At 39.4% G+C, this 70,924-nt stretch overlaps 6 protein-coding genes and 1 non-coding gene across 8 annotated transcripts; 4 read left to right on the forward strand and 3 right to left on the reverse strand.

Annotated features, from left to right (window-relative positions):
• The first annotated feature begins 3,174 nt into the window (after window positions 1-3,174).
• LOC144699999 (uncharacterized) lies at window positions 3,175-5,563 on the forward strand. The gene is made up of 2 exons (XM_078571361.1): window positions 3,175-4,693; window positions 5,332-5,563. The coding sequence occupies exon 1, from the start codon at window positions 3,283-3,285 to the stop codon at window positions 4,663-4,665; it is 1,383 nt and encodes a 460-aa protein (XP_078427487.1). The 5' UTR covers window positions 3,175-3,282; the 3' UTR covers window positions 4,666-4,693; window positions 5,332-5,563.
• Window positions 5,564-39,500: 33,937 nt separating this feature from the next.
• On the reverse strand, window positions 39,501-40,186 carry LOC144700003 (heavy metal-associated isoprenylated plant protein 39-like). The gene is made up of 3 exons (XM_078571366.1): window positions 40,074-40,186; window positions 39,886-39,973; window positions 39,501-39,752 (listed from the first exon to the last, which is right to left on the reverse strand). The coding sequence occupies exons 1-3, from the start codon at window positions 40,080-40,082 to the stop codon at window positions 39,604-39,606; spliced, it is 246 nt and encodes an 81-aa protein (XP_078427492.1). The 5' UTR covers window positions 40,083-40,186; the 3' UTR covers window positions 39,501-39,603.
• Window positions 40,187-40,572: 386 nt separating this feature from the next.
• LOC144700001 (uncharacterized) lies at window positions 40,573-46,641 on the forward strand. Its single transcript, XM_078571363.1, has 8 exons — window positions 40,573-40,626; window positions 40,736-40,812; window positions 40,922-41,096; window positions 41,259-41,770; window positions 42,883-43,075; window positions 43,152-43,216; window positions 43,291-43,501; window positions 46,148-46,641. Exons 3-8 carry the CDS (start codon window positions 40,926-40,928, stop codon window positions 46,490-46,492), a joined length of 1,497 nt encoding a protein of 498 aa, XP_078427489.1. The 5' UTR covers window positions 40,573-40,626; window positions 40,736-40,812; window positions 40,922-40,925; the 3' UTR covers window positions 46,493-46,641.
• A 429-nt stretch (window positions 46,642-47,070) lies between these two features.
• LOC144700000 (putative LRR receptor-like serine/threonine-protein kinase At1g63430) lies at window positions 47,071-50,923 on the forward strand. Its single transcript, XM_078571362.1, has 13 exons — window positions 47,071-47,958; window positions 48,049-48,187; window positions 48,321-48,392; window positions 48,474-48,617; window positions 48,697-48,813; window positions 48,884-48,988; window positions 49,073-49,137; window positions 49,220-49,471; window positions 49,558-49,763; window positions 49,843-49,975; window positions 50,052-50,209; window positions 50,281-50,478; window positions 50,569-50,923. The coding sequence occupies exons 1-13, from the start codon at window positions 47,883-47,885 to the stop codon at window positions 50,812-50,814; spliced, it is 1,911 nt and encodes a 636-aa protein (XP_078427488.1). The 5' UTR covers window positions 47,071-47,882; the 3' UTR covers window positions 50,815-50,923.
• A 4-nt stretch (window positions 50,924-50,927) lies between these two features.
• Window positions 50,928-50,999, forward strand: TRNAH-GUG (transfer RNA histidin (anticodon GUG)). The gene has a single exon. It is a non-coding gene; the product is annotated as a tRNA-His (tRNA).
• Window positions 51,000-51,739: 740 nt separating this feature from the next.
• On the reverse strand, window positions 51,740-54,393 carry LOC144700002 (RNA-binding NOB1-like protein). The gene is made up of 5 exons (XM_078571365.1): window positions 53,998-54,393; window positions 52,881-53,631; window positions 52,621-52,789; window positions 52,233-52,361; window positions 51,740-51,946 (listed from the first exon to the last, which is right to left on the reverse strand). The coding sequence occupies exons 1-5, from the start codon at window positions 54,284-54,286 to the stop codon at window positions 51,806-51,808; spliced, it is 1,479 nt and encodes a 492-aa protein (XP_078427491.1). The 5' UTR covers window positions 54,287-54,393; the 3' UTR covers window positions 51,740-51,805.
• A 9,454-nt stretch (window positions 54,394-63,847) lies between these two features.
• Window positions 63,848-69,828, reverse strand: GSTT1 (glutathione S-transferase THETA 1). Of its 2 annotated transcripts, XM_078571367.1 has the most exons (7): window positions 69,673-69,828; window positions 69,456-69,529; window positions 69,064-69,124; window positions 68,743-68,796; window positions 65,268-65,347; window positions 64,628-64,836; window positions 63,848-64,235 (listed from the first exon to the last, which is right to left on the reverse strand). In XM_078571367.1, the coding sequence occupies exons 1-7, from the start codon at window positions 69,738-69,740 to the stop codon at window positions 64,062-64,064; spliced, it is 720 nt and encodes a 239-aa protein (XP_078427493.1). In that variant the 5' UTR covers window positions 69,741-69,828; the 3' UTR covers window positions 63,848-64,061. The 2 variants fall into 2 exon arrangements, with proteins under 2 accessions (XP_078427493.1, XP_078427494.1); XM_078571368.1 differs by lacking the exon at window positions 69,673-69,828 and having other exon boundaries at window positions 69,064-69,201; window positions 69,456-69,520.
• Window positions 69,829-70,924: the final 1,096 nt, after the last annotated feature.

Raw genomic sequence — 70,924 nt, forward strand, 5'->3', positions numbered from 1 at the left:
CCTTCCAAATTAATTAACTATATCAACATATAGATTAATTAATGTTAGATTGATTTAACCCAATCGATATGTTGAGTCTGCAACACGTGGGGTGCCAAGCTAGATCTTGTGTTCTAAAAGACACAAAGGAGTGTGTATCGTCTCACTCATGGAACATGTTCGTCATCGGTTACCGTGCATGTATAATCCTTCATCCACTTGACGCTCGTTGGATGACTTAGGGTGTGGTCAACTATCAATGACCTAATCGGTCATCTGAGTTAGTACTGATGCATTTGGAAATCATCAGAGAACTCTTGTCTGATATTTCATTGCCTTAGCTAAGGACTTCATCGCATCATCTTCCTTGCATTGTCACCTCTAATACCGAGGGTGGACGATCCCATCTTGGCCACTCAATTGTCTTCATGAACTTCTTGATGTACCCGAACTAACACCGTTTAGAATCTCATGATTAGAGACTCGTTGGCCACGATCAAAGTACAACCATCCGCCCACAAGATGTCTTTCTCGCTTACCCTTCAAATAATAATGTTTAGAACACATGATTAAAGACTAGTGACCTCCGTATTATAATCTCATCATAATTTACTAAGTCGGATCATGTATTCATGGACTTCATTATAAGCATCACACGTGCACTATAATGAATATGTTCTATTAATGAACATGGAACGAGATGTGGAATGTCTGATTGGCTTGCTGGCCACATATATTTCCATCAATGATAGTATCAAAATTAGGGTTTTAACTCATCTTTGGTAATTTATGAGATTATTCAATTAAAATATAAACATGTACTCATTTTGTAACCTTAGCTAGTGACAAGGCCTCATGCTACTCTAGAAGATTGTTGTTTTTTATTTATTTTCAGGTGATGTTGAGCCAAAATCATTCAACGAGTAAATAAATTTCCCTGAGAAGAAGAAGTGGCTAAAGACAATGTCCAAGGAGCAAACATTTGTGGATAAGATCCACACATGGGATCTCGTGAGCTTCCCAGGGGGATGCAAGTGGATATTCAAGATGAATCCACCAGATTTAAAAGTGGGACAAATATAGTAAAAATCATGGCTTTTTGCAAAAAAGGGCATTTCTCAAAAGTAAGGATTTGATTTCAATCAAATCTTCTCACCAGCGGTGAAGCATACATAGATTTGGTTGGTTTTGGCCATTAATGCAAAGGATGGTATGTAGATAGAGCAGTTGGACATGGAGCAACATTTCTCTATGAAAATTTGGAGAAGACCATATACATGAAACGGGAGGTGAACATCTTATTTGTATATTGAGAAATTCACTTTACGGATTAAAGCAATTTTTGAGACAATGGCACAAGAAGTTTGACTCCCATATGATGCAGAATGGCTTCACTAGGTGTGAGTATAATTGTTGTGTCGTGCATAGTTCTGATTCTCAAGGTGAGGATGATATGTTCATTGTGTTGAAGAACTTACATCAGATTTCAAGATTGAAATCAATCTTGGGAAATAAATTTGACATGAAGGATCTTGGAGCAATGGGGAAGATCCTTTGTATGGAGATCCATAGGGAGTAGGAAAGGGGTTTATTGTGGTTGACTGACAGGAGCTATCTTGATAAGATTATTATTTTATTCATCATGTCTAGTGCTAAAATGGCAGGTACTCCTCTTGTATATAAATTCAGACTATCTAAAACTTAGTGCCATGGCTGGAATGAAGCAGATTCATTATGGTAGTGTCTTTGGCTCTCACATGTATGCTATGGCATGCATGAGGCTAGATATTGCTCATATGGTTGGAGGTGTGAGCACGTCAATGAGAAACCTAGGGAGCACTAGAATGAGGTGAAGTAGATTATCCGATATATAAATGGCTCGATGAGCATGAGAATTCTCTTTTAGAAGTAATGTTCTTTGCATGCATATCTGTTTTGTCGATTATGACTTTGAAGGTGATTTATATCATCAGACATATATGATGGGATATGCTTTTTATGGTGGATGGTGGACATGTAAGCTAGAAGTCGGCATTGTAATAGTGTTTATCTATGTACAACTGAGGTAGAACACGTAGCATTTGATGAAGCCATGGAGGCCTTGTGATTGAAGGGATTGATAAAAGAGCTAGGGATCTTGAAATGGAAGGTTCCTTTAACTGTGTGATATTAAGAATTTTATATACCTGGCAAAAAATCAAGTGTACCATCTGAGTTCAAACATTTTGTTGTGCAGTGTGACATTATCCTTGAGTTGCTGAATTTGGGAGATATCGTTGTTCAAAAGGTGAAATATGTCAAAGAATGTGGCCATGATGGACAGAATCCATAGGTGCGTAGACATACTTTACATTGGAGGTGTGTCGATGAAAATGGAGCATCTTCAATATGATGTCGTGACATTTTCTTGAACTGGGGCATCTGTTAAGGTGGAGATTGTTGGAATGTGTCAAACCCCCAGCCCGATAGTATCGGATTGAGGGGTTGACCCAGCACTTGCGGCAGTAATGCTATAAATCCTACAAAATAGGAGTGTGTCTACTTTTTGGGATTGGAGCTTTTTTTGGATTTTTGGGGGACACCAAGGCGTTGGATTTTTGCCTATTTAAATGCCATGTTTCCCCCTTTTTTCATCCTAGTTATTGGATATTTCTTTGAAAGCTCCTTGAACAAGGAGTTTATATCCTCTCTCCCTCTCCCTCTCTGTCAGTCCCCCCACGTGTACAAAAAGTGGTTCTTGACAGCGACAGCACAAAGACAAGGTGTGGCTGACGACTACGTCTCGAATACTCTCCTTATATTCATTCATTCATAATCTTCAGTCTTCTAGATTCGTTCACATCCAAATACACTTCCACAATTGTTTATTCTCAACTACGACGATAATGATATCATCCTAACTCAAACTGAGAAAAACAAGGGCGACTAGCTTAGGATGACGAAGTTATTCCTCAGAACAGATGATGGGTTGGAATGCATGCAGTGTCACCATCCATTGGCCAACCTGACAAAACAAGTGAACACTAACCATGAATCCCAGTATAATCCACCAAGATAGATTATTCACCAAAAACTGGTTTTATTATAATTTGAAATTATCTAATTTGTATATAATATCAAATTTTGTATACAAAAGTGTATGAACTCTAGATATAGCTTTTATTAGTTTCTAAATAACTAAGCCTTCCACTGTACTTCATTTCCACTATAGCTCCAATTCCCAGAAACCAGAGCAGCGATTCCCCCCTTCTCCGCCGAATCACCAACCATGAAGCGAGCAGCTTCTCCGAGCAACTTCCCCCCATGAGAGCCGCCCTCCGCTTCGCCCAAGGGGCCCGCCTCTCTCGCCACCGAGAAGAAGATGTCCCCATCTCCCTCATCAGCCCAACCTCGCACTCCCAGTCGAACAAAGACGACGAAGAAGACGACGACGACCCAGAAGAAGAAGAAGAACCCCGCTGGGCTCGCGCCGACTCGACCCGTTCCGACTCCGAGTCGATCTTCCGAGTCCTCCTCCAAGAGGGTCCGGGCTTCAGCGCCCGGCTCGAGCTCGACAAGCTCGGCGTGCCCGTCTCGCCGGACCTGGTCCGGGCCGTCCTCCTCCTCCTCATCCGCCATGTCACCGACTCGAACAAGCCGCGCTGCGCCAAGCTCGGGCTCAAGTTCTTCATGTGGGCCGGCGACCGACCCACCTACCGCCACACCTCCGCTGCCTTCAATCTCACTCTCAAGCTCTTCTCCAAGTGCGACGAGACCAAGGCCATGTGGCGACTTCTAGACGAGATGCTCGAGACCGGCCTGCCCACCACGGCTCTCACCTTCCGCACCCTCGTCGCCGCCTCCGGCGCCCCCGGCTCGGCCCGCCGGCTCGTGGAGAAGTTCATCCAGTCCAAGTCCTTCAATTTCCGCCCGTTCAAGTCCTCCTTCAACGCCATTCTCCACTCCTTGGTCGCCCTTAACCAGTACCACCTCATCGAGTGGGTTCACCAGAGAATGCTCCAAGACGGGCACTCCCCGGATGTTCTCACCTTCAACGTTCTGCTCTGCGCAAAGTACAGGCTGGGGAAGCTTGATCAGTTCCACGGGCTTTTAGACGAGATGGGTAAGAGCGGGCTGTCCCCTGATCTCCACACTTACAATATAATTCTCCATGTTCTTGGCAAGGGGGATAAGCCATTGGCGGCTTTGAAGCTCTTGAACTACATGAAGGACGTGGGCTGTGTGCCTAGCGTGCTGCACTTCACCTCGCTGATTGATGGGCTGGGACGAGCTGGGAACCTCCCTGCTTGCCAGTACTTCTTTGATGAGATGGTGAGAAGTGGGTGTGAGCCAGATGTGGTGTGTTATACTGTTATGTTGTCTGGGTATGCTGTGGCTGGGGAGGTGGACACGGCCCAGAAGCTGTTTGATGAAATGGTTGGCCGAGGGAGGTCTCCTAATGTGTTCACTTATGGGGCCATGGTCAGGGGTCTTTGTCTTGGGGGAGAGTATGAGAGGGCCTGTTCTATGCTGAGGCAGGTGGAAGAGAAGGGGTGTGTGCCGGCTTCTTCTGTTTACAGAGTGATGGTTGCCGGGCTTCGAAGCGCCGGCAAGGACTCGGAGGCGGAGGAGATCATCTTGCGCATGGAGCAGAAGGGGCTCTATCCCCGGCTCTCTGCCCGGTTCCGCGCTTATCGGAGATCCTGAGTTCATCTCTCCTAATGCAGGGAAAGAGGTGGGATGATATGGTCGGTAATGTGATAGATAGAGTTAATAATTTTGAAGAAGATAGTTTGAACTTTCCAGCAGCAAATTTTCTGAAAGGGTGTTCTGACATTTTGTCTAGTGCTGCAGGGTCCGAGAACACATGCATTCACGTGTGTATTTTCATCATTCAATGCATGTGAGTGATTCAAATGATTCATGTTAACATTTATGTATGCATATTTGTGATATTTATGCCTGATTTTGCCAAGAAAATTTAAAGACAAGTACTCATGATTGATATTGTTGGAAAAAAGGTAAGACAATAAAACCTGGGTAACTGCATTGGAATGTCAAAATGGTTATGCCCCTCCATATATTGCACTTTCTGGATGGTAAAAAATGGATCATAATTTGTTCATGAAATATTAAATGAATCAATCCTAAAAAATAACTCTTTTCTTCACCATTCATCATCAACGTGCTCATTTTTGGTAATGTCATCATCCAGAGTGAACTTCTGGTCATATTTTATGTTTTTCCAGCCCTTCATGCTCAGTAGCATCTTGATGCTCTCTTCGTAAAGCTTTGGCCTCTGATAGGTTACAGTCCTACATCTTATAGAAACTAGAAACTAGATTGTGAGTATCTCCTACGTGTTATCTTCAGGATTTGCGAAGAGTAGTGCAGTGTCCATCATCTCATGGAGCCAAGGGTTCATAATGAAATGCAGTGTCCTTCTACTTATCAAGTTCTTGCGATTGACATGTCATTGTTCTATGATGGAAGACAAGCCTTTTGTCTTTTTTACGGTTTGTACTGAATGATGGATCTATTCCTCCTTATTATGGTACATCTCTTCTCTCCTTCAAGCTGGAAAGATGCAGTTGTGTTCCTCATCTTTAGCAACATCTTGGAGTCTAAGGATATATGATGACAGGTTCTCTGGAATTTGCGCTTGATATTATCTGCCTTAGTCTTTTGGTCTAGTGCAGATGCAGCAATAAAAGCTTGTTTAGCCCATAGCATGTCTGCGTTTTGTGATGTGTTACTCTACATTGATTGCCTCACAAATTTTCTTGATTGATTGTCATTCTTATACTAGTAATAAACTGCCCACTGTCAATGTGTCCACTGTCAATGTGTCCACTTATGTTATGATATTTGAGAGTGTAATCTTCTTTGAAGGACTAAAAAAACGGTGTGCATTGTATCAGAAGGAAGCTGGATTTCTCCAAAGAAGTCCCACGTTTATTATCCAGTCCTCTAGGGGTCAGTCGTAGTTTTTGAAAATGATGAGACCAGGCAATCGATGACATCATTTAGGGCGTCCATCAAGAAGATGATGATTTGAGCTATGTCATAAGTCAAGTTCCATCAAGTGGAGTAATCAGACATCTTTTTCATATCAGGCTTCTCACTTTGCTTTCGCTGATCCATATGTTGCACCATGGTCTTGTTATTTGATTAGTTTTTTGTTGTGCTCTGCCATAATCAATGGTCGAAGAGGATATTCATCCAGCAAAAGAAATAAAAATTGAACCAAATCTTTAAATTATTCTACTCAAACCAAATCCAAATTCAGTGGAAGAAATCCATATGTGGAATCGAATCCACCACAGTTTGGTTCCTCAAATGATTCTGTTACAAACCAGACGAGTTTGCTCTTGCTTCTCTTGTTGATGCTCCTCCCTCTGTTAGCCATTGAGAATACCTGGCGTATAGGGTTTGAATAAACAAAACAAGCCAGTTACAAAGTTAGTGGGCCCACATACTTAAGTCATGTACGCCACAAAACACAGGTATGGGCCACTTATAAGACGTGGCCCATTTACATTACTTATAAGGGGAAATAAAGAAAAAAAAATTAGAAATGCGACTAAGATAGATGGCTCTAATCAACATCCCCCCACAAGTTGGGTGTGGATGTTAATCATGCTCAACTTGACAACCAATTGCAGGAATCACGGTCACGATAGTCCTTTGGTGAAGATGTATGCTGTTTGTGCAGCAGATCCCACAAACACTGGATTGATAACTCCAGCATCACTTTTTTTCCTTTACAAAGTCTCTATTCATGCGAATGTGCTTTGTTCGATTATGTTGCATCGGATTTTGGGCAATGGCTATAGTTGATTTATTGACACAATAAAAAGTGATACTCCTTTTTGAATGAAGACCAAGTTCTTCGAGAATCTCTTGAATCCACACAGTTTTACATACTCCATGTGCGATGGCTCTATATTCAGCATCCACAGTAGAGAGCGACACAATATCATGTTTCTTACTTCTCCAGATTACCAAGTTCCCTCCAATAAATGCACAATACCCTGTAGTTGATCTGATGTCAACAACAGAGCTTGTAAAATATGCATCTGAGTACACGCCAAATGTCAACCCTCCAGCTCTTGACAATAGTATACCCTGGTCTATTGTGCCTTTTAGATAAGACAATACATGACGCGCTGCTTGCATATGAATTTATGAGGATCATTCATGAACTGACTCAACTGTTTCACTACATATGCAATATCTAGACGGGTGTGATTCACATAAATCAATTTGACAACTAGCCTCTGAAATGACTCCTTGTTGACTGGTGCATTTCTCTTTCCAAGATCCAGCTTTACATGGATTTCATCCGGTGTCCCCGCTGGTTTTGAGGAAATCATCTTTGTTTCCTCCAACAAGTCCAATATATACTTGTGTTGTGACAAGAATATCCCTGTGAATATGTCACTTTGATTCCCAGAAAGTATCTTAAGTTTCCCAAGTTCTTGATGTCAAATTGTTTGGCCAAATTCTGACTCAAGGTAATTTCATCTTGATCATCTCCAATAATAATAATGTCGTCCACATAGACAATCAAGATTGTCCGTCAACCATTAGAACTGAATTGAAAAAATATAGTATGATCTCCATTGCTCTATCTGTAACCAAGTGCCTTCATCGCCCAATCAAGTTTCCCAAACCAGGTTCTAGGAGACTGTTCAAGGCCATACAATGCCTTCCTTAGCTTGCATACAACGTTCATTTGGTTATTTAACTTATAGCCGAGTGGAATGGACATATATACATCATCTTCTAATTCGCCATGCAAGAAGGCATTTCTGACATCATATTGACATAGACTCCAGCCTAGCTTAGATGCCGAAGCAATTAATATTCACACAGTATTCAACTTTACAACCGGATGAAATATCTGAAAGTAGTCACTTCCTTGGGACTAAGCGTAACCTTTGGCCACCAGTCTAACCTTATATCTATCAAGTGTTCCATCTGCCTTGTACTTTCTAGTGTACACCCATCGACACCCCAGTGGTCTCTTACTTGGTGGTAGTCCCACTGATTCCCAAGTTTGGTTATATCTAAGAGCTTCCACTTCTTCATCTATCGCCATTTTTCACTTAACACTATATAAGGCTTCTTCTACAATCTTTGGCACTTTATGTACCCCACTAATGAATTCACAAAAAACTCTGTATTCTGGGCTCAATTTTTCATAAAATGTAATTTGTCAGTGCGTACCTGCCATCAGTCCTACAACTTATTCGCTTGCGTAAAGCAATTGGCCATCCCAAATCATCTTCACCTCTCTATACTGCTTCCTCCCTTTCCATTGTTATCAACTCATCCTCCACAACTGTCATCATCTCTTCCTGATGTATAGAGACACTTTGTTCTCATGTGCTCTCTCGTGAAGTCTACTCTTCCTCACCAGACGGTTCCTCTTCACTCTTGAAGATCTCCTTGTAGTGGTTATATGTCCAGATGTTTGTCTCTAGGTATCACAAGGAATTGAAGACTAGATTCAAACCTTCTGGAATGTTCAGACTCCATTTGTTCTTCTTTTGAATAGAACACATCTCCTTCACTACATTTGACATCGTCATAAACATAAAACCTCCGAGTTACTAGATGATAGCAGATATACCCTTTTTGAGTATTGGAATACCCCACAAACACACACTTCCATGATCTAGGGTCAAGCTTGCCTATTGGCATATCATGGACATGTACGTAGGTTGTACACCCAAAGCGCCTCTGTGGAAGACATGCGTCCAGTCTAGCACTTGGGAAGAAAGCGTCAAAAACACTCTCAGACTATGAAGACCAGATGTCTTGGTTGGAATTTGATTTATAAGATAGACTGCAGTCTGAACTGCTTCTCCCCAATAATATTTTGGCATATTTACTTGAAACAGCAATGACCTAGCAGAGGAGAGAATGTGCCCAGTTTTCCTCTCTGCCAGTCCATTTTGTTGCGGTGTATAAACACAAGATGACTCATGGACAATTATGTGGCTTGAAAGATAGGAACTTAGGGTTGAATTAAAGAATTCCTTGTCATTTTCCGTCCTGAGTAATTTGACACTAGCTTCAAACTGAGTCTTAATCATTTCACAGAAGTGCATAATAATCTGGGGAATATCTGCCTTTTGACTTGAGCATATAAAGCCATGCATATCTACAGCAAGCATCAACAAATAGTGTAAACCACCTACAGCCCGATAGGCTAGATATCGGGCATGGCCCCCACACATCACTATGAATAATTCCAAAAGATTTCAAACATCTCACATTCAATAATTCAAAAAAAGACCATCTATGCTTAGCCAACTGGTAGGCTTTGCATGAAATAGTACTACAATTAATTCCAGTAAACATAGTAGGAAAGCAATCTTTGAGGATATCAAAAGATGGGTGCCCCATTCTCCTATGGAGCATATAAATCTTCTTCCGCAAGTCGGTCGAACTCTCCACTAAGGATTAACACTTTGAAGCATAATCTTCCAACTCCAATAGTCCACTCTCCCGTCTAATGGATCCAATCCTCGTCCTTGATACCTTGTCATTCAGAAAACATGAATCATGATCAAGGACAAATCTTCATCCAGTATCAATGACAAGTTTCTGAATTGAAAGTAAATGAGCTTTAAGTTCTGGCACATGCAAAACTTCCTTTAAAATCCCAAGCTTGCTAAATGCAATATCACCATTCCAACAACCAGGAGATACCGTCCACCAGCTATAAGAACTCTTTTAGAAATTCCAACACTTCTATAGTTTACAAGATCAGCACGATTAGGTGTTTAGATACCAACACTTCTTTGATCACGTGTTTAAAATCCACGGGGTGCCGTCTGCGACAGATAAGGAAGTAGTGCCACAAAAAATATAAGAATCACTTTAGCAAGTCATGGAGGTTGATGGTTGATCTTTGGGCTGCACTTGTTCTCCACCTTCCAACGAAGTAGCAACATATACATTCTTCGATGATTGATGGTTCTTGAAAGCAAGCTTCCAGCATGTCTCTTTGGTATGTCGTTTCCTCTTACAGTAGTTGTAGAACAAGTCGTCCCTTAAATCAGCTCCTTGCACTTGACTTGGTGCCGTCTTCAGGTTAGCACTAATTTGTATAGATTGAGTTGCGGTATTATTCTTGATTTCTGGCCGAATATCCATCCTTTTACCATCCAATACAGTTTGGGTTGATTTTTGAGTATCCGAACCAACTCGTAGGCAAGTTTCTTCCTCAGGGACCATGCCAATGGCATGATCTAAGTCTGGTATCCTCTCAAGATTGAGTCTCTGGCCCCTCACGTTCTCATACTCTTAATTGAGACCCATGAGAAAAGAAAATAATGTTTGCTTCAAGGTATATCCTCTCTCTGTTGAGTGAGGATTCTCATCTGGTCAAAAATGATCTATCTCCCTCCAAATTGCCTTTGGTTGACAAGCATACATCATGACTGAATCTTTACCTTGCTTCACATGTGATATTGTTGCATTTAAGTGATATAGCCTCATCTCTGGAAAAATTATTCGTCATCTCTGGAACCATAGTGCCAAGGATCCATTTCCTAATAAGTGCCTCCTCTGCTCGCCATATTTTGTACCCTAGCTGCCCTTTCATGACTGGTTTTTCCCTGAGATGATTCCCTAAAAAGCTTCCCTCACTAGCCAGTTCTATAACCTTACTCCATTCATAAATATTGAACCCATCAAACTTAAGTTCAATATCAGGAAACAATAAAACCCTTGACTGCGGTTCTGCTGAATTAACTTCTTCCTTCTCCTTAGCCATAATTGTGAATGCTCCTTCTAGAGTGTCCACAACAAGCAAGCTGAAGCAACAGGAACAAGGGGGCCACAAAAAAACCTCAGAGAGTGCAGGCGTTGCAGATTAGAGCCTCTATCCTACACAAGAAACTGCTATGATACCATGGTATAAACCAGACGAGATCCCACTTCCTTCGCCTGTTGATGCTCCTCCCTCTTTTAGCCACAGAGAATACCTGGCGGCTAGTGTTTGAATAAAGAAAAAGGAACTTGCATTCCTTTCTTCCACGCTGGATTTAATACCAGCCAATTGCAGAGTTTGTAGGGCCCACATACTTAAGTCATGTGGGCCACTAAACAGGTATGTGCCACTTATAAGATGTGGCCCATTTACATTAATTATAAAGGAAAAATAAAGAAAAGAAATAACAAATGCAACTAAGATAGATGGCTCTAATCATTAGATTCAAATCGAACCACATGTGTTCGACCTTTTGATGTATCCACACACTCAACTCATTGGATCTTTTTACCTTATCATCAATTAACACTATAAAATATTTGAGACGATCTTTTCATCCTTCTAGTCACGACAAGCGGAGAGGACACCCAAGGAGAAGGGATAAGGGGAAACTCACATAAATAATTCTAACTCAAGACTTCATCTCATTTTATACTTGATAGTCTTTTAATAAAACCCATGCACTTAAAGTATATCCTCCAACATTCAATAAACCTTGTGTATGACCCTATAGGTTTATTCCATAATCCAATAACTCTTTAGCTAATCCTACTAAATAATTATGTTCAACATATATATTAGTTAATATTAAACCGATTTAACCTTATTTATCGGGTGACTCATCAGCAAGTGACGTGCCAAGTTACATCATGTGTACAATGGAGTTTATCAAGGATGGATAATATGTGGCTGTCACGCTAATCATACCACAGTGGAATTCAAACATGTTTTAGCCAGAACATAGTAAAAAAATCACGAAGGTGATTGAGTGGTTAAGATGGGATCGTCCGCGCTAGGTTTAAGAGGAGATTGATATTTTCAGGGAAGTATTCAAAATATTAGGGTAATATTGATACTGAAGAGTGTATTCTCTAATGATCCACGTTACACATCAGTACTAATAGAATGAAAGATTAGGACCTAATGATTAACTATACTTTAAGTCATTAGGGAGTCTCACGTGGAAGAAGGATTACACATGATAGTAAAGGTTTCATAAGAGAGCTCAAACACTGCTCTGTATATTCTAAGAGCATGGGGTGTAGCTTAGCACCCCATGGGCCAGAAATTTAACATAGCAATATTTAGTTAATTAATATGTATCTTGATATAGTTAACTAATAGTTTCATAAAATAATTATTATTGGGGCATTAAAGTTATTTATTCGAATAATAATGGGCCTAAAGGTCACACACATAAGATTAAAAGGGCATTGGTGGATATACTTTTACTTAACAAGGATTTTTTGTGACAATTTTGAGTGAAGTAAACTAAGGGACGTGCACCCATATTTTGCTCCCAGGCTAGCCAGATCTGTGCATCCCCCATTATTTCTTCTCATTTTCTCCTTCAACCAAGAAGAGTGTCTTCGTGGTAAGAAGATCTAGAAGAGCTTCAAGAAAAGTTGGAGAAGAGGAAATGGAGATCGATGAGCACCTTGGTCCCATGTATGCTTCTAGAGGTCAGGCACCTGTACGATTTCAGAAAACTTTCCAAGGGAGCAAGTCAAATGTGGAAAAAGTTTTCCCCAAGGTCAACGACATTAGATTTATTTTAGAGAAATACTTGGAATAGATATTAGATTGTGTTTCATAGAAAATAGTTTTATAACCTTTAATCAAGGCACCATAACCCAACAGCCAAGTTAGCAAGTGACCTTATTATATTAACATATAAATGAATTTGTGTTCAATAATATCCACCTTCCCTCCTTTGATTGACCATGTTTTCATTTTTTGTTACTATGGTACCTATGAGTTTCACTGTCCAAATATGTATCAAATTTGATCTCTAATCTTTGGTTTCACCTTCTCCCTATGGATAGGCCCCTCTCTTACCCCTATGTGTATTTTTCATCTATACAATGATTTAGGGCTTCTATTTTTTATTGTTTGATTTTAAACCTCAACAACCCCCCCCCCCATTTTAATCTTATCAGATGTTTGAAAAGGGAACCAAACTTTAAAGATATAGTAGCACTATAATTTACTGATCATGTGATGAAGATGATGGCGCTTGTTTTTTAACCATTAAGTTGTAATTTGATCAGAAGTGATGCATCATGGGGATCATTGGAGAATACCTTTACATATATGTGTGTGTATGTGTGTTCTAATTTGGCAAGAGGTTTGACACAACTTCTTCCTTGATTCAATATCCTCTTATACCTAGGATGATCTCGTATTGACCATTTAATCAGCTTCATGTATCTATTACTATGTTCGAGCTAAGACATGTTTGAATCCCATGGTTAGGGACTCATAAGTTGTAGCCAAAACATAGTTGTTTGTCCATGAGATGTCCTTGATGCCTCAGGTCAATGTTTCACTTACACAATTGCGGCATGAATCAACCTGATTGACATTTACATATAATACCATTCAAGTATGGATCACTTTAGTGAACTCTTTCCTCAAAAAGCACCCAACATCTGTTCTAAGTGCCTCCACACTAACAACCACAAGATCAACCATACTTATAGGATGAGTAGGATCAGATAATGTTATTCTGTCCAGATAATGTGATGTTAAACTCAACTTTCCATATATTTGGAATATCTCAAACACATTTCTAAAGTCTAATGATCGTTTGATTTTGATCTCATTAAAAATCTAGTGAAATCATCAATCGATGATGATTTCACTAAGTCATGGTATAATAATGAATAAATATATATTTTAATGAACTTAAATAAAACATTGTAGTACAATTGACATGATGACCACATAATATTCATTGCTGGTTAACTATTCCATGGATCCTATATAATTAAGTTCATGGCTTTATACATTGAAATCCAATTGGTAAAATCTATAGTTCAGGCAGAATTCTCTCACCCCTTTCTTGGTCAACCATTGTGACTCTTATGCCAGAGGGAGGGCAAGGATATATTCTCTCAAGAAACTCGATAAGATGTTATGGATCAGATAAATTATTTCTCTTAGTTGAGAAACCTCAAGTCTTAACAACTTTATACAAATATTAGATACACACTTGATATATTAGAGGATCGCTAAAGAGGAAAAAGATGATCCACCCCATAAAATTTTAGCCCAAAATTCCATGGGGATTGTTAATATCAACCCCAGAAGTTGAATCAATCTTAATTATTGGATTTTCTCTGTCCTCATCCCCATCGATGATTGGTCACATTCTATACATATTATTTAATATGCCCACCTGTTGTATCCAGTCCCAGATTTCTTAGAGCCTTTATTGACTTGAAAAGGGAAATGAAAAATGATAAACAACAACCTTGAATCAACAATGCTTTTATGATAAAAGATACATTATATTTTCTGAATGACATATGTAGGCTCCTCATTTCTTATTGCCCAATGTGCATTCTGATGCAAGCAAATTAAATTTTTATTTTTAATGTTCTTCTAAATCTAATTCGTATAAATAAAATAAAATATGTGAAAATGGAAAATCACTCAAATATATATAATTGGAGTGATGTAGTCTCCACAGGGACTAATCTTTAGAGGTTGATTTAATGGTACAGTTAGGGTTGATGAAAATAAGATGGTAAGGTGGGTAGTAACAGAAATGAGTTATATGATAGAATAATAAGAATGACAAATTGATAGTAGGAAGGTAGTGAAAAGGTGGAATATTAGCAAGTAGAAAGTAGTTACAGTAAGGGAGAGATTTGGATCATTTATAATAACGAGTAATAGTTATTTTAAGATAAAAATAAAGGAAAGGGATAATTTACAAATTTATAAGAAAATCTATATTTGTATTATTATTAGGATTAATATTTCTATAGATATTAGGCAAAATATCTATTGAAATATCATTATCCAACTTACTATAGAAATATTCTATAGTAAGTGGGATAATGAAATTTATTTATAGTGTTATAATGAAGGAAGATAGTAAGATAGATAGTAGAAGAATTATTTTTAGATTTTAATTATAAGGTAAGACTAATGAACTAGATATATTATAAAGGATACTATGCTTAGTAGGACTTATACTTTGTATGATTATTTATTTCAGTAATATTTAGGTTATATGTAGGATAAGATAGATCTATGCAATAATGAAAGAAGGATTAATATGTAGTTAGTTAGTTAATAGGAATATATATTTTAGTAATATATAAGAGGAAGTATAATTCACAGAAACTGGGATAAGAATTATAATGATAATAAGACAGGATTTATTTACTCATTTTAAGGTTAATTAAGTAGATAAAGTTTTTCTATATGATGAATATTTAATATTACAAGATAAGAGATAACACATTTTTATTTTTAGAATAATTTAATTAATTACGTTGAGAGGGAGAGCCAGAAGATAATGGATGGGAAATAAGATTAATTAACATTTAATTATATATATGAATATATGACGAGGGAATATAACATAATTTGATATATATATATATTTATTAGGTAATTTTTATTATTTTCATATAATACAAAATCAAAAGAAAATAGGATAAAATTGTTATTGTATCCTATTTTCTTTTGATTGGTACATGTCTGTCAAAATGCCTGAGAGAGTTACAAATATCGGTCCAACCTGTAATTAATCCCATATGGAGAAAAGTAAAAGTTGTTGTAGCTATGTAATAATGTCATCTCCCACCCGCACGTGCATGCTAGGCTGCATCTGATGCCGAGGCTCTATGTGGGGCTTACTATTGGGCATTGTTTTGAGTCTGCGCATGTATGGAGATCAGCTTCCTTGCACCACTAATGCTTGTACGATGGTGCTTGCCGGACGCAGGCTTGCTTGAGCACTTTGTGCTTGTTGGTCTGCAAGTGGCTTAAGTGTTATCTTGCTTAGCTCATTGGCCAAAACCCCATTTTTATCTTATCTTATTTTTCATTTATTTGATTTTAAATTCAGCTCCACAAAATATAAAACAATACACGAGAGAAGAATTAAGCCCAAAAAAACATTTTCAACCCTATTCAGACCCAAAATGTTAAAGCACATTTTACACGAAAAATAATTGGGGCCATAAATTATGTACAAATGATAATTATATCTTCCAATTAATGCATGAATTATACATTCACATTAAAATTATGATAATATCAATAAAATGACACAAAACAAGCTTAAATTATGTAGGATTTCATGCATTAATTTGGATTCATCACACTCCTTGCCGAGAAATCAACCAGTTTCTTACAATCAAATAATACCATCTCTCTAGGTTAATTTTTGGGGGTATAATGTTGAAGTCTTCATTTTCCGTGCATGCATAAATAAAAAATATAATTCTTAAATGCACTTAATTATTAATTCTACATTAACTGATGACCATTGGTTGGTACACTTCTTAAAAACGTGCACTTCCTCTATTTCAACGCCTGAGATCACAACACATATTGCAAAATTGTGAATATCAATAGAGAGCAAAATAATCCATTAAAATAGAATATAAACCATTTAAATATTTTTATACATAATTAATTCTATATTATATCATAAAATCTAGAAATTTTCCTTAAAAAATATTAAAAGTTTGTATTAGCTTAAAAAAATCCAGAATATTTAATATTTTTTAAATTATATAAAAAAGTAACACTATGTTTCTACATGAATGATGTGAATATGAATAAACTAAATGGTAAGTGATCTATTTCAATCACTCATGCATGAGAATATGAATAAAAAATGAGATACATAATATGAATGTATGTTACAAATATCTTATGAATATGAATGCTCATAATATACACCTAAATATAAATGATCACCATCATAGGATCCCATCATGATTCAGTCATCATTGTACATATCCATGGAATTCATTACAAACATTGAATAAAAATTAATATGGTGTGTGTTAATGGATCTAAACAAGATGTAGATGTGTGATTTTGAGTTGCAGGCAATATAATCCCATTAATGCTTGCGTCATGGAGATCTGGACAAGCCTAACGATCGTGGACCCCCAAGGATCCAGCCCCACATGTCAAATGATTGTGTTAGCATGGCCCAAAATTTGACAATGTCTCACCCTAAATGCATAGTACTCTTTTAAATTTGTGAAATGATTCACCTTATAAGTCATGTGCACCTTGAGATAGTGTATGTGACATGAAAGCAAGTTCTTGTGGATGTTGGAAATTTGAAACATGAATTCATTCAGTGCAAGAAAGCATGAATTTATAAACAGATGAGGATAAATCATAACTGATGGAAATATATGTGGCTGGCAAGCCAATCACACATTCCATATCTCATTCCATGTTCATTAATATAGTGTATGCATTATAGTGCATGTGTGATGCTGATAATGGAGTCCATGAATACATGAATGTACTGATTGGGTTATGGTGAGATCATAATACAAATATCACTAGTTTTAAAACATATGTTCTAAATATCCCACTTCAAACGATCCTTAAGAAGGACATCATAGTATATATATATAATAACACTATCTAGTTGATAACACCCTAAATTCATTGTTTAATTCAAGTAATTAGCACATTTTTATCCATTTAAAGTGTTTAAAGTAGGGTTGTTATCATATATTTACATGCTAATTACTATTCCAAGTAAATTCTGATTTTACCCTAATTTTATGTTAATTTATGAATTTTATGGAATTTATTTGAGCTTGGAATGACTCTATTCAAATGGAAATGTCAGGTTTAAAAATTATCTTTAATTTTAATTGATTTCTGGATGAATTTATGAATTTTTTATATTTGTCTAAATTTTTATTGAATTTTTAGGGAATTTATTTGAGAAAGAAATAAATTTTTAAAAAGAAAAGGGTATAATTATAAGGAAAATAGGAGTTTTAAGTAATTTCTAAAGTCAGAGGGACTTTTTTATAACTTGGTTGCAAATATACACTTAAAATAGCTCTCACTAAGTGATGCAGACATAAATATCCAATAAATAATAATTTTAAAATCTTATTGAATTAATATGGATTTTTCTATGGAGGAGATATAGGATCATAGGGACATCTTGACAATTATTTTTGGGGCATCGTTGGTGTGCGCGCGTGACTAAAAGCAAGGACTTTTGCATAATTTTTCAAGAAAGTGAGATTGTTGTGCCACGTGGCAATAACTAGTCTGTTGGAAGAGAATGCGACGGATTTAATGCGGTTGGCAGTTACTTGGCTTGAGGGTGGTAAGTGCATCACCCGTGCTGTGCAAACAAATATGCAAGTACGGGAAGTGATGTGGCAATGCCTGAGTGGGCATAGTTGCTAAAAAAACACAGGTAATTGCAAATTTAAATGATTTTTTCTCTTATTTCCAGGCAGGGGGTACGTGGTACGCCAAGAGAGAAGCCTCCAAACTACTATAGAAATTGTGACGGCCAATAAGAAATTGACACGACCTTGGAGTGAATAAAATTTTAATTAAATATATGAAATATTGATCTAAGGGCTAGGATTGGTCAATATTCGTTCATAAATTACTCTTGATCATGAAGTCAGATTGAGCTCAAATTTTATGGGCTAGCATATCTTGACCTCCTCTTTCTATATGGTTGGATCAATCAGATCAAGCCTACACTGATGGAAAAAAATAATTAAGTATTAGGGGTAAATTGGTAATTTTTACCATTTAACCTAAGTATAAGAGCTGAAATTCGAGCTTAGGAGGTCATTTTCGAGGGAACTCTTTTGCGACAAAAAGAAAGAGTGGAGAACCAGCCTGGTCAACTCTATTTTGTATTTTTACTTCATTGTATTTGAATTCTAGCGTATTTGGGATTAGGGGTAAAATGGTAATTTTTAGTGAAATTCTTGATTGTTCTTCCCGGTCTTAGTTTGAAATTCCAAATCACTTGGTGAGAGGCATGTACAAGCCCTCATTATGATTAATGGGAACGATAATTGAATTGAGCTTACAATTCCAATTGCACATTAAGAACAAAAAACTGAAGAGTTTAATTTCTAGGAAGAAATAGATTATGTTTATGAGATAGTAGCGAGCTAGTTTGGATACCCAGTTCCCCCAAAAAACAAATCAAGACTAAATTTTCTTCTTAACTCCTCTACTTGACTCATTTGACCCTTTTTATCGGATCAAAGAAGTCAATTTAGAGAATCCTTAATTCTTCTATTCTTCCCATCTCATCTACCCTCCTTTCCAAATTCTACATATAATTAGGGTAACTTGAACACAACGAGAATAATATATGATAGAGTTGTGATGGGGGAGAATGAGACTTTGTGAAAGAATTAGGGTGAGCATGAACAATGAGAGATTTATGGTCCAACGGGTGCTGTGCTACCTTGGATAACCTACTCCCAAGATTTTTAGAGGAAGTGAGGGAGATAGAAGAGATGAGACCAATGTGATGATATAGAGAATAAAGACCATCTTGCCCTAAATTGAAAGTCAAAACCAGAAATGGTGCAAGTCAAACCCCTCCTTTCTCTTTGTCTTCTTCTCATTCCTCTTGTCTTTTTTTTCTTTTTTCTTTTTTTTCGAACTCTTTTTTTTTCGCTTCTTTTTTTTTTTGTATATCAAACAAAGAGGATAACAACAAATGAAACACTTTCCATGACTTGAATGGTTTTTTAAATATTTTATCACAACTAGCATGAGTGTCATAACAATCACATTGGTTTATGGAGAAGCGATAGAAGAACGAGATTTAGATGATGCAGAGCGAATTATTGACAGAAAAGATACAAAGAGGCAGTATCGTAGTGATACCGTGGAAAGGGAGATAGACGTACTTGGGAGATAAGCATATCCTCGGTAGCGGAAGCAAGGTGGTGAAGTCAAGTTGTGATGGATATGGCGTGAAGCGTGTGGAACAATAAGGTGAATGAAGTGGTGGATTCCGTGCATAGGACTCGGAGAATGGCTGCTCACTATTTTGGAATGAAAGTAGGCTAATGGGGAGACGAAATGCATAAGTGGGATCGGCTATTAGAGTTGATGGAATGGGGGCTCTCAGTTCACTCGTCACTCCCCTTTGAAGCATAGAGCTTCTACCCTTGACTTTCCATCATCTAATCACCTACTAGACACTCTCCCCAATTTGAAATTGAACCCACATTGCTCAAAATCACGTGTTCCACCTCTAACATGCTCATGATCCGCTCTAGGAGCTTAACTTCTCTACACATGTTCCCAAACCATTGGATGAAAATTTCTGATTCATCTAGAGGCATGTTAATTATTTTTATAGGCAGGTTCAATTCATATAATATTCCTCAAAACTAAATGTATAAGTCATAGTTGACCAGTTTAAATGAACTAGCTCCCCCCCCTTCTAAAACATGCATGGTCCTCAATGCATAACTAAGAAAATAATGAAAATAAAAATTGAGGGAGAGAATGGCAAACAGTGGGGATGGACGTGTGGCTCGCCGTTGAGATGATAGATATAAAATCCTGAAATAAGTTGTGTTGCGTCGTACATCATGATTGCTCCAACTTGGTCAACATCCTGATAAAAAATACAACAACACAACTGATAGAGGTTGCACATGAAAAAAAATATTTGAAGTCTTTAAACATAGAAATTGAAGAGAGAATTCAAGTTGAGGACTTGGGTCCTAAAAGATCAGGTTGTGGACAAATCTTCAAAACCGCTCCCCCTTATGGTAAGGTTGCATCCCTTGATTCCTCCTTCATGTGGGTTCCACCTACTTGGTACAGCTAAAGAAATAGGAAAAAAAAACATAAAGGAGAACTGGAAAAGGATCCCAGTTCCCATTAGAAAAAGCAGAATTAATCGAACTAAAGATCGTCTCAATCATAAAGCTAAACTCAAAGGACTTTGTATGAGAAACTCAATTCCCATGTGTACATACCTATATTTAAGAATAGGTTTCCTTGTAATTTTGGTCCACAAATGTAAAACATTTAAGAGATCAAATGCAAAGAAAACGTTACTAGAAGATTGCCATTTCAATTCAAATAAATGATCACGCCAATCTGTAAAAAGAATTTTGCATAAGAAAGGTTCAACCTCAACTTCATCACAAATTTTTTTCATCCTTGTCCTAGGTTGAAATTTAAATAATTCATTTGGCGTATTGCAAAGTTCTTTTTCCATTTCTATATCCATCAATACCATCCTCATGGAAGCCTTCAAATTGCTATTTTCCTTCACATGATTTCTGTCATCAAGAAACAACATGTAGATGTTAGAGATTATTTCATCCACTTCTTCCATTGAGATCCTTGATTCCCCAAAATTATCCTTGCACAATTTTCCAAAAGAATCATGTCTTGAAAATTCTTTCATTTCTTCTCCATTCCTATTATATATGGGTTTACATACAATTCCAGTACATAGTGCTTCTGGAAATGGAATAGGAGGTTGATACTCTTCCAAATGAGGATGGGTGTTTGCAAACTGAACTTCCTCATCTCTTTCCATCGTTTCTCGCATGTCATCCTGAAAATTTAACTTAGAAGCATCTGATTGTGATTCCTCATACCCATATATTTCCTCTTCATAAAAATGTAAATTCAAGATTTCAGAAATCTCCATCTTAATAATTTTCATTTTTCTGAGAAAATAATCTTCCTCGAGTTGACCACTGTCTGCTAATAAATCCTTCAAAAATTTACAAATATCTTTCTCCATATGTAAGATCCTTAAGAAGTATTCTCCCCTTTCATGAAAATCATTTGTTTTAGTAGGAAACCCTCTAATCATATCATGAAGTAGAATCATTTTGGAAAGACATTCATGTTTGAAAACATCCTCATATTCAAGAAAATAATTCATCATAAACTGGTCACTCTCTTCGGAGTCATCAAGTTGAGAAATTTTCTGTTGAATCCTTTCAAACTCATTAACAAACACATGATGCTCGTTGGAAAATGAAGATGATGCATTTTGCAATGAAATTGTAGAGGAAAGTACTAAAGATGGTGATTGCCCCCACTCATAGTGTGGATATTCCAAAGGGGATATGGCATGAGTGTGGAAGCCATGATTGTGGTTATTATGACGAGAAAATTTAGGGGTCGTCACCTCACTAGATTTAGGATAATATGAATGCTTATAAAGATTGGGGAAGGCCTCATTTGAATGGTCACAATCATACGTATAAGGATTGATGCCACAATAATTTTTTTCATCATGATGCCAGGAATCTCCAAGATCAAGAAAATATTCACATTGTGAATTTTCATAAAGACAATGATCATGGTGATAATTTTGATCCAACTCATAATAATAAGAACTTTTTCCATCATAGTGAGACATGGTTGCTTCATATGCTTAAAAAAAAAATTATCTATTGTAAGCAATACAATGTAGTGCAATAATAAAAATTAGATGAATACTAAGCACTTTAGAGAAAATTAAACCAAAATCGATTTTGAAAATTTTAAAGCACTCAATTGATAGAAATGATTACCAATTGAATTTCCTTAGCGTTGCTTCCCCGGCAGCGGCGCCAATTGATTAGCCAAAAATAGGGGTGAAAATTACGCAAAATTTTTAGCCCTTGTCGTTGTGAATTTTTGGCTTATGCAATAAAATTTATAAAACTCTACTTAATATGTATAGTGATAAGTATGAGTGTCGTCCAAGGGAGGCAAGTAGGAATTTCAATTTGATTTTATTTTTGGTGTTTTAGATCCTAATTAGAGTGAATTTGATCTTCAATGAGGATCAAGTCACCCTAATTAGGTGAGAATTTAGAGAGGGGGGTAGAAGAGATGAGATGAAAAGAAGAAATGTGGGCTCTAGATTGAATTAATTGATCCAATTGGATGGATCAAAGAATTCAATTAGAGAGGTTGGAAGAAATTTTTGATTTAAGTTTTGGTTGGTTTTGAGAATTTGCTAAATCAGAAATAAAAAGGGAAATCTTAATCTCCTAAGAATTAAAACTAAATTTTTTAGAGTTTTCTTTTGGAATGCAATTGAATGCCAAGGTAAATCCCTCAATTTCTCCTCTAAATCCTAATCAGGGCTTGTACATGCCGCTCAAGCCAAGCGATTTAGAAGTTCAGATCAGAATAGAGATGAAGAAACAAACAACTTAACCTAATTCATTCAAAATGCATAAAAGTTCAAATACAATAAAGGAAAAAAAGTACCAGATAACTTGATCCAAGCTAGAGCTCCTCCCTGTCTTGCAGCTGTGATAGAGCACCATCTAGAATGAGCTCCCCCTCTCGAAATTTAGCTTTTATACTTAGGTTATAGGGTAAAAATCACCATTTTACCCCCGTTTAGTACTTAATATTTATCTATCAATGTAGGCTAGATCTGAATGATCTAACCATACAGATAGAAAGAGGGGATCAAGACGAACAAATCCATAAAAAAATCATCTCAATCGGACTTCAGGATCAAAAGTTATTAATAAATCAATTTTAAACCAATTTAATCCATTGGATTTAAAATTGATTTATTTATTAGTTTCGTTTTTAAACACGCAATGACGTGTCGCTCTCTCATTGGCTGGCGCATTTTGAATCCTCCTTTTTGCAGAAAAGTCCTTAAAAAGCCTGGAATTGCTTTTGGGCGTCGCCCAAAAGTAATTGCGTATATGCCCCTGGCGCACTCTCTCTCCTCCGATTTCTCCTAAAACATTAAAAATATATATTAAAAATTGCAATAAAACCCTGAATGATTTTAAATAGGATCTTTACGCCTGCCGTGGCGACCGAGAGCTGTTTTCAGGGTCTTTTGCAACGAAACGTTGCAAAAAGGCCCCAAAAAGTCTAGAAATTGCATAAATATATTTTTTCTCTTATAAATATGCCCTTTTTCATAGAATAAATGCATTTCTTCTTGAAATAAATCCCAGAAAATTTCTAAAAATTCGTAAAAAATTCTAGAAAATTCTAGAAAATTCCCTGATTAATTCCCATGTTGATAAATGTCGAAATCAACTTTTGAATGTGCCATTTTCATCCAAAAATAATTATTTCGAGCTTCAATAAATCCTTAAAAATTCATATAATTAACAGAAAATTAGGGAAAAATCAGAAATTACTAGGAAGCATTATTTTTGTGTAAATATATGATAACAACCCAAATTTAAGCCTTTTAAATGCATAAATCATGCTAATAACATGAAATAAAGACCGAAATTAGGGTGTTATCAATCATCAAACTACCTTGACCATTAGGAGAATAAAAAAATATAAATGTGATGTCCAAACTTAGGAGTGGGAGAGAATTACCCGATCCGCATGTGGCTAGAGCACAACATAAAGCGGTTAAGGAAAATCAAGATGAACAAGAAAACCATGATGAGCTTGTAGGAGAGAAGGACCATGAAACGGAAACTAACCCACACGCATATCGTCCACCCATACTTTTCCCTAGTGCCTTGAACTCTAAGAAAGAAAGATTAAAAGAGAGTCCACTTCTTGTATATTTGAAGGATGCCAATACTGAAATCATTGTGTTAGATGCAATCCAGTACATCCCTGATTATTACAAATATGTGAAAAATCTTTGTACACCTCTTAGGAAGCAAAATATGATTCAACTTTCAGAGAACATTAGTTCAATTTTTTTGAATGAATTACCTCAAAAACGCAAAGATCCAGGGGCCCAGTGATCAAATGTGAAATTAGAAGTGAAATATTTAGAAAAGCTTTGCATGATTCAGGGGAAAGTGTTAATATCATGCCTAAAGCCCTATTTGAGACTTTTATATTTGGAGGACTGAAATCGGTAAATTTAGAATTGCAATTGGCGGATGGATCAATTCAAAAACCATGTGGGCAATTAGTGGACATAGTTATGAAAGTAAAGAAATTCTCATTTCCAGTGGATTTCATAGTGGTACATGTAAATATATTAGGGATTTCCTATTATTTTGGGAATCCCATTTTAGCTACGGCAAGAGTGCACACTGATTGGAATGAAGGAAAAATTAAGTTGAGAATAGGAAAAGAAGAGGTTGAACTATGAATCTCACAATTGATGAAATTCAATGAAATTAGCCCATAGGATATTTATGCATGCTCTTTAGAAGATGAAGATAATGAAGGAGAATCCATAGAAAACATGATTTATGATGTGTTGGTCGTGTAGGATATTACCCTTGAGGAGGAAGAGGACAAAGGAGAAGAAAAGGAGCAGGATATCATTCGTAATCACGTGTCTATGCCCATAGATGAATTAGAGTTGAAACACCTTCCTTCCAACCTGAAATATGCCTTTTTAGGTCCAAGGTAAATGTACCCAGTTATTATCTCATCGACACTTACAATTGAGCATAATAAGATGAAACAACTCAAGGAAGATGATGTGTTGAAGTCATTGGCCAAGGTAGTGGAATATCACAGAAAAGTTATATGGTGATTTCCAAATGCATCAATACTAACTCGCACTTTAAGTACACAACAACCAATAACATAGATGTTCCATGAATTAGTTAGTATACTCCTTTGTGTCTTTTAGAGCACTAGGTGTAGCTTGGCACCCCACATGCTGGAGACTCAATCTCTCAATTGGGTTAAATTGATTTGATATTAATTAATCCGGATGACAATATATTTAATTAATTTGGAATGAAAATAAAGTTTATTGGGCCACTGAGATTATTAAATATACTGATACATGGATAAAAAGGGTCATACACAAATATTCTTTTATACGTCGGAAGATATACTTAAAGTTAGGGGGTTTTATGAAAAATACCCACTTAGAATAAATAGGGAAGGCTCTGAACAAAATTCACTCAGGCGAAACTTTTTCATGTCTCTTCCCCTTATTCTCCCTTCTCCTTGAAGCTCCACTGCATTCCTGTTGTGATTGGGATGGTGGAGCATGAACAAGGCTCATCAAGTACGGTTAAATATATTTTATTGAATAATCTCAATCACCAACGACGAATTTTAACCCTAAAATTGAGATTATCAATTGGCGCCGTTGCCGGAGAACGGTGGCCATTAGGGATTTATTTTCTTTCTAGTAATTTTTTTACACTAATATCTTCTAAGGGTTATTAAGTATGAAAAGGACGAGGAAATCATCATTCTCAGGTATGAATTTTTTTTCCAAATGCTGAAGATAACTCCTAGATGTCTTTTGGAATTTTGTGTTTGATATATTATTATGATTCAAATCTTCCTAATCGATATTATAAATTTCAGAAGAGGATATATGAAAGAAATTTGGATCTACATTTACGTGAACCATTTCATGTTGATTTTCATTCCTCTCGAAAAAATTTTACTAATGTCCCTAGAGATTTTGAAAATCATGAAACTTCTTATTGTCATCATCTTCAATCTTGTCATAATAGCCAAATGCATGAATTTTCTAAAAGTGTGTATAATGAGTATGCATCGATTCAAAATAGAATTTCACAACTTAATGATTCGTATGAAAGTGATCAATATTTGATAGAATATTTTAAGAAGTACAACGAGGGATTTAAATATAAATGTATTTTCAGAATGAGAGTATTTCATAATATGGTTAGAAATATATTTCCTGAAATTGACATTTACAAGAAAGGAGAATACTATCAAAAAATTATGAACTTTTTAGAAGATGTCAATTCTTTATTGTCGAGATTTTTCGAAAAATGCAGTGACATTGAGTTATTTTATTTTACAAGAATAATGAACAAGATAAAAATGGAGATTTGTTTTGCTAGACCATATTCATATAATTATGAAGAATCAGATGGGGACTACTTTGAAGAAGATTTGGTTGAATTTAATACAAGCAACTGTGTTGAGATTTCTAATCATGTGGTTGATAATGAAATTTCTATTCCAAGTGATATGATCTCAAATGAAGAAAAAGAAGTTTTTGAACATAAAGATGAAACTAGTTCATCTCCTTTTGTTGAAACTTTGAACATTCAATTTCTACTTTCAGATGTTCCTTCTATGGATAAAATTTATGAAAATGATATATGTTCAACAAAAGAATATTTTGATGAGAATATTCTGTGCCCCTTTGGTGATACTTATAATTTTCAGATGTTATTTTTTGATGATCAAAATGTTATTTCTAAGGATGAATATCATGGGAAAGATACATGAACAAGAAAATATGAAAATATGGATCCACATAGTTCATGTAATTCTGATGATAATTTTGATATTCAGCTATTATTTATGGATAATCAAGATGATACTTCAATTGATCAGTCTTGTGATAAACCTCTGAATATAAGTAAAAGTTTTGAAGTTTTTGATGAATTTATTGATGAGACACATGATCATGAAATTAAAGTCTTCATTGAGCGAGGAGAAGTAACCTTAAAAAAGGGGTTGGAATCAATACTAGAAGGAATAACTTTGAAGAAAATCTTTTTCACCGATTGGCATGATCATATATTTGATATCCATTTGAAAAACATTTTCTTTGAATATTTATGGAGTACGAATGAACTTATGGTTGAGTTGAATGGGGATTTTGAAAATATTGGCACATGGCATTACAACTTCCTGGATTTTGAAAATATTTTTATGAGGTTGTATTTGTGCTTGAATTATGTGTTTCATACATATATTACATTGTTATCCAAATCAGTATCAAAGAAAACCTTGCAATATAAATCTATGCACATGGGTGTTGAAAATCTCATAGGCAAGATTAATGGTATCATAGTCATGATGACTTTTGTTTTTATGGGGCTTCTATCTTCTTTATTCTCAATCTAACAATCACTTATAGTAATTTGCTTTAAATAATGCTTTTTGTCTTGTTGCTTTAAATAATTGGCTATCACATAGCCAACATGATCTCATTGCCTCTCTTTCTAGATAATGTTGGTTTTAGGAGAATAAATTACGCGGAGGCAGCTGTACTAAACACAAGGATCCACGTCAAGACAATGACATCGGAAGCAAAAGAATCACGGTTAGATTATCATCTTCCTTCTGGTTTTATTTTCTTGCATTAGGGACAATGCATATTTTAAGTGGGGAGATCCAAAAAAAAAAAAAAACTTTGGTTCCGAAAATATTATTATTCCTTACATCTTTTCAAGTTGGGGGGTAGATAATTGTATGAATTTAATCATCCCCATCTTGGAGAAGCAGTCACCCCGTGTCCTAGCAACATGAGTATAGAAGTTAGGCTCATGTAGCGGATCAAATACATCTCTTAATGGTATGAACCATGGTCTAGATGCATGTGTTTTTCTTCGAAATGGTTAGGATACCTGGCAGGGTGAGGAACAGACATGAAAATCAATGGGTTGAAGTACTATCGTCTTAGGAAAATGGCGAGTGAGCCACCATCATCCACCCACCAATGAGTGAATCGAGTCTAAAGTTTCAAATCTCCACTAAGTGAATCTCTCTTGAGATAAAAATGGTCATATTTCAAATTCTTAAGCATAGAATCACCTTTCCTTGGGCCACCTTGAAATACCTTTTGAAACCTATATGTGTATCCTCTTCACCCATTTTCCCTAGCTTACCCTTACCATTAACCCAATTTCACTCATTCTTATAGGTGCCCGTCTATTCCCCGCTAGTCCTAGATGCTTATGATATGCTTACTCCCAAGTTTCTTCTCCTCTTCCCCTTGTGATTCACCCTCTTATATATTTTCCTTTGTATACCTCTCTTTGTTTATGTCTATGTCTTCTCTTCTGAGCTCATCTTCATGATACTAGCCTGGAATGCGTCAAATGTTGTGTAGTTAATCAACCATTATCCACTCCCATATTGAGCTTCCATTTATGTTCACCCCTATTGAAAGAAAAAAGAAAAAAAAAAGAAAAAAAGAGAAAAAAGAAGAATTAAAAAAGGAGAAAAAATATTTTGTGGGGTTTCTTGTTATCTTGGAAGCATCTATATTTACTCGTTATGAATGTTGATTAAATTATCATCCAGGCTTAGTCAATAACGTCCATCTTCACTCATTCTCTCATATCATTCTATTCTTGTTGTCTATCTTGGGAGTAAGCTATCATAAGTATTCTAAGCTCGTCAATCATCCGTAACATACCTTTGACCCATTCTTTTGAGCCATTCCTCATTGTCTTCTCTCTTTACACAGTTAGATAGGAGCCTCATCACACGTGATTCCGTGATACGCAATTGATATTCTGTGTTTACATGAGAAGTGAATAATGACTATTTTTTACTCTTAGGCTGGAGCAAACTTAGTGGGGAACCATCATGTGTGAGTGAGTGATGTGAGAAAGTGAGGGAAAGCATTACCTAGATTATAGTATCATACCCGGCGAGAAGTAGGCTTCACTCCTCATGACCACCAGCTATTTCCAAAACCACAAGGGAGTCTCTCATACGCATTCTAGCATTACATGGCTATAATCGTACTTAGAGGTGTAATTGATATCATTATTACTTCAAGCTCATGTTTCTAAGACTATAAGGTGAATGTATCAACCAAGAGATTTTAAATGCCATTGCTAAGGGACTAGCAATGATTTAACTTGGGGGGTCTAATAACATGCATTTCTAGTGCCTTATATTATTATATTTATGTGTCTTTATGCATTAAATTACTCATATTTGCATGTTATCAAGCTTAAAATGAATAAATATATTTTTAGAACAAATTTCTGAAATTTCTGTATTTTGTAGGATTTTTCTAACAATATATTCTAAAAGAATATAACTTTTGAAACAGAATATAATTTTTCTAGAATTGTTTGATATTAATTGTGGAAATATATGATTTTTCTGATTCAAAATATATATTTATACGTATTTTTTGGGATTTATTTTATTTAATATAAAATTTCAAGTATTTTGGTTTTTTTATGGCATAAGGTGACGTGGTGCGCCGATGTGCCACCACGTCAGCATCAAGAAAGAGATTTTTTCTTTGTATTTGTCCTTTTGTCATGTACATGTGGCACGGAATGCAAAAAGTCATGGAATACAAAAAGCCACGGAATACGAAAAGCCACGGAATACGAAAAACCACAGAATACAAAAAGCCATGGAATATGAAAAGCCACGAAATACGAAAAGCCACATAATACCAAGTGTTTTGACTTCTTAACTGGCACGAAACCGATGACATTGATGAGGAGAGAGAAGAAATTAAAGGCTGGGATTGCTTCAACTTCCAACAGCCATAACTTTTGGTCTTCCCCTCCTCTTTCTATCCATACCCTCTGATCTATAAATAGAGGCCTGGATCAGTGTAAAAATCATCTTGAACTTGCTTCCTACTTTTGTGGTCTGATTGAAAGAGAGTGAGTTTTAAGATCCATCAAGATTGTTCTTGGTGTCTTGGGTGTGTGGGAAGAGACAAAAGAGAAGAGGGGGAGCTTACCGGCACTCGCAAATCGCCATGATCCTGGCGGAACGTAAGGATCTAATGTAAGTGTCTTCGCCTTATGTTGTTTCTCTCCCAACATCATCGTTATCATAGTTATAGTTTTTTATCAACGTTTCATTTATCACTTCACTTACTTACGTCCCCACTCTCTCATCTCTCCATCCTTGCCATCCTACCATTCCATATCCAACCACTATCCTCGTTCATACCGTCGTTCATCATCATATCCATCACAATCACTTACTATTTTCTTTAAGTTAAATTAGCTTATAATTACGTATTTTTTATCTATATCACTAGCGCACGTCCTCAAATCTTGCTTTCGTCGATCCTCTCGTCCATCATCACTAGTATAAGAAAGTAACTCGTTAATCATCGTTCCTTGTGGAGACGATCCGTACTCATCACTAACTAAGTATTTTTAAGTACGGTTAAATATATTTTATTGAATAATCTCAATCACCAACGACGAATTTTAATCCTAAAATTGAGATTATCATACGCCTCTTAGCAAGTTAGGGTTACAGCTTCTTCTCCTACGTTTGCTCGTCCTCCACCCTCCTCTCAAACCACCATTCTCCCATTTTCTGTGCTTTAGTAACTCACGAGCTCTCACCGCCAGTCCCCGTTCCGCTACCTGCGGCTCTGTGGGTTGACCGCTGCTCTGGCGGCATCTTCTTGGGTGGCAGTCACCGGTGAACTACTTTCTTCACGAGGATGACCAGGGCTCCTGTCTCATATTTCGTCTCTGAATCTTCCCAGCAGCTTATGGTGTGAACGCTGCATTATGGCATTCTCTCTGTCTCTGTAGAACCCCACCCGCCAGCATTATCCAGAACTGCTCTCTCGCTTTTGGGGATAGTTGACTATGATCCACAGCCAAGGACTCAGGACGTCACAATGACGTTCTTCTCTGCCTTTGATAAGGGCTCCGGGACTTCTCCCGCGGCAAAGCGGCTGACGTAGCTGACCACAGCCCTCCGGAATCTCCCAGCGACGGCTCCCCCAACCGTGCCCGACTACCCGTATGCTTATTGGGGTGGTTGACTTCGGCCCATTGCCAAGGATCGCAGGCTCCACGGCGATTGTGTTCCCTAGCTTCTCAGCGGGTCCGCCACTGTGTGAGGCCCTAGCCGTCGTCACTCCCCATAGTGGTCAGCGTGGTCGATAAGAGTTCTCCGGTACCTCTCTCGTGTCGGTGTTGCCACTAGGCGGTGGTTGAATTCGCCCGTTGCCAAGGAGCGGGGGACTCCACGTCGACAGTATTATGTGCTTCTAGGTGGCTGAGCAACACCGCCCGAGGACCTAGCTGCGACCACCCCACACGGGTTACTTCTGTCATTCGCCCCCCCCCCCCTTTCTCTTTTGCGGTATCATTACTCTCTTCAGTGCTGATTTATTTTGTCTGCTCCTCTACCTCGAGTGAACCTTAGACTACTACATAGGGATAGCCACCATCTCGTAATAAAATACTTCTTGCTGGTAACAGATTAGCCAGTTATCGACGATGGTACGGACGTCACCATATGGTAATTCGTCTCTCACTTCGTCAGCATCCAAACCAAACATACGGATCATTGGGAGCCCGATCAGGCCATGACATCTCCCGTGTCCCCATCCTATCTCGTGCCTCAGATCAGTCGTTGGCTACGTACTTTCTCATTTAGTTTATCTCCTTCGCATACATGATCTCCTGTTTATTCAACATACCTTGCCCACACATTCATGTGATATAGCACGAATCAGACGCTCCGGCGTCGTGTTACATCAGACCTTAATCAGATTTAAGTTAATTTATCATTTCACATCCTCAATACCATTATTGGAGGCATATATTAGACACAAGGCAATAAGGTTGGCACTAATAAATGATGATTTCCTATTATACCGTCATCTGACATTGTTATTCGATACCAGATAATGGTACAGTAGGATATTATTTTAAGTCAGTAGTATTTGTCTAAAGAATAAAATTTTTACTTTGATACAATGCCATTCCTTATATTAAAATGTAGCAACAAGGATTCGAGAGGATAGTGAAAATAGCGTCAAGATAATAAACCCGCTCCTTCTTAAACAAAAACTACCAGTTCGTTAACCGGGGAGGGGAAAAGAAGAGAATAGTATAAGATGAAGGAAATAACATAAAAGGACATGGACTATGGACGTGGGTGGATCAGTTGGCCGCCTTCATGTAGATCAACTGGATCGATCTTCCCTTTGGTCTTCGAGGATCTCCTCGACTGTCGACTAAGACTGAAACTCTCAACAGATGATCCGTTCCTGAGGATGCTTCCTCTTATTTAATATCATCGATCATATCTAATTTTATTAGCATTACTAAGTGAGCCTTTCCACATGGCGTTTACACATATTTCCTGATTTGGCTCATATCACACTTGATCTGCCATTGAGACCTTTTCACAATGGGTTGTCAATTTTTCACTTTTAATGGTGATTTCTTAGGTAGAGATCGGTTACAGCAATGGGCTCCTCTTCAGGTGGTAGACTGTATCAATGGTCCATTAGGGGTAATGACAGACTTGAGTTTTTTTTTAAATAGTTATCGGCCTAATCACATGAAGAATTTTACCAACTATATGAAGCCTAATTTAATTTAGGGTAATTTTCTCAAAACTTCTCTATCATAATGAATTAATAAGCTAATTTTTAAATAAAATAATTTGGGCTTCACAGTATCGGAAAGTTATATTCGAATTTCATATTATTTACTTCGCTTAATAATTTGACTAATTTTTAAAGTAAGCTTGAAGTTTGGGGGATGCACCAAATCAGATTTAAGTACATGTCAGTGGATGTATGGACAGAGTTTTAAAGATGACTCAGAACACACCCCAAGTTCCAACATTATCTAATGGATCCATTAGATAGAAGATTATCTAAAGGTTCTATTTGGTTTAGTTGGGATCTAATTGAGAACAAAAACATAATATCAAATTAACTATGGAATAGATTGATATTTTTTAAAATATTAAGTTTATCTCAAACCTCATTTAATATGATCATCCTTTTGTCTTGGGCGAACTGCCACACAAAACGATGAATCTAGTAATGATGAACACATTCTGAGGTGGGAAGCCAACATTCTTTTAATGCTAATGTGTTCGGTAATTAGTATAATTCAGAAATTTCTTCCATGTTTAAAATTTTATTCCACATTTCCATGGATGTGGAAGCGTGTTGATCGATTCACAATCGATCTTTAAAACGAAATATTGAATGTACCTTTTTGGGGAACTTATTCCACCCTTGACATGCTCGCTTTGAGATGGTTCTGAAGTCATTCACACGTCCGGCCTTTAGACGTATCCATGCAATCACTCGATGCTTGGATCTCTACCTCTTGTTCTTCAACTCCTCTTGGAGACTCTCTCTTTGGTTGAGTATGGATCTAGAGAACGAAGAAAGGGAGGGGCTCTCAAATCAGGCTTGCATGGGTGCTTAAAATGAGACCCATTTGCCTCTTTATATTTCACTTAATATTTTTCTCAAAAACCCTACCAAAAAATATATCCACCAATGCCCTTTATGACCTTGTGCATGTGACCCTCTAGGCCCATGTATCATTCTAGTTAATAACTTTAGTGGCACAATGACATTTATTGACCAACCTTATTAATTAACTATATCAACATGTAGATTAAATAAATCAGGATCGATTTAGCCCAATTGATAGGATAAGTTTCTAGCACGTGGGGTGTCAAGCTACACCTCTTACTCTAGAAGATATCGAGTAGTCTCAAACTCTCGAACATGTATAATCCTTTACCGTCATCGGTTACTGTATATGTATAATCCATCATCCGCGCGAGACTCTCGAACAACTTAGGGTATGGTTTATCCTCAAACCCTGATCCATCATTCGACTAGTGCTGATGCATAATGGGGATCATTAGAGAACGCCTTCTCCAATATCCTCACTACCTTGGCCATGGATTTTTCTGCATCGTCTTACTTGAGTCAATCTCCTCTTATATCGAGGACGGATGATCCCGTCTTGACCACTCAATCATCTCCGTAAGCTTCTTACTGATGGAAATATATGTGGCCGGCAAGCCAATCACACATTCCACATCTCGTTCCATGTTCATTAATAGAACATATTCATTATAGTGCACGTGTGATGCGTATAATGAAGTCCATGAATACATGATCAGACTTAGTGAATTATGATGAAATCGTAATACAGAAATCACTAGTCTTTAAGCATGTGTCTAAACATTCCTATTCAAAGGATACGCGAGAAGGGCATTGAAGTATCCGGATAGAATAGCACTATCTAGCCTCACTCATATGATGAGTATGACCGGTCCCGTAGCCAGTAGCGTGGCGACACTAAGTGATGGCGCAGTACCACCGGACGTCATCGAGCCAGCACGCGAGGAGCCACCATCGCCATCGAGCCCGCCACTGACACGTGTCCAGCTGACACGATGAGCCGCCGCCGCCACGTGCGACCCCGAGTTCAAATACTCGGCATGACGCGCGACCACTTTTCCCTCTGTTTTCTTTTCTTACTTTTACTTTGTTTATCTTCGTCATCGTCGTCTCCTTAGTTGTCGTGTAGTGCGGGGAAGAGCCTATATGAGGACGTCTTCCCCTCCCATGGGCCTGACAAGCCATTATCCCTTAGTTTTCATTTTTCCATTTCTCTCTTGTTAGTTGTTCTAAGGAGGCCCATCTTCACCCATTATATAAGGGGGGGGGGGGGCGCCCAAAGCCTCACTCTTTGAATTGGAAGTTATTTTAACGTGGAAGTTGAAGAGAGTCAGATCGTGGGAGGAAGAAGAAGAAAGGAAGAAGAAGAAGAAAGAAGAAGAAGAAGAAGAAGAAGAAGAGGAAGAAGAAGGAAGAGGAGAAAGAAGGAGAGAAAGAAGATCGGCTGCCCACCGCCTGTTCGTCGTCGCCAGATCCCCCCCCCCCCTCCACCGAGTCTCCTCCACTGACGACGAAAGTCGCCGTTCGCCGCTCCCCCGCCTTCAACTCTGGCAACGCCACCGACAGGTCAACGCCGCCGCCCACGTCTCTCTCGCCGCCGCCCACGTCTCCCTCGCCGCCACCGCCAGTCACGCCGCCACCCACGTCTCTCCACCGCTACCGCCAGTGACGCCGCCGCCACCGCCAGTCACGCCGCCGCCCACGTCCCCTTCGCCGCCGCTGCCGATCACGCCGCCTCCCCGGGAGCCGCCTCCGCCGCCCGCTCGCTTGTCGGTTCACCCTCCAGCCGGAGCACTCATGCCGATCGCCGCAGGAAAGCAGAACCCGGCGCCGTCTCGCCAGCAATTACCGCGCGTGCGACCCGGTGCCTAGCCCCGTCGAGGGCCGCGCCTGCCTTGCTGCGCCCGCCCACGACGCGCACGCGCCAGGACGCCTGCTGCGATCGAGCGCGTCCTGCCGACCACCGCGCTCGCCGAGCAGCACCGCCGTGCGCCGATATCCTGCAGCGTCGGCACCGCGCGCGCGCGCCATCCATCGCTGCCGCCGCCGCCGCACTCTGCCGCTGCCCGCCAGGACGCCCACCTTCACCTATCCGCCCCGCTCCCACCGACTCCTACTATCTCTGGATTCCCTGCTGACTGGAGAATTCCGTCACCAGCGCGACGAAGGTACTCCTTACCCTGCTTTTGTACGTCTCTTACTTTCTTCAGTGCCTTTCGTATTGCCTCCTCCGCGCTCGAGTTAGATAGGTGAGAGTGAGACAGGTTGAGAAAACGATGAACATTACACGAGAGTCTTACCTGTCCGGTACGAGTCGGGGCCTCCCGACGCGTGTGAGCATTTCAGCGGGGTATCCCCGTTCGGCGACGTACTCACCCTCGACCCTCTCGGGCGAGGTTCAGGAGGCCCATCAGGCCTCACTCACGGCGGCCCGTCAATTCACTGGAACGGCACCTACCGCTCGTCGGCGCACGCACGTACAACAGTAGGATTTTCATACATACATCATCGTCATTATATATGTTCACTCGCATCCATCGGACGACGTCAGTCGACGCTATCCGATTAGTCCTCAATACAACGTCTTGACGACGTCCGGCATCACTAAGGATAGATAGTGGGTGCTCTTTAGTGGAAAGAGTTCACAAAATTGATCCGTACGAATCCCTGAATGGTATTATACCGAACTGTCAATCAAGTTGATTCACGTCACGGTTGTGTAAGTGGTCCTTAGACCTGAGACACCAAAGGCGTCTTGTGGACGGACGGTTGTACTTTGGCTATGGCCAATGAGTCTCTAATCATGGGATTCTAAACGGTCTTAGTTCGGGTGCATCAAGAAGTACATGAAGGCGATTGAGTGGTCAAGATGGGATCGTCCACCCTCGGTATAAGAGGTGACAGCTCAAGGAAGACTGCAATGAAGTCCTTGGCCAAGGCAGTGAAATATCGGAGAAGAGTTTTCCGATAATTTCTGAATGCATCAGTACTAACTCGGATGATCGATTAGGGTTTGACAGTTGACCATACCCTAAGTCGTCCAAGGAGCATCAAGTGGATGAAGGATTATACATATTCGGTAACCGATGATGAACAGGTTCCATGAGTGAGTCGATACACACTCCTTTGTATCTTCTAGGACACGAGGTGTAGCTTGGCACCCCACGTGTCGGAGTCTCGACCTATCGATTGGGTTAAATCGATCTGACATTAATTAATCTATATGATGATATAGTTAATTAATTTGGAAGGCCAATAAAGGTTATTGGGCCGCTGGAGTCGTTAACTAGACTGATACATGGGCCTAGAGGGTCACACGCAAATGGTCTTTTGGACGTTGGAAGATATACTTAAGTTTTGGGGGTTTTTATGAAAAATACCCACTTAGTATAAATAGGGGAAGGCCCTGAACGAAATTCACCCAGGCCAGAATTGTTCAGGGGCCTTTCCCCTTCTTCTCCACTCTCCCCACACCCCCTCTCCATCCCTGATGTGATCAGGACGACGTAACGACGTCGACGGAGAAAGAACGGGGCTCGTCAACGAGAAGAAGGAGATCCGACGCGCCGAGGACCGCATGGATACGTCTAGAGGCTGCACACTTGAGCAGCTCGACTCATCTCGCTCCAGGATCGAAGAAATCACGAATGAGATTCGTGCAAGGTACACCGTTTCAATGTTTTTGTTGATGCCGTTCGATTCGCAAAAGACTTCCGCTGCGCATCCAAGTCAAGGCCCCTAGAACCCAACGCTTACTACATCCGAGCTATAACTTATTTGAATTCCATGATTAGAGGCTCGTAAGTCATAGTCAAAATGTAGTCATCCACTCATGAGATGTCCTTGGTGTCTTAGGTCAGTGGATCACTTATACAACCATGACTTGAATTAACATTTCTCCAAAGAGTACCCACTATATGTCCTTAGTGTCACCAAAGTAATAACCACAAGATCACCAATATCTATCGTATAAGTAGGATCAATTAGTGTTATTCTATCTGGATAATTCGATGTCCGTATCAACTATACATCGAAGATGAATATTTAGAATACATGTTTAAAGACTAGTGATCACTGTGTTATGATATTATCATAATTCACTGAGTCATTGCACATATTCATGAACTTCATTATACACATCACACGGAATAATAATGGACGTAAATATTTTATTCAATGGACTTAAATATACATGGTAGGGTGATTGGCTTGATGGCCACATAATATCCATCATTTGTAATATATTACTCACTACATAGTGCACAAAAAAATCATGACATAAGAGTTTTGAAAACAAACTTATTTGTACCTATCATTATTTGTAGTACATTCAAGAATGGATAACTCGTGATTAAATTTTAAAATAATCAACTAATAATAGTGCATTACTACAAGAGAGTGAAGTCTTAAATATTACCTCATTCATCAATTAGGGATCGCCCGTCCCGATATTGACATCAGATTACGGTATCGGGACGGATGCTGTACTGGATACCGAAAATCAAATTTTTGGTATCCATTTTTTCCGATATCCATATGTCGGATATCGATATTGGATATCAGTTGCTATAATACCGATATCCGCTATCAGTATCCGTCTCGATCGAATACTAATATTGGATATCGAAGAAAACATCCGCCTTCGTCTCTCAAGGAGGATGACGGTATCGGATATTGGAGTTGGATATTAGACTTTGATATTTAACATAGAAGGGTTGTAAAAATATAATTTAATTTTCGTCGTGCAACAGTTTGGAGAGGAAACACGTGGGCCAGCGAGTAAAAAGAGAACTTTCTATGTTATCAAGTAGCTCATTTAATTTATACAGCTCAAACTTTTTGTTTCTTCCATATGGGATAACAAGATTCAGCGTTTAACATTAAAATCTGAATCCTATTATTCCATATGGAAGAAAACAAAAATATTGAGTTGTATATAGTATATATTTATTAAATATATTACGTATTAAACGAGGTAATAATATAGTATTCATATATTAAATACTTTAGTAAATCATTTAATATATATCCTACCTCGTTTAATATATACAGTTCAAATTTTCTGTTTTCTTTCATATGGGACAATAGGATTCGGTAAACTCTGAATCCTATTGTCCCATCTGGAAGAAAACAAAAATTTATAGCTGTACATATGGAATGAGGTAGGATATATATTACAAAACACATGGTGTTGTTAACATAAATCATCTAAAATGATGATCAATACCGATTTTTTCTCTTGATTCCGGATATCGATATCCGAATACCAGTTATGATATCCGGATATCGATATCTGATATCCGCCTCGTCCCTACCCTTTTGATATCCGTCTCCGATATCCATTTACACCTGCCAGACAAATCCGTCTGATATCTGATATCAGACCCCGTCCTTGATTTTTTCAGGATACCGGATATCGAATGTCCGATACCAGATATCGGAGGGATATTGGACGGACATTCCGTATGTTAGTATTTAATTTAATGGGCTGACTTAACAATTGTAACATATTACTTAGTAAACTAGCCATATGAAAATAACCCATGACCTAACAATTTTAAAGATTTTAAAAATATATTTAACTAATAATCAATGTGTAAGGAGCTTAAATTATTAAAAGATTAGTTCCTGAAACTTGCCTTATGATTTACTAAAAAAATCTGAAATGGAATGAGTCAATCCCTACACATGATCCATTTTCATTAGAGAGGGACTGCTCTAAGTAGGGTCTGACGGGCCCGATCTGGTCCAGAATTTTATCAAAGATCTAAGTCTAACATAATGTTCAGTCTGGTCCCCGTACAGTATTGTTGATTAGTCAATGTCAATATCAAAGTCAAAGAAGAAAAATGAAAGAAAAAAAACTACTATCACAAGGAATTTAGGAGGAAGGAGGGCAGAACCGTGGCATATTTTATTTTTTAAATTGTGCGGTGAAGACAAAGGGTAATGCTGAAAGAGTAATTCCTGGGGAAGGAGATTACTGTGTTATTTCTTATCATCCTTTTTTTTCTTCTTTGGCTGGACCAGCTGACACAATTTCCACTGATCCGAACTTCTTCAACTTCTTGGCTACCTCCACGACATCGATCTTTCCAATGATGGTGACCTTGCTTTCCTTGAGATCCGCTGCGATCGAATCGACTCCTAATACAACGAAAATAACGACTCAAAGGAGATCGTTGAATAATTCAAAATCACCAGTAACTGATCTCTGTTATTGATCCAGAAGAAGACAAAAGGAAGCGCGACAAGAGACTAATCTTAACCATTTCGGTACCATAAATTGCAGCGACGGTTTCAATTGTTTTCTGCTTAGACGTCTCGTCCATCATTCCAGGAACCTTAACGATCAGCTTCAGCTCCGCCTGATAGCAAACGAGGAAATCAAAAGTAACAGATCATCGCTTCGCAGATCTAAAAATATATAATCGATCGCGAAGAAATCAAGCTATGATTAGTACTCACCTGAGACATCGCCGCGGAATCTGTTTCATTTCCATCTCCCCCCGAAGAACGCTGTATTTATACCGTGACTGAAATTGTTGCCATGTTCCGCCGGAGCAGCTTAACGTCCGCCTCTGAAAAGTCAAACCAAAGTCCCAAAACGTGGACCATATTAAACCTACTTTAAAAGGATAACGAACAGGTGAACGTGCACGGAGCCCCTACCGTTCATCCCGCATCGGACGGTCCTTAAGCCTCTTCGGGGCGGACGATGAAAGAAGCTGTTATGGTGTTCCGCTAGAGCAGATTACTACCGCAGGAAAAGAGTCAAACCGACGACCAATTCGAGTAAAGAAGGACCACATTAAGACGTGATTCAAAAAGATGACGAACAGGTGACCGCGCAAGGAGTATCCACCGGTCATTCTTCATCGGACGGTCAATAGAAATCGAAATCTCCACTGTTGTGCAGTAATATTCTTGCTTCGTGGCCGACGATGCCATGACAGAGCCATGCGTGGCTCAGTGGAGAGCAGAGGAGCAGGTCGGAGATGTTCAGATTGCGACGAAGAAGGTGATTGCATGCAATTTCCTCTAGTTTCTTCTATTTTCGCTTGCGTGATTCGCGATCGGAGACCTCTCTGCTAAGGAATTCAACACAGATCTCTTCTGGTATGGTGTAGTTCTTCACGAGGATTCCTGAGAAAGATCCTCGTTCATCGCTGAATGAGCGAAAATTCCCGAAGAACGCGAACCGCGAGTAAGATCCGAGTAATCCGAGTTTTCAGTTTGATCTTAGTTTCTTAATTTTGGTGGATTTCTGATGAATTCCATGCCTAAATTTGATTTGGATTTCGAGTTGAGAATAGAAGCATGCCGGAGCGGAATTTTGCCCTAACTTCGGAGCTTTTCCGGCGGTTCGGTCGGACGAAGAAGATCGACGGTTCATGTTCTTCAGTTTTCCCGAGCTCCTACACACCGCCTCAGCTGCTCTTCTGCATCGTTCTCGCTCTAGCCTTCGTCTCCTCCTGCTGGATAACCATTGTACGTCTTCTGCTGAAAAATCTGAACTGAAAACGGACTTAATATGCATCAAGATCATCATTAATCTCATCCATTTCTTTTTGCGTTGCAATTCATCGATTATTCTCTGATTTCAATCCTCCGCGGAGTGTAACTGATTCATGTTAATTCTCATCCTGCCAGGCAATGATGAGAAGAAACACGGAAGAAACGGCGAAAGCGGAAACAATCACGAGATCGCCGCCATGGCCGCCATTGATCTGCTCTGAAGGTCACCTCTGCCGTGCAACGCCGCCATCATTTCCCTTCAAGATCCAGAAGCCTCTGTCCACGTGTCCATTCTACTACCGTTGGATTCACGAGGATCTCCGGCCATGGCGGGCCACGGGGATCACGAAGGAGATGGTGGAGCGGGCCCGGAGGACGGCCAGCTTTCGCCTGGTGATTATCAGCGGTCGGATCTACATCGAACGGTACAGGAAGTCCTTCCAGAGCAGAGACGTCTTCACCATCTGGGGAATTCTCCAGCTTCTGAGGAGGTACCCTGACCGGGTGCCCGACCTTGACCTGATGTTTGACTGCGTTGACTGGCCGGTCATTCGAAAGACCGCGGCGGCGCCGCCGCCTCTCTTCCGCTACTGCGGCGACGACTCAACTCTGGACATCGTCTTCCCCGACTGGTCTTTCTGGGGCTGGTACGTCATTTCTACTGCTCTCTGGTTGATCTTGCATTGGTTTTTTTAGCGATGATTGAATTCTAGAAGTAGGCAATGTAGAGATCAAGAACATTTAAATCGTAGCGTTAGGAACAGTTGCCTTGAATCAGGGATGGTCTTTTTTGAGTATCTCTTCGCACAATCAGAGATCAAGAACATATTAGCGATGTTCTTTTTTTCGTCTCTCTCTCTCTCTCGTTTTTCATCTCGTTATCATTATCTGTCGTTTCTCAAATCTCTTCGCTCTCGTTTCTCATCTTTCTCGCTCTTATTGCTCGTCTATCTCTCTCTTATCTCTCTCGTTTTACGTTTCTCTGTCGTCTCTTATCTCTCTCTCGTTTCTCTTTCGTTGCTCATCTCTCTCTTATCTCTCGCCTTTCACGTTTCTCTCTCTCTCTCTCTCCCTTTTCTGTTTCTTTCACGTTTCACTCTTTCTCTCTCTCTCTCTTATCTCTCTTTCTCGTCTCTCTTATCTCTCTCTCCTTTTTCTGTTTCTTTCACGTTTCACTCTCATCTCTCTCATCTCTCTCTCCTTTACGTGTATCTCTCTCTTTCACCCTTATCTCTCTCTCCGTCTATCTTATTTCTCTCTTCCTCGTCTCTCTTATCTCTCTCTTTCTCGTCTCTCTTATCTCTCTCTTTTGCGTTCTCTCTCTATCTTTCTCGTCCCTCTTATCTCTCTCTTTCGCGTCCCTCTTATCTCTCTCTTTTTCGCTCTCTTATCTCCCTTGCAAGTTTCTCTCTCTCGCTCCCTTATCAATTTCTCTCTCTGTGTCTTATCTATTTCTCATTTTTTTCTCTCTTTCTCCCACTTATCTCTCTGTTTCTCGTCTCTCCCTCTTCTGTCGATCTTTCTCGTTTCGTTGAAAGGGTCAAGGGGGTTATCTCCAAGGAAACTGGACTGTCTCTTATTTATCCTCTTTACTCCATAAATTATATCGTCATCTTTAATTAAAACTCACACTAAATTCAATATATTAATCCCTAAACCGTCGAAGATGAATCAAATTCCTAGTGATTAAGTGATAGCTAATACTCTACGACAATTAATTTAATTTATACTCCCGTGACAGATTAGGATTTCTTTGCAGGCCGGAGATCAATATACGGCCATGGGAGACTTTGCTGGAGGAGATCTTGGAGGGAAATGCGAAGACGAAGTGGGCTGACAGGGAGCCTTACGCGTACTGGAAGGGGAACCCTTACGTCGCAGAAACACGACAAGATCTTCTTCGCTGCAACGTGTCTGCTGCTCATGACTGGAAAGCTCGGATTTACGCTCAGGTAATAATAAATTATTTACTACTAGATTGCATGTTGCGAAACGAATGATTATTTGAATTTTGAGGCGACGATGCAGGATTGGAGAGGGGAGACGCTACGTGGGTTCAAGGGATCCAACCTAGCCCGTCAGTGTCTACACAGGTGACGAGGCCGTTGACGATGACGTTCTCGATGACGTTCTTGATGAGAATTGGGTGTGTTTTGTTGTGGAACAGGTACAAGATTTATATAGAAGGTTCGGCTTGGTCGGTGAGCGAGAAGTATATCTTGGCGTGCGACTCGCTTACGTTATTGGTGAAGCCGCGGTATTACGACTTCTTCTCGCGGGGTCTATTTCCGGGGCAGCACTACTGGCCTGTCAGAGACGACGACAAGTGCCGTTCTATCGAGTTCGCCGTCCGATGGGGTAACGCGCACCAACAGAAGGTACCCTCTCTCTCTCTCTCTCTCTCTCTCTCTCTCTCTCTCTCTCTCTCTCTCTCTCTCTCTCTTCTTTCTGGGCGTTCCTCTATCTCCAATCTCTCTTTCTCTATCATGAGTCATTTGTTTGTCTTTCACTCGTTCTCTCTCTATCGTGAGTCATTTGTTTTTCACTCGTTCTCTCTCTATCATGAGTCATTTGTTTTTCACTCGTTCTCTCTCTATCATGAGTCATTGCCACTCGTTGGTCTTTCACTCGTTCTCTCTCTATTACGAGTCATTTGTTTTTCACTCGTTCTCTCTCTATCATGAGTCATTTGTTTTTCTCTCGTTCTTTCTTCTATTTATTTATCAGGGGTTGAATCACTAAATGTCACTAACTTTCCCCGTTGCTCTCCGTATGTCATGTCACCGTATGTCACAAAATTTTGAAAATTATCACGGTGTGTCACGAGGCTTGGCCGCCGGTGACGTGGACGATGACATAGGTGCCACGGGTGAAGCCGAGCCTTGTCATCGGCCATGTCATCGTCCACGTCACCAGAAGCGAAGTAGGGGCTCCGATTCTGGCGCTTTTGGCGATTTTGGCTGGATCTTGGCGATTTGGGTGGATCAAGAAGACGAAGAAGATTTCCGGACGATTTGGGTGGATCTCTGCGGTAAGATTTCGCCCGTTTTTTTTTTGTCTTGGATTTCTTTCTGCGATTGATCGCTGAGAAATGAAGAATTGGGGATACAGGTGGAGAAAGATTGTTGGGTAAGAGAGAAGCAGATGCGGTGAGATTGATGCAGGTATAGTTGTATAAAGATGATAAGAAGAGGATTGATAGAAGAGGATAAGAAAGATGGATAGAAAGATAAATGGATTCCCTTTCTTCTTCCTCTTCTCCTTCTTCTTTTCTTCCTCTTCTCCTTCTTCTTATTTTCTTCCTCTTCTTCTCCTTCTTCTCCCGATCAAAATCTTCCGATCAAAATCCTCGTAACACTCTTTTGATCGCAATCTTCTTTTTCTTCTGTTCACGGTGCTCACCAAAGAAAGGGTTTCGATCAAAAAAATCGCTATCGAAATCCCCATTCTCAGATTCACGATGAAGAATAGGGGATATAACATCCTCGATTCTTCATTTCTCAGCGATCAATTGCAGAAAGAAATCCAAGACAAAAAAAAAAAAACGGCGAAATCTTCTTCGTCTTCTTGATCCACCCAAATCGCCAAGATCCAGCCAAAATCGCCAAAAGCGCCAGAATCGGAGCCCCTACTTCGCTTCTGGTGACGTGGACGATGACATGGCCGATGACAAGGCTCGGCTTCACCCGTGGCACCTATGTCATCGTCCACGTCACCGGCGGCCAAGCCTCGTGACACACCGTGATAATTTTCAAATGACATTCGGTGAGCAACGGGGAAAGTTCGTGACATTTGGTGATTCAACCCCTATTTATCATGAGTCATTTGTCTTTCACGCGTTCTTTCTTTTTATAATTTATCTATCATGAGTCATTTGTCTTTCTCGCGTTCTCTCTCTCTCTCTCTCTATCACGAGTCATTTGTCTTTCACACGTCCTCTCACTCTCTCATGGGTCATCTCTATTTTTCTCATTCGTGCTTGGTCCTGCCCGCTCTCTCTCTCTCATGGGTCATCTCTCTCTCTTTCTTTCTCATTGCTACCCCATCCGTCGCTCTCTCTCTTTCTTTCTCATTGGCACCCCATCCGTCGCTCTCTCTCTCTCACACACACACATTTGCGCTATTTGCACATCTCTCTCTGTCATGGGATTTGTCTCTTGAATTCGTGCTTCGTTTCGCTCCCTCACGTGACACTTTGTTTTTCAATCGTGTTCTCTCACTCATTAATGGTGGATAAAAGATTCAACGCTCTCATGATGAGCATTAAGGGAATCTAGATACGCATTAACTCGGAAGTTGCGTAGAAGCCTCCGATCTTATCCGGCGGATGGAGACCTGATGGCTCTACCGTGTTGAAAATCTAACCCGAATCTTCCTTAAATTTAAATAGCGCACTCATTAGTGTCATTTATTCCACAATACACCCAGTTTTCTTCGCAGTCACAATCATAGAGTCAGTCTTTGCAGCTTGACTCCAAAATATCTATTTTGTTATCTTCTCTCTTTTGCTCTCATAATTTCTGTCCTCTCTCTCTATGTGGTCCATCTCTCGCACTGGATCTCTTTTCTTCTCCCGATCTCTCTCTCTTCTCGTCTGCGCTCTCGACCTCTCGTCATGTCTTTTGCGTCTCTTTTTTTCTCTCTCTCCTCTTTCGCACTCAGTCAATCAATGTTTCTCTCTCTCTCTTCCCTCCGCACTCAGTCACTGACTCACTGTTTGTTTCTCTCTCTCCTCTTTCTCAGTCATTCACTCTTTTTTCCTCTCGTAGTCTCTTACTCTCTCTCTCTTCTTTTCCTCTCTTACTCTTCTCTTTCTCTCACTCTCTATTCCTCGCGTTTCTCTCTCTTTCCCTCTCTCACTCTCTCTTCTCTTTCTCTCTTGCTCCTTTCATTATATCTCGTCTCTTTCTTTCTCTCTTCACCTCTCTTCCTTTTTCTCTCTCCTTTGTGGTGAACACGCTCTTTCTCCTTGACTTTCCTTTCACCTGCGGCACCGTCATCTCTCTCTCTCTCTCTCTAACCAGGCGCAGGAGATGGGAAAAGAGGGGAGCAAGTTCGCGGCGGAGCAGCTGAAGATGGAGCGCGTCTACGACTACATGCTCCACCTGCTAACCGAGTACGCGAAGCTGCTGCGGTTTCAACCCAGCAAGCCGGGGGGGGCGGAAGAGTACTGTCCCGAGCGGATGATCTGCAACTCGACGGGAGTGGAGAAGGCGTTCATGGCGGAGTCCTTGGTCGAAGCTCCCTCCGCGGCCGAGCCCTGCCTTCTTCCCCCGCCCTTCTCCCCCGCAGAACTGGAGCGACTCGCCGCGAGAAAGCCCATGCCGGCGAACCCGGGCGCGCGCCGGGGGAAGACCCATCGAGGATGATTCTCGAAGTTATGGACTTGTGAATTATGATCGTGGATGGAGGAGAAGGTTTATCTCCCATCATGTAGACGTGGGATTCATCTCTCTCTCTCTCTCTCTCTCTCTATATATATATATATATATATATATGTGACTTTAGTTTCTCTCTCCTCCCTGTGAGTTATGGTGAAATATTAAATCACCGGATGACTTTTGTGGGCGTCCGCCCGAGAGAAACACTGCGCCTCGTTCTCTCCCTTCGCCTCTCTCTATCTTTACATCTCTCTCAGCCTCTCTCTGTCTTTCTATCTCTATACTTCTCTCTCTGTCTCTCTCCCTCTCTGTCTTTCTTTTATTTATCTCTTTCTTTCTCTCTTCTGTCTAGCTGTCTCTTTGCTTTTCTTTTATGTATCCATCTCTCTCTCTCTGCTTTTCTTTTATTTATCTATCTTTCTCTCTCTGCTCTTCTTTTATTTATCTATCTTTCTCTCTCTGCTTTTCTTTTATTCATCTATATTTCTCTCTCTGCTTTCCATTTATTTATCCATATTTCTTTCTTCTGTCTCTCTCTCTCTCTCTCTTTCTCTCTATTTATTTTTCTCTTACGTCTCTTTCTCTATCGCTATCGCTCTCTCCTGTCTATTTCTCTATCTCTATCTTTCACTCTTCTATATCTCTTTCTGTGTCTCTCTCTCTCCTATGTCTCTTTCTCTATCTCTATCTTTCACTCTTCTATCTCCTTCTGTGTCTCTCTCTCCTATGTCTCTTTCTCTACTCTATCTTCCACTCTTCTATCTCTATCTATATTTCTTTCTCTCTCTGATTTTCTTTGATTTATCCATCCTTCTCTCTGCATTTCTTTTATTTATCTTTCTTTCTTTCTCTTTCTCTCTATTTATTTCTTCTCTTACGTCTCTATCTCTATCTCTCTCTCCTTTGTCTATTTCTCTATCTCTATATGTCCCTCTTCTGTCTCTGTCTCTCTATCTCTTTCTCTCATCTGTCACTCTCTCTCTCTACCTGTATCTCTATCTTTCTCTCTTCGGTCTCTATCTGTACCTTTCGCTTCTGTCGCTCTCTATCTCTATCTCTATCTCTCTCTCCTCGCTTCCGTCTCTCTCAAACTACCGCTCTTGCTCGCTCGCTAGCTTTCACAATCACTGTTGCGGCGGAGCAAAGGATGAGGTCAATCTCTTTTGATCTCTTCCCGTCGTTCTCGCGAGGCTACTGCTGACCTGTGGGCGCGAAAATTTGGTGCCCGCTGCCGGATTTTTCCGCCATGGAAGATTTCAATTCTCGGACTTGGAGGTGGCGGCTGTTAATTTCGACGTACTTGCCAAGATCTGCGCTTTCTCTCTAGTTTTCCATGTTTTCTGTGATTCACCTACCGTCGCCTTCCCGATAGAGGTTAATGTTGATGGGGATTCGGTGGCTGCTGTTCGGACTTCTGTTCTTGCCTTGTTGTCAGTCTGCGATCGACGAAGAAGGTGAGGTTTTTTTGGTTTTTCCAGATCTAGGTTGTTGATTCTCGCTCGCGGTTGTGGGGGAATTTGACCTGGGAGGTTTTTTTTTCGCAGTTTTTGCTCTGAAACAGTTCAAGAAAGCGATCTTCGAAGATCCGAGCTCCCGTTTATCTGATTGGGATCCGGATGAAGACGATCCGTGCAGCTGGACCGGCATTATCTGCTCCGGGAACGGCGATCATGTCATCTCTTTGTAAGTTTTTGATTTCTCGCAATCCCTAAGAATGAAGCAAAAATCTGTGAAGAACAGCTTTTTTTCTGAACGTTTTCTACAATACAGATCAAATACAAACATATTCTCATAGCTCCGGAGGCTTCTTTTTCAGGAACGTCTCGAATTCGTCCTTGGAAGGGTTCCTCGCTCCCGAACTCGGCTCGCTCTTGTTCCTCGAAGAATTGTAAATACGATTCATTGCTTCAATCTTTAAGTATCCATATTTCTGCGCAGATTCTGATCCATTTGGCGAATTCTTGTTCAGAATTCTACGAGGAAACTCGTTCCGCGGCGTCATTCCAAGAGAAATTGGTAAGCTGAAGAGGCTGACGGCACTGGATCTGAGCAGAAATCGGTTCTCTGGTCCCATTCCCCAAGAAATAAAAAACTTGGACAAAATCACTAAAATGTACCTGATCAACACCTTTCTCTTGCGCGTTTCTGGCTTTTGTTCTCGATCGTTCCTCATTGAAAATCGTTCTTTTTAGCAATCTTCGGGCCAACGCTCTGACCGGGAAGATCCCAGTTGAGATTTGGAATTTCTCGAACCTGGTTGAACTTCGATTAGACAAGAACAAGCTTGACGGATCTATTTCTTCTGTCCTGTAAGTGATCATCCATTGCTTAATTTCCAGACTTGTTTACATTATTAATTTTTGTTCATCCTCGCATTAGACATGAAGGCTCAAGACTGTGTCTCTCACGGCAGCTTGAATTTCTAAACATCTCGTACAATTTTCTCGTTGGGAAAGTCCCTTCTTGCCTCAGCTATCTTCCAAGGTTTAAAATATACACCAAGACTGTTGGCTAATTCTCCTATTTCCGTCAAATTGGTTCCAAGAAATAATTTTCTTTCTAATACAGAGATGGTTTCCAAGGAAATTGCATGCAGGAGGAATCCGTCCTTCAGCGCTCAGCACAGCAATGCGGTACTTCTTGTTCTTTATTTGTGTAAAAGCTTAATTTTACCGATTAAGTTTTATAATAATAAAGTTTTAACAATTTATGCAGCCAAACACCAAGAAGAGACTTACAGTGGGAGTAAATTGACAGAAGGAAGGCCGATCGAAGAGAAGTTGGACCGTGGGAAATCTGGGCAACCCGTGTGGCTTTTAATTCTAGAGATTTTCACTGGTGTTGTTGTCGCTGCGTTCATGATAATGTCAATTTACACGGCCATTAGAAAATTCAAAGCCAAGTCTTTGCTAATAGCCCGCTGGAAGAAAACAATAAAATCAAGAGATTCAATGCTCATGTCACTCGGTAAGTTAGCTGTTATTCTCGTAACATTTGTCTCTCTTGTTTGAATCAATGGAATAATAACTAAGCTAGTAACTTCTTTTGTTTAGATGGCGCCTTGATCAAACATGCACCGGCGTTTAGTCGACAGCAGCTTGAAATTGCTTGTGAAGACTTTAGCAACATCATCGGTTCTTCCCCGGATATCATACTCTATAAAGGAATCATGAAGGATGGTCCTGAAATTGCAGTTATATCTCTCATCGCCTCGATAAATGACTGGGAACCCTGCCATGAACTTCTTTTTCAAAAAAAGGTACATCCCCGGAAAAAATTTAAAAGTTTTTGAGACAGCTTTTAGAAGTAATAATCAAACGACCAATTTCTATCTTCAGGTGGCAGACTTGGCTCGAACAAACCATGAGAATGTTTCAAAGGTGATCGGTTATTGTAGAGAGGACTGTCCTTTCACAAGGATGCTCGTCTTTGAGTATGCATCAAACGGAACTCTATACGAACATCTTCATTGTAAGGAAACTTGGCATAATCAAAAGTTAGTTTTTTTTTAAAAGGCCGATTGATTTACTGTTGATCTTCACATCAGACGGCGAAGGTAGCCAGTTATATTGGACCAAAAGAATGAGAATTGCAATTGGTATTGCAAGAGGGCTCAGGCACCTGCATAACGAGCTGCAACCGCCTTTTATTATTTCTGACCTAAATTCAGGTTCAGTTTATCTTACCGAGGATTTCTCTCCCAAGGTAGCAAAATTTCTCTTGTTTCAAATGCTAAATTGAAGGAAATAAACTCCAATTTCCGATTGAACTTGCAGTTAGCGGATATTGAAAGCTGGAGATCGATGATCCCAAAATCAGGGAAAATTGGAGCGGCTTTCCAGCGTTTTCCTGATTCGTCTGAAACGAAGCACGCGGATGTTCGCGAGAACACTATCGCTTTTGGAGTTATGTTGCTTGAAATCGTGAGCGGGAGGCCGCCTTATTGCAAGGATCGAGGAAAGCTCGTCAATTGGGTAAGCCTCGTAGAACAAAAAACAGCACAAAAAATCTTTAAAAATTGAAATTTTGGCGGGTTCCCACAGAATTTTTTTTTGATGGTGAAGGCGGTGGAATACTTGAAGAAACCTGACATGATGTGCCACTTGGTGGATCCTGAGCTGAGGTACTTCAAACACGACGATCTCCGAGTGATATGCAATGCGGTGAATCTCTGCATTCAATCGGAGCCGGCGAAGATACCATCGATGCGGGAGATTTGTGCGATGCTCGAGGATGGGATTGACACTTCTGCGGCGGCTGATCTCAAGGAATCGCCCCTCGCGTGGGCTGAACTTGTCTTGTCCTCTTAATTTTTTGGATTGATCTTCACTCTGTAAATCCCCATGCCTGGCGGTAATTTCCAAATATATCTTGTTCCTAATGGTTCAGTAAATAATTATGAATGAACTTATTCTTCAACATGGTGGCTGTAGTTTAGTGGTGAGAATTCCACGTTGTGGCCGTGGAGACCTGGGCTCGAATCCCAGCAGCCACACTAAGAATATTTTTTTGTGCACGTTAATAGTTGTTTTTACTTTTCATACCTTTATTTATTAATGATGATCTTTTATTTTATACCTTAATTATTAATGATAATTTATTATCTCTTAAGATACTGATATTTTTAACTTCTTATACGTTTATTTATTAGAGAGTATTTATTTTCCCTTTAGATGAAACCAAACCCCTTATCTTACAGTGCACGTAAATAATTGTTTTTACTTTTCATGCCTTTATTTATTAGTGATGACTTTTTTATTTTCTACCTTAATTATCAATGATAATTTATTATCTCTTAAGATAATTATATTTTTTACTTCTTCTACGTTTATTTATCAAAGATTATTTATTTTCTCTTTAGATGAAACCAAACCTCTTATCTTAAGGTACAAAAAAAACTATTTTCTTTTTATAAAAAGTGTACACTCTAATTTATTAATGGTTGTCTTTTACAATTCATACCAGCGCTTTACAGACTCTAATTTCAATGTATCCTCATCAATCTTCTTACTTAGAATGGCGGGTTCCATCATAAATTTTCGTATACCCGAATCAATTATTTCACAAGAACGGCGGATTTTACCAATAATAATCCACCATTTGTTATTTTTCTTGAAATTAGATTGTCCGTCCAAACTCTGCCTTCCCAAGATCTTACTTTACGACCCAAACGTACATAGTGTAACAAGTTGACGGATTTTCCATCAATTTTAACCTCAAGAGCAAGAAAAAAAATTGATCGCCTCAATATTTGTTTAGTAAAAACTAAAACAAAAAAAAACAATATTTCTTCTAGTGACACTAGCGCCGACGCGAGTGGCGCGAGTCATTGGGATTTATTTTACCAGTAAAAACTAGAACAGCCTTGCCCACTGGCGGCTTGACCGGAGCCCTTCTATCAGGCCCATGAGAAAACACGTCCTCAGCACAGAACAAGTCCTCCTGTTCAAAAAAAAGTCAACACCGGTCAGCCAGTGAGATATACAACAAAATTCCTTGTTTTAGTTGCATCCCCGAATAATTTTTATAATAGCCAGTTTTTTGAGACCTTTATTTTTAACTTGTTTCAACACGGGGTTCACCAGAGAGATAAAATAAAAGCGCTAATTTTAACTTGATTGCCAGAGGAATTTTATGACAGCATGTCATGCACAAAAGTCAACGCCAGTCAGACTAGTGTTTATTTGGATTTTATTTTCAGAGTAATTTTTTCAGAACTGTATTTTACCTGTTTCTTGCCGTTTTTCTTCTTCATCATCCCTTTGGGGTAGAGATACTCGCGAGGAATCTGGTCCTCTCGCAGGACCAAGTTCTTGGAGATGCCGTCTCTTCCGCCTTGAGGCATTGGGATGGAAAACTGAATACCCACAAATTTAATAAATCAGTCAGCCCAAAACTAATTGCCATATTTGAAAGAATACTAATTCTCCATCACCAAAGTTAAGATAAAATATTAGTTCATTTGACAATATTAGAAAAATAAAGCGATATTCAGAGGGATTCGATAATCATAACCATTATTATTATTACATTAACCAGAACCAAACAATACAATTATTACCATAATGAGAACCATAATTATGATAAAGATACAATTATTAGTTCATTAGACATACCTTGGTGCCGCGAAGATTGACGCGCGGCCGACGAGATGCCACAACCAGTTCATTTTCACCGACTGTGATCGAGACTTTGCGCATTGTACCGCCATTACCACATTTAGGACAGAATAATCTGCCGATTTCTGACGTTATTTTGTTGCAGGCATGGCATCTTAGCACCCACCTGAATCATGAGAGAGGAAACTTAGATCAAAACGAAGAAACTAGCATAAAAATTAAGTTACCTAGAAAAATAAAGGGGCTAGCAGACAGACCTATGCAACTGCCGTATTTGCATTCCATTAGGTGCCAAAAGTCGAAGACCCATCTGTAGAATAACATTCTGCATCGCAAAATCGGCTGTTACGCAAGCCACGCTGGATTTAGAACCGCAAGTGGGCTCCAAGCTCGAATCCATCACATTCTCTTCCAAGGACATATTCTCGAATCCACTGGAAAGATCTGGCTCACTAATTGTAGTAATTTGTTCGGTAGTATGTGATAAATCTGGAAGATCCGCCTTTTTTCTTGAATTTCTTCTGTGGTAGCCCCGACCAACAGCAGGTTGCCAATCTTCCTCGTTACCCAAATCCTCCCCGTTAGAAGCATCGATTCCCGAAACTAATACCTTGTTGCTCATCTTTTTCTCTTTGATTTGGGTTGACATTGTAGTGATTTTTGGGGGCACCGCTTCTTCAATTTGCTCAGATATTCCAGAATCTTCATCCACGGGGGTGGCATTAAGATTCAGGTCTTTCAGAGGGAGAATTCTAGATTCATTAGCGGCTTGATCCTCGGCCTGTTCAAGAGCTTCCCATTCTTCTATGTTTGGCACATTGGAACCCCAACCGGGCATCTCTGATTCAGGTAAAGATTTGAAATTGACCGATTTTATGGGCGGGGGAGCCCTTTTCAGGTGATCCGTCCCATGAATCTGTGATTCTAAGGTATATGTCAGAGCAATGAGCTTAATGTCGACATCTGATAACGTCTGCAGGTCCCCAGTTTCTCTCGCAAACTCAGCAACTACAAGTAAAAATAAAATAAAATAAAATTTTCAGAGCAATGATCCCAGAAGGGATATTGAATATAAACACCAATTCGTATGAATCAATGCCGATTCCGAAGTAAAAATTTCTGGCGCAATTGAAGAATGACATGGAACCCAGGAAGAAGTTTATAGAAATAAATTACGAACAGGAGTCACGGAACAAAAAAATATCACCTTTCTTCAAAGCACCCGGGGAAAAAAAGATGGACAATACGACGTATCGATACCAATTCCATACGCCAAAAATTATGGGATGATTGAGCATTAACAAAAAACCTAGAAAAATGGGGTTTTTTACAGGAAATTCAGGAACTGAAGAAATTAAGGAATAAAAATATCACCTTTCTTAAGGGCATCAGTGGATGGCTCCATGGTCTCGATTGTGAAGGGCAGGAGAGAGATTCTCTGGCGAGAGACAGGATCCTTCACCTCTTCAAGAGCTTCATGAACGGTCACAAAACGATCGCCTATTCCAGACATATTGGTGCCGTGGACTATAGCATTAGCATCAAGAACGGCGACGGAGACACCGTCGCTGGAGTTGCAGTTGCCGACCGGCTGAGCGGGCGGTTCCCTCTGAAGCATCTGGCTCCATGGAGTCGCAAGGCCGGGCTCTGCAGAGAGCTCCATTACGCGCGGTGAGGACTTCACCAAAACCCTAAATCGCGCATATAACCCACCTCCCTCGTCCCCGCAATTGGGGGGGTCTCGAGTTGGCGACACTTGCGCAGTTGCGCTGTTTGCGCTATTAGAAATTGGATTGCCAAGACGGACGACGGATCGTCGAGGAACGGGACGGTAGTCGGAGAAGGGGTTTCGTTCCGTTCCCTTCTGTAGCAACAGCCAACAGATGGATCTCTCTCTCCCCCTCTCCCCCTCTCTCTCTATATATCTATCTATCTATCTCTGTCTATCTATCTCTCTCCCTCTCTGTCTCTCTCTATATGTCTTTCTATCTATCTCTCCCTCTCTCTATCTCTCTCTATATGTCTTTCTATCTATCTCTCCCTCTCGATCTCTCTCTATATGTCTTTCTATCTATCTCTCCCTCTCTCTATCTCTCTCTCTATGTCTTTCTATCTATCTCTCCCTCTCGATCTCTCTCTATATGTCTTTCTATCTATCTCTCCCTCTCTCTATCTCTCTCTATATGTCTTTCTATCTATCTAACTTCCTCTCTCTCTATCTCTCTCCCTCTCTCTATATGTCTTTCTATCTGTCTCCCTTCCTCTCTCTCTCTATCTCTCTCTATATGTCTATCTATCTATCTCCCTTTCTCTCTCTCTCCCTTTCTCTAACTCTCTCTCTATCTCTCTCTATATGTCTATCTATCTATCTCCCTTTCTCTCTCTCTATCTCTCTCTCCCTCTCTCTAATTCTCTATCTATCTCCCTCCCTCTCTCTTTCTCTCTCCCTCTCTCTAAATCTCCCTCTATCTCTCTCTCTTTCTCTATCTCTCTCCCTCTCTCTAACTCTCTCTCCATCTCTCTATATATCTATTTATCGATCTCCTTCTCTCTCTTTCTCTGTCCCTCTCCCTCTCTCCATCTCTCTATATGTCTATCTATCTATCTCCTTCTCTCTCTCTTTCTCTCTCTCCCTCTCTCTAACTCTCTCTCCATCTCTCTCTATGTCTATCTATCTATCTCCTTCTCTCTCTTTATTTATCTCTCTCCCTCTCTCTATGTCTATCTATCTATCTCCTTCTCTATCTTTCTCTATCTCTCTCCCTCTCTCTAACTCTCTCTCCATCTATCTATCTCCTTCTCTCTCTTTATTTCTCTCTCTCCCTCTCTCTAACTCTCTCTCTCTCTATATGTATATCTCCCTTCCTCTCTCTCTCAATCTGTCTCTCTCCCTCTCTCTCACTCTCTCTCAATCTATCTATCTCCCTCTCTCTAACTCTCTCTATCTCTCTCTATAAGTCAATTTATCTCTCTCTCTCTCTATTTCTCTCTCTCCCTCTCTCTAACTCCCTCTCTATCCATCTCTCTATGTATCTATCTATCTATCTCCCTCCCTCTCTCTTTCTCTCTCTCTCTCTTCCTCTATCTAACTCTCTTTCCCTCTCTCTCTCCCTCTCTCTCTATCTATCTCTATATCTATACCCCACCTTCTCTCTTCCTCTCTCTCTCTCCCTCTCTCAAACTCTCTCTCTCTCATTCTCTCTCTCCCTCTCCCTCTCTCAAACTCTCGCTCTCTCATTCTCTCTCTCCCTCTCTCTAACTCCCTCTCTCTCTATTTATCTGTATATATCTATCTATCTATATATCTCCCTCTCTCTCTTTCTCTCTCTCCCTCTCCCTAACTCTCTCTCTCTCTATCTATCTCTATATATCTAGCTATCTGTATCTCTCCCTCTCTCTGACTCCCTCTCTCTATGTATCTCTATCTATCTATCTATATCTCTCCCTCTCTCTCTTTCTCTCTCTCCCTCTCCCTAACTCCCTCTCTCTCTATCTATCTCTATATATCTAGCTCTGTATCTCTCCCTCTCTCTAACTCCCTCTCTCTGTGTATCTCTATCTATCTATCTATCTATCTATCTATCTATCTATCTATCTATCTATATCTCTCCCTCTCTCTCCCTCTCCCTAACTCCCTCTCTCTATCTATCTCTATATATCTACCACTATATTAGGGATCGGATTGGATCGTTCGAATCTTGATAGAAAGATTCGAACGAACAAATGCCGATTCGAACAGATTGTTTGAATCTTTCAATCGAACAGACCCTTTGTTCGTGTTCTATCGAAAGTTTCAAACGAACAATTTGGTTCGTGCGTGTTCGATAGGCCACTTGTTCAAACTTGTTCGAAGAAGTTGAAACAAATAGCCAGTGACCGCCAGCGACTTTCTCTCTGGTCCCCGCTGGCGGTCATTGGCCTGCCGCCGCTGGCATCCGCTGGCGCTGCTGGGGGTCGCTGGCGTCCGCTGGTGCCTCTGGCCGGCTCTGGCGCTGCTGGCCGCCGATGGTGCCGTTAGCGCCGCTGGCTAACCCAGTACTTCATGAGCTACACTGAACACTGAATCCAGATCCGAACATTCAATTCGATCCGATTCGAAAGACGTGTTCAAATCGGATCGAATTCGAACATTCAATCGGAACAGTCATCTTGTTTAAACAATCCGATCTGAACAGATGCGCAGATCGTGTTTGGATCGGACCTGAACTGGACAGATCGGTGTTTGGATTCGATCGTTTGAATGCCCGATCTGATCGAACATTCAAACGATCTGTTCGAATCCCCGATCCCTACTATCTTTATATCTCCCTCTCTCTCTCTTTCTCTCTCTTTCTCTCTCTTTCTCTCTCTTTCTCTCTCTTTCTCTCTCTCTCTCTCTCTCTAGCTCTAACTCCGTCTCTCTCTATTTATCTCTATATGTCTATCTATCCATATCCCTCCCTCTATCTATTTCTCTCTCTCCCTCCCCCCCTCTCTCTCTCTATATAAATCTCTCTGTGTATTTATCTATCTCTATGTATCTATCAATCTATCTCTCCCTCCTTCTCTGTCTCTTTCTCTGTCTCTCTTCCTCTCTCTCCCTTTCATGAGCATTAATATCAGTTGGTGTGATAAAATGAAAGCACACACAATCTTTATTAATATTCGGAAGTGTTGATTCTATCAGTATCAGATCACATGCCTTGGATTTATCATCTCATATTAAGGATTTTTGTCGGTCTTGAAAAGATTAACTTGATTTTAGAATGGTAAACTTCTAGAAACTTTCATGACATTAGAAGTTTTATGGATTAAGGTGTTTTTTTAGACAATTTGTTCAAAACTACAGCCCAATTATTTCTCCCCAAAAAAGTCATATAAATGAATGAAACTTGATCTGGACAGATGTTGCCCAAATGTCCTTTTAAAACTAATGGTGTTTCCTAACTTTTCTGGACTTTTTTCCACATTTTCCAACACCAGATTCGGAGAAAGATTTGTTCCTTCACGTGGAAGGGAATATCAGTTAGAGGAGAGAGAAAATGAAGAGTTCGGATGACCATGATTCAAGAAAATTGAAACCTTGATATCTTGATATCCGACGTCAGATCGACCTGAAATTTGAGGCAAGTTTTATATTTTCCTGATCTTTAAATATACTGGAGGGATTTGTAAAATAATATCAGGAAAGGGGGAAAACCCACTTCAAAGTTGACCCAACCCTAGTTGGCAATGAAGGACACAACAAGCTTTTGGAGTTAAATTTTTATGCATTTCTTGAGTTAATTTGGTGAGTTTCTTCTTCCCCTATTGTTCTTCTTCTTGTTTGCTGCCAAAATGCCAAGCATGGGCAAAATATTTATGCTCCAGGAGGAGTTGTTGAGAGGAGAGCATCACCTTAGTTCAAGAGTGCAATATAAAATCAAAAACAAATTAGAGAGGTCATTTACCATTTCTAGGATCTAATTTAGATTGAATCTATTAGTAACTACATCTTATTAGCACTTATATTCAGTTTCCCTTCAAGATCTTGATTCCCTCAAGGGAGAATCAATATCAAGAAGGGGTAGAATTTCTTTCCATCCATTTCTTCACTTATTTTTTGATCCTTTCAAGAGGATCAAGCCCTAAACACTACAATCATTCTCATCATTCATTCAGGAGATCTGAATCTCCAGGAGAAGGCTCAAATTTTTTGATCCCCTTCTCTCATTTAACATCGTCTCTTTATTTATTAGGCATTCCATGGGTTCATATGATTTCTAGACCATAGAAACATAAAATAAATTCAGATTTGAAGGACAGTTGCCTCCCTGTGGATCTACCCCTTTCTCATTATATACTTTCTATATTTTGGAAAAAAAGGGCTATTGAATCAATGTATTTGGACATCAAGTAGGATAAGCAGGCTTAGGGGATTGAGGACGCAGGCCGCAAGTCATGGTAGTGGGCCATTGGGTTGGCAGAGATGGCTGAATTGATCGGTACGTGCAGGGAAAGCGCTAATATATTCTAGAGGGCCGATGGATGTAGTCTTGGTTGAAAGATTGACAAAGCGGTATAAATTGTGTGGATTGACTCAACATTGACTGACAAAGGCCAAATTTAAGTTTCATGGGTGGACATGACCAACAGTTACAAGGATGCTAGAGCTAAATCTCAAGAACAATATAAATTTGGGTTGTTTGGTTCTTCTTGAATTATCAAATTTATTTGCATCTATAAGAGTATCCAGACACTTTTCTCAATTGTCAAGTGAATTAATCACGAAAATCAGTGGGAATTTACATATACATCTGTCTGTATATTAAATATTTATTATATAAACATCTAAATTTCTATAAAGAAAATATATTGAAAATTTACCCAGTGGTAAAATATTCGATAATATTCATTACTTTAAAGATACCCAGTAATGGTGTTATTTTATTCCACTTCAAATTGATATTCAACTTCATTATCGGATGCTTCAGGTATTATGGAGCATTCTATATTTTCAACACGTGCTAACTTTTTCATATTTTATTTGTCGTAACTGGAACACAGTATAGCTAAGGGATAGAATTGAAAAGGCTAACATTCTTCAAAACGATCAGTACAACCATTATGAATTAATTTATTGGAATATAATTTTAATTTTGTATTTAAATTATAAATGTATTCTAAAATGGTTGAATTGGATATATCTTATTCTATCTCCAAATGTGTTGTTCAATCTACAAGAAGTGAAAATATTATTTATCTTATTTTTGACTTATTGATATGCCACAAAACTTTACAAATAGATGATAAAATATATGGATATTGATCTCACTTTTCAAGGAAAATTTTAAAGAAAATATAGTTGGGGTATTTTTAAGTAAAAAACAAATTTATGAAGATTTTGTTCCTAGGGAGGAATGGATTGAGCATTATAAATCTGATAAAAACAATTATGTTTGGTGAGGTGGGATCAATAATGGCTTCACTTACATTCTCATTAGATATAAATAAATGACCACAGACAATAAGACTCTACCTCCTAGCCAACACCATGATTATATCTAAGACTTTCTCCCTTCTATCCAGTCAATATTCCAAGTTCCCAAAAAGACCAAAATATAACTTTAATAAATTAGGAAATATTGACATAAAATAAAAAATTAAATGGAGAATGATCTACTGAAAATTAAAATTTCATAAAATTTAAGAAATTATAACATTTTAACTTATTGGTGCTATAAAAAATTCCATTCAAATATGGACGATTCTTCACATTTCTATGTCAATACATTTGCATGCGAATGATTTCAAATATTATAACATTATTAATACTTCAGTCATGAAAACAAAAGGCATTATGTCTAATTTACGACCAACTTCATCAAGTAATTGAACTCAAACATAATATGGATTTAGATATAGGAAAATAGCATGGATTTACCAAATTTTTGATTTGAAAAGTCAGATACTCATTGACTGTAAAAGCATAGTTCATAATTAATGAAGACTTTATTTCATACTCCATCACAAACCTTTTCTACATGTTTTAACATTAACATCTAGGATATCTTATACGGCTTGAGAAGGTTTTGATCATGGATTGGTGATGGGGACCATCTAGCTCAGAAGAGTGGTCTCAACCAGCTCGAGGAGCCAGGGCTGAGGTGCAAGACCCGGCCTTTAAGTATTCGGCCTAGTCAATGGCCCCCCGGAGGTTGATTTTATCTTCATTCGTGCTTTTACAACTTATTTTATGCGTTTGTATGTTTGGGCCTATGTGTGTTGGCCAATATGTTTGTATATTTGGGCCTATGTGTGTTGACCCATGTGTTTGTGTGTGTGTGGGCCTATGTGTGGGCCTATCCTTTCTAGAGGAGCCCATAGGACCCAATATGTGGGCCTTTCTCCTTTATTTCTTAGGGGGGAGGCCCATATTCAACCCTCATGTAAAGGGGAGGGGGTTACCTCGTTGAGTAAGAAAAGAGAAGAAAAGGATAAACAAATTTGTTTTACTCTTATCTGTGTTGTTATTTATGATTTTTCCACTGCAAAATGGCACCCTTTTGAAACCCTAATCTAGCCGCCGCCAGTGTCGCAGGTTTTCCGTCTTCAGTCGTCACTGTTGCCACGCGTCGCGTACCCTTTCATCATCTTTCCCCGCCACGACTCGCGACGTCATCATGGCCTGTCACGATGCCCTACATCATCTCGCCCCACTACACACTGTGCGCCACTGCCCTGCCTAGCGCTGTTGTGTCACCCCACCCTGCCCCAACGCCCTGCCCCTGCGCTGCTGCGCCGCGTGACCCTGTGCGCCATCGCTGGTCGCCCGCGTTGCAGTGCCCCCGACCGTAGCATTGCCCATCGCTGCCAGATGCAGCCTCGTGTAGCTGCGCCGCCGAACGCCACCTTGCCTCTTCGCGCCACTAACTGCTGCATCCCCCCCTGCCCGCATCACCTTCATCACCGCCACGGGCTACCCTGGGTGACGTGCCATCTCTGCTGACACGCTCCCATATGTTGACGCAGTCAACGACTACGCAGTGCTTCCGGATACCTACTACTTTAGTCCCAACTGCATTTATGCTCGCCTTGCCCCATGTACATTCTTTATTCACGTTAGTACCTTCCTAATGTGTCTCCACCGCCAGGGTTAAGATATAGTTAGACAAAGTTGTTATATGGAGGAATAGGATTCTCGTCTTTGCGCATTGGTTGGACCTGTCTAGGGTTTGCGCACTAGCAGCAATAGCCGTGCTCACACCATTGGTCTTCAACCCCATGTCCAAATCATTGGGAGCCTAGTGGCATACCCAGGTCCCTCCAGCCGCGAATTAGTGGTCACCAGGGTTTTTCGACGCCGAGTATATACTTCTCGTGGGTTTTAACGTCGGAGTAGCATTGGCTTCCATTTGCATTTCATTCTCCCAATTGACGCTGGAACGATCATTTGATTCACACCTGTCGTTCTGCATCAATTGAACTTATATGTTTTCAAAGCTTATTTACATAAGAAAGGCCTGAATGAACATCCATCAAAATCAAATAAATTATTGCAGTTCAGTGAAATAATTAAACTTTTCTAAAGGAAACAAAAATGGGGATGAAGTATGGTACTGTACAAATACTATGATAAATCCGTAAATTTTTTTATTTTTTTGGTATTTCTCATAAAATATTTATGAAATTGAATGCTGAAAAATGCAAATCAACACAACTTTGGAAAGGGTTCCATACAAGTGGTTCCTCATATATCAGAAAATTCAGCTACAATCAGGTTATTCATCATCATGTTGTAATTTTTTACCATACTAGCCATAAATAGACACTAAAGATGTTTCTTATTGAAATTGTGGCCACCAAAAATTAATTTGAGCTAATAAAATTTAGATTGTTAGACGTGGGCTGTAACTTGGGTCCTGAAGAATTCCATTAACAGTTAAATAATTCCTACAATCCCCATATACTAACTTATTCTTAAGAGTCACATGTAATTAACAAAAAAAGATCTTTAAAAAAATTACGATCATTATGAAATAATTTATAATATTCTTTATGCAGTGCAGATTTAGTAGAATCGTATGTGGCCCTTTGGATCTTTGAAGATGGTCTGTCTATATTTCACTTCCGTACGCTGTTCACTAAATGTGGATTCTTGAATCAGGACAGTAATAATATGCATTTTTAGTACGATAATATGATTATATTTACACGTTTATTTGCATTAAATTGATTGTACATGTGTCTTATCAAGCCTAAAATGATTAAAATTGTTTTAGAATGATACTTTGAATTTTAGGAATTGTAATCATTTGAATGGTTTTTATGACATCATATTCTGAAATAACATAAATTTTGGAGTCAGAAATATGATTTTTCTTGAACTTTATGGCCTTATGTTCAAAGAGATATCATTTTTAAATTCAAAAAATTTTATAACATTTTTATGAGTTAATATCTATTTTTGGAATTATTTAACGGCTCTTTGAATTTTTCCTGCCTTTTGAAATCAGAGGAGAGATTAAATTAGAGGAAATTGGAGGGCTGATAATGATCCAAATCAAATAGTGATATGTGACAATTCAGGAGTTTCAGGTTGAAATTTTGAGCGTAGCTTTCATTTTTCCATAAGAGGATGTAACTAAGGGTATTTGGTTCACATTCCTTTTTCTTTAGTAAAACTTCATATATGAATGCGCAGAATATCCAATAATATGCAAACCCTACATTTAACAGAAAATTAGTATCTTTCACTGGTAATATAATTCAATTGAACATCTAAAATTAATGACCACATATATTATTCACTATTTGAAGTGAACGGTGTCCAACTTCAAGGTTATAAGTATCTTACAAATCTTAAAGAATAAAGCCTAAATATGATATAATTCTGTTTCTTCGGTGAAGAAAATTTTAATAGAACATTAAATATATTAATTTCCCTTCAAAATCAAGAAGTAAAACTCTGATCAATTATAAATTCCTACTTAATAACGTGGCAAAAGTCATCAAATTCAGCAATGAGAACCTGGCATCTGACCATCTCATAATAAATATTAACTCTAGACGTGTATTCATAGTTGGCTAATTCAATAGCTTTCATCAAAACTTTTCACGAGGTCGCAATTCAATTCGCGAGGCCCGTAATCTATTTACCTTAAGTTTAAGTCTGATAAATGGGTCACTTTCGATTCTAAAACTGATCTTTCTTACTTCATTGACAACTACTGAGATGAACAATACTTCAAATCCATTTACTGAGTTTGATTCTCATAATTAGGCGCCTTCGTTCTTTAAGATGGAAAAAACAGAAGTCCAAAAAGCATGGTCGAAAGTGAAACAGTAACAGTTCAACGTATTAAGCTTCCCACTAAAAACATCATGATGTAAAGTCTTACCCGGTAAATAAATTCGCCCATCATCCAAAGACCTATTTGGCATAATAAGGAAACCATGAAGAGAAATTAAACAAGATTCACAGTTAAAGGGGGGAAAATTAGTTTCAGGCGTCTTAATTTACAGAATGCATCTTCATCATTCCATTAAATTGATCTAAAGATGAAATTACTTCGTGGCTAGGCTTTTTTTCCCACGAAACTGCAGGTTAGACTACATTTTCCACTAATTTGTCTTTCTTGAACATATGATTTTAGCATAATTTATCTTAATACCAACTGATGAAATTTGATAGAGGGAAAATTCCAAGTCCAACATTCATACGCCTTGAAATCCAAACGAATAAACATCATACTTAAGCTCCGAATAACTCAAGGACGGTGAGATTTGTCATTTGTTTTGATAAGTCTCAATTGTTTTCTTTTTGATGAAAAAAAATAAGGAAGATCACCCGAGAGAGGTGATCAACCTAGATAAGTCTGAATTAATATATATGTTTCATATTCAAGTCTCGGGATTCACAGTTCAGTTTCATTCATAGCCTTAAAATCAGAATTATGTCTTACCATGGTTTGACGTCTTCATAGCTTTGACTCAGATCTCATACGCGCCGCAGCCAACCTAGATTTTACCTGGTAAAGAGTCTGATGAATCTCCTCAAAGTGAGGGTTCGTTGCCTCCTTGAGATCCTGAACCCATTGGTTTACTTTCTTGAAGGGCCCCAAAACTCTATTGCGGATCTTCTCATCAAGGACCTGCGGAGGGAAAATCTGGAAATTAAATGGCTGAAACGAGAGATATTTAAGGTCTGGTCAATTTTCTCATGGAAAACATAATATTATCCTGAAGAGACTCAAAATAATTGATTAATGGACAATAACTTCTGAAATAGGGAGACAGAATGTAAAAATAGAGTATTTATCCCTACGGGATGATGATTGAAATAAAGCAGATTGCATCACTTCCAGCTGAAATGGGAGATAAATAAGGTGTGACATATATTTTCCAGATAGTAACAGATGCTATTAACCAGAAGTGAATCTAAAAAGACGATCAATGGACAAAAAACTGTGAAATAGGGTGCGGAACAATTCCAAATTACAGTTTTTCCTCATGGATGATGATTGAAATAGATAGATAATATCACCTCCAGTTGCATTATTTCACAGACAAGACTCAGATCTGCAATAGATGGTTGAGATCTTCCCAATAAGAATTTTCCGCTGCTGCTTCTGAGCCAAACAGCTTCAAGATTTGAGAAAGATGAACTCAAAAGAAGTTCCGCTTCAGCAGCAGCCTGCGGATTCAGCGGAAGACCCAGCGCAGGTCCTAGGGCACTGTTTACGACCAATTTTGCTGCGCGTAAAACATTTCCTGGTTACGATTTTCCTTTCAAATGTTCTACCGACGCTCCTGTCAAGTGTTAAATTGATTAAGGATTTATAAACTTACGGACGTGAAATTTTAGGATTTTATGCACACTCACCATATTATATTGTTAGGAACATAAACGCAGACAACAAAAGTTTAACCAGATTTTAAAAAAAGATACTTTCTTTGGAATCATGAAATCATGTCATAAAAAATCTATTACGGACTACAAGTCTAAAAAGTTTTTCTAAAGTTTGAAAATTCGAGTAAACTAAAGCATATTTGGTATTTAAGGCTATCTAAAGCAATCTAGCTCATATAAGGATGGACTCTCTAATATTATGCGAACAGATATGATTAAAATTGAGGGAATAAGACTTATTAAGATAACTGGTTATCCACAAATCTCAAAGCACCTGAGGCCGGACGCAGATTAGAGTGATGCCAATCCAACACGGAATTGATTTTTGCTTGGCTGGAGGCGTCAGATGGATACCTTAAATTGAAGAGGAAAATGATATTAGCAAGCGTAACCACCAGAACGTGATCAGATTGCCCAATAATCTAGGTTGAGTTCACAAATATTAGTCCCCAGGATAGGTGTTTCTAGAAACACTAGGAAGAACTAAACAAGTGAGATTGATAAGATTTATTCTTAACTATTATTTTCATATCAGGGAAAATACCAACTATTTTTTATGAGTATTCCCAGATTAGGAAACTCTTGAAGACCTAAAGGACCAACAAAAATTGCAGCCAAACAAGGAGGAAGAAAAAAATTATCTGGATATTGATACAATCCTATACCCCCAAGTGTCTCTTTGGCAATTTATCCCAACAGGGGTATTTTGGTCCTTTATCTTCGAACTAGTAGAATCCCTTCCCTTAGGAGGGCAGTAGAGAAGTGAAACTGGAATAATGTTTGAGTCCCTGTCTCTCATTCTCTCCTATGAGATGATGATACACTCTGCCTGGATCGAATTGGTTTCTTTTAATTATTCCCACATCGACAACAAGGGACAGTCATTGAACATTCGCGAAAGAGAAGAAGAGAGACGAGAGAGAAGTTCACAGAGTAGAGAGGAGAAATGGAATGGTTGGAGAACGGATCAAACTGAGGAGGCAGGGATCGACCACAAATGAGCCATCTGAAGATGCGGTGAGGGAGAGACAATCATGAGGGCAGGGATCATAGAGAAAGAGATGTGAGTACTTCCATTTGCATAGAGAGAGAGAGAGGACAGGGATCATTGAGCGGAGAAGAGGCCTGTAGCTTCCAACTGAATACTACTTCCTGGCCGCCATTCTTAATAGAGATGCAAATAAGGGAAAATACAGGTCTGCCCTCAAGGAGGCTTGGGGATCATATCAGATTGCCATCCTGCTGGTATCCTATTCTAGACAATGCCCATGTCACCAAAAGGAATATTTTCTGAATAATTACGAAGATACATGGAAAAGAGATTGGGTTAGGGCATCAGCCAGAGAGTAGTAGTGGGGATTGATTATGGGGAGCTGGCTGAAGATCCAGTGAGACTATTGCTACGAGTAGGGGATGGTTGGTGGTCAAGATAAGAGGAAGGAGGAGATGTGATACGATCCTCTACCCCCAAAGGGTATCTTAGGAATTTAGCCCGTTAGGGGCATTTTCGTCATTTCATGTTTAGGGTAGATTGCTTGAGGAGGGCAGTCAAGACTGAAGGTAAGATTGGCCTCTTGGCTCACTATCTTAATCCTCTTCGTCTCGGTCCCGTCCCCTTGACCGTCCAGCGATCCCCTATCCCGTGATCGTCTCACCGGATCTTCAGCCGGCTCCCCTCCAATCCAATCCCTACCCTTGCCGTTCGGTTCTCTTCTCGTCTCCGACGATCACCGTCCCCGCGATCGTCAACCCTTCACCGCGTCATCAGGCGGCTCGTCCCTGGTCGATCCCTGCCCCATCTGTCGACCCCTCCTATCATTCCCGTTTCGACTCTCCTACCCTGGGAACTTCTACCTCGCCTCATCCTCCAACCACCTCCCGATACGAACCTAGATCAAGGTCCGTATCAAGATGCCAGCAGTAAGATTGTTTCCAGGGGAGAGGGGTAAGCTGTTGCAGACACTAAAGGGAAGATCATCTGCAGGAGACTAGAAGGATAGTGGTGAGATGAGGAAAGACGACCACACCCAAAACCCTTCCATTGTCATAACCTTCCCCCTCCCTATTATATCCTGTATAAAATGGATTACGAGAATGAGCTATATTTTATAGACCTATTATGAGTCTGATAACAGACCGCATAGTGGGCCTTATTTAAGAAAATACAGATGCCATACAAGCCATAACGGGATATAAAGGAAAAAAATATAAAATGGACCTATTCCAAAGGTTCCAAGCAGACATGCTACTGGATGACCATGGGTCGAGAGGTAACCCGTTAAGGTATGCATTAAAAGCTGATCGGGTGAGAGTCACAACCAGAGGCACCGTTTGTTGAGTAGGGTGCAATGCCAGGGGTATCAACAGGCTCACGCTGTATTCATTAAAACTATAATTTGAGTCGAAGGGTATTTTGGTCATTTGGCCCACGAGGGTCATTTCTGTCATTTCTCTTTACATGTATCTGCCTTTACATAGACCAGCCCTCTCATTAGAAGGCAAGCCAAGATGTATCAAGAAGTGAAGTCATTCTCCTGCACGGAGAAGTCCATCCCACCATTATCTTCTCTCAGGTGGCATCCAGCCTGCTGGACCTCCTTGCTCAGGTTGATGTCCACTCTGCAATAGCTCTCTCCGGTTACGTTCACTCCGCTAGCGGCCCTCCCCAGCTCTAGCTGACATCCACTCAGCATCCTCTCCCTCTGCTGACATTCATTCCAGCATCCTCTCCCTCCCTTCCCATCCTCTCCCTAATAAGACCTACTAGATTCTTATCACATCCAAAGTGTTATAACAGCTTTTACGATGCAGTAACCATGATGATGTGCACAACCGAGAGAAGAGTAAAGAGGATGGTCACTAAGAGCAATGATTGGCAGTCAAGGACACTGACCAGTCAGAGACAGCCTCACTGTCAAACTAGTCAAATGACATCATCAAGGAGATGATGATGCCACAACCAGAAGACATAGAGAAAGCTGAGGAGCTACTCATGACCCCAAGCAGTTTAAAGTCTGATGAGGTGATGCTGCTTCAAGCTTGGCACAGCACAAAGAGGCAAAAAAAATTACAGAACCAGAAATTGGTAAATAAGGAGCTCAATGAGATGATGCTGCTCGGACCCAAGGTCAACACCCAGCAGCAATACCTTCCTGATAGAGAATCAAGAACTAGATGAGGATAAGCCCAAGGGAGACTCTGGGACAAGGCATTCTTCATAATCTCAATATCCTACGCATAGTTCTAGGAAAAGTTCCTATTCATATATATCCTTGTTTAGTCCCCGTCGTCATATACTTCATCCTCCTCTTAAAATCTCATGTCTACACAAATATAGGATTACACAAAATGACATTTTGCAGACAAATACAGGAAGGGCATGGTAGGGCTGCCAAGGCGAGGGAAGTCCTAAACCCAAACATGGGAAAACTTTGCAGCGGATTCATCAGTTTTTTCTGCTTCATTATCTGAAAAACTTGACGTTCATAAAAAAATGAGGAAATTCTAACACGATCTAGCATATTTTGTTCTTGTCCTAATGTCGGTTTATACTGAAATATAAATATTTTTCAAAAATAAAATTTCAGATATTTCAATCTTTAAAAATAGAATGAAAGTGTAATCACAAATGATAAAAGTCTTCGCAACAGTTCAGTAACTGAAAATAATGTTATTAGTTAAACTTTTGACATCAAACTCAATGATGTAAGGAAATGCGCTGAAAAAAAAATATAAAGTGATCATCTTACCAGTGATCAGGAATCCCGGGGAATGTGCACGCAATATATCTCAGAATAGAATGACTGTGAGAAAGAAGAGGAGAAACTCAGGTTGAAAACAGAGACAGAAATGCAAGATTTTTCCAAAATTATCAGCCTGCAATAATACATCCGGTATAGTTTTTGAAGTGGAAATAGTGTGGATTCATTAATATTTACAACGAACGGCAAAAGTAATTCGTATGCTCCATTGGAACAGAAAAAAAATCTACGGTGATAAAAGGATGAGGGGTCAGCTCCACGCATACGCCTAAACCTGACAGCCTCTGGGATTCATAGTGCAAAATGTACCTCTCGGATAGTTTGAAACGACCATCAACGATTGCAGGGACCTGCTTCAACGGGTTGATTTCTGCGTGGAAGAAGAAGATTGATGCCATACCATCCAAACTTACTCAGATGTCTTAAATTATAGTTTCAAGAATTTTTCTGCGCCATAAAATGCAACAGAAGAGACAGTAATAAATCTCATGCACTGGATCAAAATTGTGACGCATCGGCCACTCCAAACTCAACCAAACTGGAAAAGTCTAGTCCAGACAGATGAATCTACCAAGAAAGGGAACCGAAGCGATTACGTTCATCGGCACGACATAACAGAGGCTTTTACCCTTGCCCCATACTAAAATAAAACGCCGAGCGTAGTTAAATCTAAAACACTCGACATCGGAGAAGAACGGCACCTTGAAATTGCGGAGAACGGTGTTGACCTTTGGCAAGGTCAATTCGCACCTCCTCAAAATCGATTCCATTCGCCCTGGAGAGCAGATCAAACATCAGAAACGAAATTGAACTCGATCAGTGACCATTCGAGGAAAAACAGCTTCAAAGACATCACGCGATCCGCAATTTCGCTAAAAAAATCAACGATCACGAGAGAAAGAGAAACCGGCAGCGTACTTGCAGAAGATGAGAACTGCGCGCGAGGGCTGGGACATCCGATCGACGTACACCTTCAATTTCGTCATCGCTGGTTTCTCCTCCCGCCCTGGATAAATTATTCTGCGATCACTCGTTCTGGTCCGATGAATTTATAGTCAATTCTAGAGGCGGATATTTGAAATAGGAACCGGATAAGAGATTAATTAGGATAATGATTGAAGAATCGAGGAAATAAATCCATCTCAAAATAAATTATTAAGGAGCAGAAATAGCAAGAGAGATTAGTATCATTGTGGAGACACGTGTCTGAAAGAGAGAAGAGAGAGACTTTGTTTATTTCTTTTTCTCACCTCTCTTTATTTCTTTGTCACACTTTCTCTCTCTTTCATTATCTTACACTTTAAATTTCCACTATCTAAATCTGTTATCTTACACTTTGAATCTATTTTCTGCTGAAAATGGATCAACCTCAGATTCTGTTGACTTTTGTAGAGTTTTTCTGAGTTTTGAATCTACTTTCTGAATATGTATTTTAATGAAAATTTGAATGTATTTATGAAATTAATGACTTCTGAATCTATTTTCTGCTGAAAATGAGTCAACGGCAGATGCTGTTGCATTTTGAATCTATTTTCTGAAATTTAGAATCTATTTTCTGAAAATGAATCTATTCTTGAATCTATTTTCTGCTGAAAATGGATGTTGACGTTTGTATCTATTTTATGAGATTTCGAATCTATTTTCGGCTGAATTTTAGAATCTATTTTCTGCTGAAAATGGATCAACGGAAGATTCTGTTGACTTTTGTATCTATTTTATGAGATTTTGAATCTATTTTAATGAAAATAGATCCATTTAAATTTTGAATGTATTTTAATGAAATTAATGACTTCTTACTCTATTTTCTGCTGAAAATGAATCAACGGCCGATGCTGTTGAATTTTGAATCTATTTTCTGAAATTTATAATCTATTTTCTGAAAATAAAGGTATTTTTGAATCTATTTTTCTGCTTAAAATGGATCAACAGCAGATTCTGTCGAGTTTTGTATCTATTTTCTGAAATTAATGTATTTTAAATAATTCAAGATACTGATTTTCTTCTGTCCTAGGGTGAGGGCAGACCTGCTTCCTCTCTCTTCTCTCTCTACCCGAAGCGAGCATTGTGAGCAGGCCCCACTAGTTTGTATAAATCAGAACACATCAATTAAATTACGGTAGTTACTAATCCTCTGCATAATTAGACAGAGAGGCAGGAGAGAGTATGAGAG

The sequence above is a fragment of the Wolffia australiana genome, chromosome 2 (genome assembly GCF_029677425.1).
Source record: "Wolffia australiana isolate 7733 chromosome 2, ASM2967742v1".
NCBI classification, from domain to species: domain Eukaryota; kingdom Viridiplantae; phylum Streptophyta; class Magnoliopsida; order Alismatales; family Araceae; genus Wolffia; species Wolffia australiana.

Excerpts from the sequence above, each read along its gene's own strand:
- LOC144699999 (XM_078571361.1), top strand. The coding sequence starts at position 3,283 with ATGAGAGCCGCCCTCCGCTTCGCCCAAGGGGCCCGCCTCTCTCGCCAC.
- LOC144700003 (XM_078571366.1), bottom strand. Across the intron at positions 39,753-39,885 it reads AACCGTCGCTGCAATTTATG|GAGTCGATTCGATCGCAGCG; the intron begins GTACCGAAATGG and ends TCGTTGTATTAG.
- LOC144700001 (XM_078571363.1), top strand. The coding sequence starts at position 40,926 with ATGCCGGAGCGGAATTTTGCCCTAACTTCGGAGCTTTTCCGGCGGTTC. Across the intron at positions 43,076-43,151 it reads AAGCTCGGATTTACGCTCAG|GATTGGAGAGGGGAGACGCT; the intron begins GTAATAATAAAT and ends GCGACGATGCAG. Across the intron at positions 43,217-43,290 it reads GCCCGTCAGTGTCTACACAG|GTACAAGATTTATATAGAAG; the intron begins GTGACGAGGCCG and ends GTTGTGGAACAG.
- LOC144700000 (XM_078571362.1), top strand. The coding sequence starts at position 47,883 with ATGTTGATGGGGATTCGGTGGCTGCTGTTCGGACTTCTGTTCTTGCCT. Across the intron at positions 48,814-48,883 it reads GGATCTATTTCTTCTGTCCT|ACATGAAGGCTCAAGACTGT; the intron begins GTAAGTGATCAT and ends TCCTCGCATTAG. Across the intron at positions 50,210-50,280 it reads CCGAGGATTTCTCTCCCAAG|TTAGCGGATATTGAAAGCTG; the intron begins GTAGCAAAATTT and ends TTGAACTTGCAG.
- LOC144700002 (XM_078571365.1), bottom strand. The coding sequence starts at position 54,286 with ATGGAGCTCTCTGCAGAGCCCGGCCTTGCGACTCCATGGAGCCAGATG. Across the intron at positions 52,790-52,880 it reads CAAATACGGCAGTTGCATAG|GTGGGTGCTAAGATGCCATG; the intron begins GTCTGTCTGCTA and ends CTCATGATTCAG. Across the intron at positions 51,947-52,232 it reads AGAAAAACGGCAAGAAACAG|GAGGACTTGTTCTGTGCTGA; the intron begins GTAAAATACAGT and ends TTTTTTGAACAG.
- GSTT1 (XM_078571367.1), bottom strand. The coding sequence starts at position 69,740 with ATGACGAAATTGAAGGTGTACGTCGATCGGATGTCCCAGCCCTCGCGC. Across the intron at positions 64,837-65,267 it reads TAATCTGCGTCCGGCCTCAG|CAAAATTGGTCGTAAACAGT; the intron begins GTGCTTTGAGAT and ends TTTTACGCGCAG. Across the intron at positions 64,236-64,627 it reads GTGAAATAATGCAACTGGAG|GTCCTTGATGAGAAGATCCG; the intron begins GTGATATTATCT and ends TTCCCTCCGCAG.